This window comes from Oncorhynchus clarkii, chromosome 14 (genome assembly GCF_045791955.1).
Source record: "Oncorhynchus clarkii lewisi isolate Uvic-CL-2024 chromosome 14, UVic_Ocla_1.0, whole genome shotgun sequence".
NCBI classification, from domain to species: Eukaryota; Metazoa; Chordata; class Actinopteri; order Salmoniformes; family Salmonidae; genus Oncorhynchus; species Oncorhynchus clarkii.
The window spans coordinates 10956557-11028360 of NC_092160.1; the positions used below are offsets into that span (position 1 = coordinate 10956557).

At 43.6% G+C, this 71804-nt stretch overlaps 3 protein-coding genes across 11 annotated transcripts; 2 read left to right on the forward strand and 1 right to left on the reverse strand.

The window, feature by feature from the left end:
• Positions 1–7752: 7752 nt before the first annotated feature.
• Positions 7753–27987, forward strand: LOC139366270 (protein MGARP-like). 5 transcript variants are annotated; one of them, XM_071103556.1, is made up of 9 exons: positions 7753–7960; positions 10657–10757; positions 10990–11095; positions 12287–12307; positions 18169–18561; positions 24539–24759; positions 24949–25159; positions 25864–25912; positions 26167–27987. In XM_071103556.1, exons 1-8 carry the CDS (start codon positions 7885–7887, stop codon positions 25881–25883), a joined length of 1149 nt encoding a protein of 382 aa, XP_070959657.1. In that variant the 5' UTR covers positions 7753–7884; the 3' UTR covers positions 25884–25912; positions 26167–27987. The 5 variants fall into 5 exon arrangements, with proteins under 5 accessions (XP_070959657.1, XP_070959656.1, XP_070959653.1 ...); XM_071103555.1 differs by having other exon boundaries at positions 24539–25159; XM_071103552.1 differs by having other exon boundaries at positions 24539–25152.
• A 342-nt stretch (positions 27988–28329) lies between these two features.
• LOC139366271 (ETS-related transcription factor Elf-2-like) lies at positions 28330–34861 on the forward strand. 4 transcript variants are annotated; one of them, XM_071103560.1, is made up of 10 exons: positions 28360–28676; positions 29340–29423; positions 29699–29921; positions 30800–30913; positions 31098–31214; positions 31337–31426; positions 31532–31724; positions 31964–32191; positions 32401–32680; positions 32735–34861. In XM_071103560.1, exons 2-10 carry the CDS (start codon positions 29349–29351, stop codon positions 33110–33112), a joined length of 1698 nt encoding a protein of 565 aa, XP_070959661.1. In that variant the 5' UTR covers positions 28360–28676; positions 29340–29348; the 3' UTR covers positions 33113–34861. The 4 variants fall into 4 exon arrangements, with proteins under 4 accessions (XP_070959659.1, XP_070959660.1, XP_070959661.1 ...); XM_071103561.1 differs by having other exon boundaries at positions 28362–28676; positions 30803–30913; XM_071103558.1 differs by having other exon boundaries at positions 28330–28676; positions 32401–34861.
• Positions 34862–43301: 8440 nt separating this feature from the next.
• Positions 43302–54407, reverse strand: LOC139366272 (nocturnin-like). 2 transcript variants are annotated; one of them, XM_071103562.1, is made up of 3 exons: positions 53656–54407; positions 45309–45620; positions 43302–44567 (listed from the first exon to the last, which is right to left on the reverse strand). In XM_071103562.1, the coding sequence occupies exons 1-3, from the start codon at positions 53858–53860 to the stop codon at positions 43672–43674; spliced, it is 1413 nt and encodes a 470-aa protein (XP_070959663.1). In that variant the 5' UTR covers positions 53861–54407; the 3' UTR covers positions 43302–43671. The 2 variants fall into 2 exon arrangements, with proteins under 2 accessions (XP_070959663.1, XP_070959664.1); XM_071103563.1 differs by lacking the exon at positions 53656–54407 and adding an exon at positions 46107–46557.
• Positions 54408–71804: the final 17397 nt, after the last annotated feature.

The following is a 71804-nucleotide window of genomic DNA, read 5'->3' on the forward strand; positions in this document are numbered from 1 at the left end:
CATTGGCTCTCAAAGTTTTCTATTGCTCCATGCGACGCAACTTGGGTCGAGATCTGTTTCTTGCTTTGCTCTTAGGAACAGGACACCATTGAAAGGAGTGATTTCTAGGGTAGTGATAAGTGTGGAGGTGGAGCAATTGAAGTTGAAAATTCCTGGTGTTTGTGACGCCCGCGTTTTGGTGCGATGGTGAGCGTGGTAAAATGGAGGAGTCACTGTCAGTCCGTTTGAGTTTTGAGTCAGAGTCTTTACCCAACATGTTCATGTTAGGATATATCATTTATCCTTTGAGCGTTTGTGGCGAATCCACTGCTGTTTCAGGTGCAACGTTTATGGTCATGTCACAGTAGTGTGTAGGACGAAGATTCCAAGATGTGGGAAGAGTGCAGGAGGGCATGGGATAGAGGATTGTGTAGTTTCGGGGATAAGGTTGTGTCAACTGTAGGAGTGCACATGTTGCTTGGGAGAATTTGTCGGCAGGTTAGTAACCCGCCTCTACCATCCGTTCTATTGGCCAACGTGCAATCACAGGAGAATAAACTGGATGAGCTCCGTTCAAGACTATCCTACCAGCGAGACATTAATAACTGTAATATCTTATGTTTCACCAAGTCGGGGCTGACTACGACATGGATAATATACAGTTGTCTGGATTTTCTGTGCATCGACAGGACAGAACAGCTACATTCGGCAAGATGAGGGGTGGTGGTGTATATCTATTTGTCAATAACAGCTGGTGTGCGATGTCTAATATTAAGGAAGTCTCGAGGTATTGCTTGCCTGAGGTTCAGTACTTCATGATAAGCTGTAGACCACACTATCTACAAGAGAGTGGCATTGAAGAGTATACTACCTCAGTCACCGGCTTCATCAATAAGTGCATCAACAACGTTGTCCACACAGTAACCGTACGTACATTTCCCAACCAGAAGTCATGGATTACAGGCAACATCCGGAGGTCAGAGACCTGGCAGTGTGGTGCCAGGACAACAACCTCTCCCTCAACGTGAGCAAGAAAAAGGAAATGATCGTGGACTACAGCAAAAGGAGGGCCGAACACACCCCCACTCACATCGACAGGGCTGTAGTGGAGCAGGTCGAGAGTTAAGTTCCTTGGTGTCCACATTACCAACAAACTTTCATGCTCCAAACACACCAAGAATGTTGTGAAGAGGGCACAACAATGCCTTTTCCCCCACAGGAGGCTCGCTGTTTATTATCAATGCATAGTCACTGTACAAATTACCTCAACTAACCTGTATTCTCTCGGTACCAGTACCCTTTGTATATAGCCTAGTTAATGTTTTTCATTGTTACTTTTTTTATTTGAATTTTACCCCCTTTTTTCTCCCCAATTTCGTAGTATCCAATTATATTAGTAGTTACTATCTTGTCTCATCGCTACAACTCCCGTACGGGCTCGGGAGAGACGAAGGTTGAAAGTCATGCATCCTCTGAAACACAACCCAGCCAAGCCGCACTGCTTCTTAATACAGCGCACATCCAACCCGGAAACCAGCCGCACCAATGTGTCGGAGGAAACACTGTGCACCTGGCGACCTTGGTTAGCGTGCACTGCGCCCAGCCCGCCACAGGAGTCGCTGGTGCGCGATGAGACAAGGATATCCCTACCGGCCAAACCCTCCCTAACACGGACGACGCTAGGCCATGTTACAGTAATTTAAGTAAGTACATATTTTTGTATTCTACAATTTTTTTGTGAACTACAATTCCGACACTGTATTTGAACATTTTAGAAATGTCAATCATTGCTTGCGGGTTTCCAAACATATGCTGATATTCCCCTTATCTTTCATATCAGCGAGAAAGAATCTTTCAAATAAAGATACAGTTTTGCGCAGATCCATACGCTGTATGCCTCCAGTTGACAAACTACATTTCCTCCCCAGTTACGATTGCACACGTGTTCGGCATGCTAGACAGCTAATTAGCACAGGTGGCCGCTTATGTCTTCCGTAAACAAGTGCTGTTCAGTGGCGACCCGTCATTTAGTGCAGGCGGGGGGTGGGGTGGGGGGGGACTTGCCTGTTTTGCTTGTTATTGTGGCATTAATACGTGTCACATATCAGTTTGCAAACAGTGTAAAAATATATATATATCATTGAGTTAATAAAGCCCCATACAAACATGGTATCTTTTTTGTTTTCTTGAGTAAGGGAGCTCCAAAATGCAGGTGTTTCAGCCTAACTCAGTGCTTTCTGTGGTGGTGGGGCAAGCCAGCAGAAAATACGGAGCATTAATCAGTGATTGGATAAGTGTTCTGTCACTCAGGGGGACAATACTTCACCGCCAAGTTTAAGGGTAGAGCTAAAAAATGAAAGCCTCTTGGTTGCGGCCATAGAGTTAGAAGTGCCCATCCAAGAAGGCTCAAGGTCATTCGCCACAGATAAAATGACATCAAATCACGTTATATCTACAGTATCGTTGATTGGACTGATCATGTCAACATCATATTTTCCTAATCTTAGCTAGCAGTCATCATCATGAATCAAGTCGACAATCTACTGGCAAATCCTTTTTAATCCTTGTCATATGAAGAGAAATGATAGATAAAATGTATCGGTGCTCATCGGCCATTGGACATAAACATTGCACAACAAGTTGGAAATCGCAAATTCAGCAATGAGTCGTTTGGATGGAATCAGTTGCTAACTGTAAGCATTGCACATTGCAAAGCAATCATTAGCCTGCTATTCAGTGGAGTAGCTGTGTAGTCCCAAGTCTAAGATTAAGGATCTCTCTTCCTAGTTTAAAATGATAAACATTCAACATTGGCCATACTGTCAATGAAGCATGATTTCTGCCGCGCTCAAAACAACTTAACTCGGAACTGCAAAATCTGACTTTAGTGAGTTCAAGACAACTGGGAACTCGGGAAAAACGAGCTACGACTGAGAAAATACATTTTGAACTTTATTCTAACTCGGAATTGTTAATCAGGAACTCGGGCCTTTTTCTAGAGTTACGACCTGAAGATCACTGACGTCATCATGATTCAACCTTTTTCGAGTTCCCATTTGTCTGGAAAGCACCATAAATCCAGAGAATGGCAGACTTTGATGACAACATTTGCCCACGAACGACCTCCGCTCCACCTGCCTTACCCTAATAATTTGGTCTATTTACCCCGCTTAATTTCACCTATTGTTCTGACTTGGTGGTGAACAGGTAGCCTATAACCTGTTTTTGAGAAATGTAATAATCTAATATTGTAAGAGCTTTCATTATCTGCTCATATGCCCCTTTATTTATCCTACAGTTCTGAATTGGTGTACAGGGAGAGCACTGTAAGAACAGTCTATGTTCTGAATTCTGTCGCTGTACATTTCAAAAGTGCTGAACAAATAGTTATATTGACTACGTCTGTCCTAGCTCACTCATTAATGTCTTAAACGAAATTACGGATTGACGGTTATCCACTTGTCGTACCCTTATGTCATAGTTTGTTCATAACAATTGTAAGAAGAAACCACATTTGTTTAAGCAAGTCAGCCACATCAGCTATGTTTTTTTAAAGGCAGTAAATGAGGCTTAATGAACTGTTTCACTGCCAGACAAGGCTCATCTGATAACCAGGTGGAGCAGTGGTAAGGTTTGTGGGCAACAGTTTGTCACCGTTCTAGTGCAATGAATGTATTGTTTAGTGTTGTGTTGTGTAGTGGCTTTGCTGGCATGCATCCCACATGTTTTGTTTACATGCTAATTTCGCCACTGGTGCAGTTACATGGAGATATGGCTGTGTGGGAACACTACACAGAACCCTATAAAGGTGTGTAGTAATTTAACGCCTAGTGTAGGGTTGAGAAGCTACTGGAAGTGTTGTTGAATCCAATGAGTTGCTTTACCATTAGCTGAGGCCCAAAATAACTGCCTCGCCTGGTTCACCAACTACTTCTCAGATAGAGTTCAGTGTGTCAAATCGGAGGGCCTGTTGTCGGACCCCTGGCAGTCTCTATGGGGGTGCCACAGGGTTCAATTCTTGGGCCGACTATTTTCTCTGTATATATCAATGATGTCGCTCTTGCTGCTGGTGATTCTCTGTTCCACCTCTACGCAGACGACACCATTCTGTATACTTCTGGCCCTTCTTTGGACACTGTGTTAACTAACCTCCAAACGAGCTTCAATGCCATACAACTCTCCTTCCGTGGCCTCCAACTGCTCTTAAATGCTAGTAAAACGAAATGTATGCTCTTCAACCGATTGCTGCCCGCACCCGCCAGCCCGCCTAGCATCACTACTCTGGACAGTTCTGACATAGAATATGTTGACATCTACAAATACCTAGGTGTCTGGTTAGACTGTAAACTCTCCTTCCAGACTCACATTAAGCATCTCCAATCCAAAATTAAATCTAGAATTGGCGTCCAATTTCGCAAAAAAGCCTCCTTCACTCATGCTGCCAAACACCCTCGAAAACTGACTATCCTACCGATCCTTGACTTTGGCGATATAATTTACAAAATAGCCTCCAACACTCAACTCAGAAAATTGGATGTAGTCTATCACAGTGCCATCCGTTTTGTCCCCAAAGCCTCATATACTACCCACCACTGTGACCTGAATGCTCTCGTTGGCTGGCCCTCGCTACATATTCATCGCCAAACCCACTAGCTCCAGGTCATTTATAAGCCTTTGCTAGGTAAAACCCCCCTTATCTCAGCTCACTGGTAACCATAGCAACACCCACCCATTGCACACGCTCCAGCAGGTATATTTCACTGGTCATCCCCAAAGCCAACACCTCCTTTGGCCGCCTTTCCTTCCAGTTCTCTGCTGCCGATGACTGGAACAAATTGCAAAAATCACTGAAGCTGGAGTCTTATATCTCCTCTCTAACTTTAAACATCAGCTGTCAGAGCAGCTTACCGATCACTGCACCTGTACACAGCCCATCTGTAAATAGCCACCCCATATATATCCCCATGTATATTTTTTTGTTGCTCTTTTGCACTCCAGTATGTTTTGCACATGTATCACGCCAGTGTTAATGCTAAATTGTAACTATTTCGCCACTATGACCTATTTATTGACGTGTAACTCTGTTGTTTGTGTCGCACTGCTTTGCTTTATCCTGGCCAGGTTTGCAGTTGTAAATGATAACTTGTTCTCACCTGGCCTACCTGGTTAAATAAAGGTGAAATAAAAAAAAGAATTTAAAAAACGCATCTTATGTATTAACATGCAAAAACATGTAACACTTTCATTCAATACTCTCTCAGACATAACTAGACCTTCATAAACGTTTTTATTTTATTGCAAAACGTTACAGTAACTGGTTTAAAGTTGTACTTTATTTGAAGAACGCAGACTCATGTCGCTAAATAAAATCATACCTGTTTGAAATCTATTATTCTGTGTTCAATTACAATTATACTAGGCGCTAGTGATGGGCATTCCGGCGCTTTTCAGTGAGCCGTCTCGTTTCAGTGAGCTGGCTCGTTCGGCTCAGCTCACCAAAAAGAGCTGCTCTTTTGGCTCCCAAACGGCTCTTTTAAAAAATATATGTTCTGTATTTTTTCAAGTCAGAAAGTTTGCGTTAGTTTGACTATGATTGGTGTTAAAACAGTTCTAGTTAAATTATTAAATGAAATCATACTCTACCTTAACAAACCAATGCATTATTAAATACACTGTGGTTATGAAAAGAATGCTATTAAACATTTGTATTTAAAGTACTTTTAAGTGTTTTATTTGTTGAGTACTTTTGAGTGTATATAAACAAAGTGAATATAAATCTAACCATTCAAAACGAATACAATATGAACAGCATAATAGAATATTGCACCATATCTAAGAAAAATAAATGTGCATAACTGCAGCATCCCACAAATTGAAATGTAGAAAAGATGCTTTTACACATGTGCATTTAAAGTATAACTTTAATGTACATAAACAAAGTGCATATAAATGTAACAATTCAAAATGAATACAATCTGAACATAATAATAGAATATTACACCATAAAGAATAAAAAATTATGTGCAAACTGCAGCATCCCACTTAAAACATTAAACTGGTCCCTCTTTTCTCTCTGTTCATTATTGCCATGTTATAACCAGAAGCACACAGCAATGCTGACCATATTTTGCTTTTATGAGAGATTTGCATTCAGAAATGCAAGCTGCCTCACTTTCGAGGGGCTGATGCGGTTTCTTCTCTCAGTAATTATTGGTCCTGTTTTCGAGAAGACCCTCTGAGAGAACAGATTTGGACACTATGCAGAGTCTCCCTGTCATGACTTTAGTAAACCGTGGGTAGACGGAGGCCTTGTTCTTCCACCAGCTCAGAAGATCTGTAGATCTTCTTCCTGTTTCCCTGGTGCCTGAGCCAGCGGACTGCTGGGGCTGTCCCTCCCTGCAGCGGTGGTTATTCTCTGAAGTGCCTCATCAATCGCTCTGGCATCACTGAAGGCTAACTTCTTAAACCTGTGGTCAAGTGCAGCAGTTTTTGATAGCATGTGATCATATTCCATTCTGTGGAACTTTCTGTCTATTGATGAACATAGGGTGTCCATCAACTCTGTCACATGTCGAGTGGTTACATTTGCTTCTCTCTGGCGGCTGGCTGTGATTCACTGCAGACCCTTACACAGGAGTATCATTTGAGGATGTCACATAGCTGAAAAGAGAGAACAGTAACTTATTAGTTCAGGTTTATGTTTGTCTACTGATACTACATTCTCATCTACATATATAATACTGGATTAAATGATGTAGTAATAACTGCTTACTGTACCTCTCTCCACTGATCTCCACAGTGACCTGCTCAAAGGGTTCCAGGACTCTGCACACCTCCTCCTCCACCTCCCAATCCTCTTGGGTCAGAGCATCATCAGGTGCATTGACAATGGTCAGGGTAGAGATGATGGCATCCTTTGACTCAAGAAACCGCTTAAACATATAACATGTTGAATTCCACCTTGTAGTGCAGTCTTGTTCAGGCCTCAGCTCAGGCATCCCCATCTGGCTTTGTGTAGACTTTAGTTTTTCAGCACCTACTGTGGTCCTGTGGAAGTACTCCACAGCTGCTTTCACTTTGTCCACAGTGGTCTTCACCTTCAGAGCATCTCTTACGATCAGGTGGATTGTGTGGGCAAGACATGGATGATGGGTAAATTGTAAAATGTCCATGGCTTTGGTTATGTTAGCTGCATTGTCGCTAACACAACATACCACTTTTCCATCTACTTGCCATTCTCTGGCCACTCTCAACAGTTCCTCTGCCAAGTTCTCTGGTGTGTCTGTCACTGAACTCAAAGCAGTCCAGAAGACAGCTCGACATCAAAATCTTCAATGAAGTGACATGTAACCGACAGGTACGAAGTGGTTACCCTTGATGTCCAGCAGTCAGTGGTAAGGCAAGCTGCAGTAGCTTTTTGGACTCTTTCCCGCACTGACGCCTGTGTGCTCTCATACAGTTGTGGAATAAGTGATTTTGAAAGGGTTTTCCTGCTTGGAATTGTGTTAATTGGATTTAGACTCTTGCTATAATTTTAAAAAAACTATGTCCTCCACGATCGAAAATGGCTGGAAATCGGTGGCAATCGTTTTAGTCAATGAATTAGTTAATTATATGAATGTAAATATTTTGATTATTCATATCTTAATTGTTTTATGAATAGATTCGGCACTTCTGATATGCGAGCCGGCTCCCAACGTTCACCTACAAGAGCCGGCTCTTAGAGCCGACTCGTTCGCGAACGAGCCATCACTACCACACATCCAGTGCTAAGCACAAGTGAGATAGGGCTCTGCTTCGTTCATCACAGGCTCGCATACCCTGTCATCTCCAGCCAGTCATTCTGCCCTCCCTCGCTTCGGCGCACGCTGCATTCCTCTGGTAGCTTTTGGATAGCGCATAGCGATGTTTCTCTGCAGAACGGCCTGGCAAAGATGTGGGCATTTGGCAAGGAAGTCAGCCTACCAGTTATCTAGAGATGGTGAGTATGACAAAATCGGTTCAAATGATAGCGAAGTCTTACCACATTAAAGTTGTAACGTTACATGATACAAGATGGCAACTGTGTATCCCTGTTGGCTTTTCTTTCCTCTGTATGTATAAGCTAAGGGTAGCCTATGGGTAGAGGAATATTCGTACATTTCAGAATATAACATTTTGTTCTCATGTGGTTTGGCTTTACTGAAACCGTCTCATCCCAAATTTGAAAGATGGCACCTGTTTTACAGTACAAGGGACGTGAAGGTCAATTGGAATGTTGGCCAATTAATTATGTTCTAAATCTTTTCATTGTGTTAATTTTGATATTGGAGCGTTAAATTGTTAAATTACACGGTTTAAAGAGAAACTTGTTTTCTCCATGTCCAATCCACTCCCTCAAATTATCCAAACCAAACAAGATGGGCCCATGTAATTTTGTTACGAAACGAAGTGCAAGTGTTACTATGCAGACTCCGTGGTGGACTGTGCCAACAAATATTTAATCCTATCGTGAATTACTTTGTTTCCTTGTCGGTACCAGCTTGTCACTTTTGTTGAGGACGATGGCCTAGGTGTGCATATCATACATTTTAACTGTAGTTACGAACCACGAGCTTGGAAGGTAACAACTGGTTACATAACCTTATTGTTATTAAACATCCTTAATATTTGACCTTAACTAAATCGGAGGTGGCATACATAAGGTTCCTACTTTGGCTCACGTGGTAGAGAACGTGTCACTGGCGTCTCAATGTATGGACTGCGGACAAAAGCACGCGTCACCATACAGCGCCCTCTGCGGGACCACGCACCAATGAACTTGCATTCTTCTGAACAGAAAACGGTAACTCATTGCATTTCGACGCCGCTTTAAACCTTAATATAAAATCATTCAATAGGCATAGATTCAAGAAATCAGACAACCATGTGCTGACAACAACAGGTAACTGCCAAAATCATGTAAACAAGCTAGAACTGGGCGTTTTTATACATGACCTTAAGCATGATGGGATGTTAATTGCTTAATTAACTCAGGAACCACACCTTTTTTTCAACATACTTCGCATTAATCAAGTGTTTCTTTTTAATTTGGTAGTTATTTACAGGTAAGCTTCTGAGAGAAAAACATACTAAATGATCAATCCCCCTAGTTTTTACCTTGCACTATTTTCCTTCACCTTTCAGTGGAATCTACACACTGTTTGTTGGCACGATGGCATTCCTCATTCTTTGCTGTAGCCCCTGCAGAAACTGGTTTAGCTACTCTTAGAAATGGCCCAAGGGCTAAGCAAAGATAGCAACATGACATGCCTTGTGCTTTTGCTCCAGCATTCTCCCCACTGACACACACACACAAATATGAGCTTGTCCGATGTCCTGCTGCCAAACACCATTGGTGGCATTTTAGGAGATTACACAACATTGGCCCCTGATTTGCGTTTGTACAGCATACAACTCTACATTCACAAAAGGGACTCCTGTTATCGCAGTGGGACCCTTCCTGCCCACTCCCCTCCCTTGACCAGTACTGAGCCACAGAGCGGGTATCATAGCTTAATCCTATGACATTGATCCACGGCCACTTGTGTTATCACAATCCCACGCCACTATAACCCTGGGACTGCAGTGGGGGTTGAACAGATTAGCTGGTCTAGAGCCTTGTTACAGAGGTAGGGCCACAGTGATTGGATCATAGGGATGAGAACTTTGAGGGTTAAAATTCCCCTGCAGTGACACTCCCTGTTTTGTCATCGGGGTGTTCATTTTTGAAAGGAGAACCTACTGGTGCTCTTCCAATGGAACTAGTTATGTCTAGACTAAAATCTAGACTGAACTTAATTTGAGCCTAAATAACTGGTCCCCCACGTATGCTCACTCAATGTGAAAGGCTTGCAGGCTCTCCTGTTAGTTTGGGGTGTGCTTGTTTGCTGTACAAGTGAAACCGGGGAGTGACTTGCTGTACATTGTGTCCTCAACTGTAGCTACTTGACACATTTTTATTTTCACCGCGGCAAAGCTGTGACACTGTTTTTGTGCAAGTCTGTCTGCACGATGGCTGTATATGCATGTCTGTCTTCGAAGGGTTGTGTGTGTCCGTCACAAAAACAATCGTCTAGAGGTGCGTGTTTGTGGTGTTCTAAGTGGTGTGTAAGATTGTCCGCGTCTATGGCGTTTGTGTCAAATGACAAAGCACCCCCTTGTGCTGATTATCATAAAAAATATGCTGCAGGAGAAAGATGAAAATTGGTGGTGGGTCATTTGACCTGCTGTTGAATATTGCTATTGCACTGACCTTCTAGGCAAATTTACGTTAGCTCGAATTCGACTAAACTTTTATTTTACACTAGCCTATTTCACTTTATTCCTTTTGCCTAGTGTTAGTCTGGTTGGCGTTCTACCAGCCGAGCACTGTTTTTCAGTTGGAGTCAAATGAGCTCTGACAGGCATATTCCTGGACACCTAAACCCATTCCACCTAATCCAATAAAAATCCAGGGCTCATGCTTCAACAAATCCTCTGTCCTCATGCTTCCCTCTCACTGCATTAGGTCTGTCCTATTGTAATCTTTTTAAACCAATCTTGTGGGGTCAAGATCAAATGTTGAATATCCTGTGACATCTACCGTGTTTCCTGATTACCTCTGAAGGCCGGGTGACCTTTACCTAACTGGTGACCTTTATTGTTTTTTTGTTGTAGTACTGCCACGGCGACAGATGTCGTCGCTCCCCGGTGGTACTGGTGATAACATCATCTATGCCCTGCTGTGTGGTGGGGCCTTCGCTGGAGCTGTCGCCTATGTGAGTCTACACTTGTCCATTTTTACTTTGATCTGTTTGAGTTTTTAGATGACGTAGCTCATAGGGGGAAAAACAATACCAGACTGGCCTTTCCCATAAACCTTGAACTTTATAATGTGCTCTTTTATTCTGTTACATGTCTAAAGTTGCCCTCAGAAGACTGTTATGTGTTTCATTGGTAGAGGAAAATATGTAACTATTTTGAGCATTGATCTTTTGTTTCTTCTAACAGACGTACAGCACTGTGACCACAGACCACGCCAGATTCACCGACCGTGTAGCGGATATCAACGCTCGTCCCAAGACCGAGTGGGTTCCCAAACCATGGCCCCCCAAGAGTAAGTCTCACCTCACCCAATGTCTTACCTCACAACTTACCCACCCCACCGTCTTACCTCACAACCTCACCCATAGTCTTACCTCACAACCTCAACTAACCCCTCGTGTCATTCACCTCCCAGGTTATTGGATTAGACCCTGTTTGGTATGGGTCCAACGACTGTGACCCCCCCCCCCCCCCCCCCCCCCCCCCCCCCGTCAGTTCAGTGGCCTCAGCTCTCTCTATTCATGAGTCATGGTTGGCAGTGCAACTCGACGGCCGTCCTGTCTGTGTGAGGCAGAAATCCAAGCTAGGGTTTGTGGGACAGCAGGCCTGGATAATCCTCTACTTACGACCAAGGAATGTCACTGAGTGACCACGCACCTAAAACTATAGCCTGGCTATTCTCCCCCACCACCACCCCGGGAGAGCCTTTCTGCTGCAGTAGACAGCCTGCTGAGTTCATTAGAATTCACACACACACTGATAGTTGTCTCCGTCCTCCCCCTGTCGTTGTCATAGTTTATTAATAACTGTTGACACAGACGGGACAGCCCAGTCAACTCTGTGTGCTGCAAAAACAAGCAGGCAGTACTTTTGGCCAGACCACCATTGACTCTTAGCCAAGCGGGCCAGCCAGCCCCCCCACGTTCTCTGGTCATTGCTGTCCAGGCAGCTGTCAGAGCCCTGTATATCGTTCTCAAGTCATCCCACTATCACACCTCACTTTTGCTATAATCACTTCCTGAAAACACAAACACACTCTCGTCCAATACCATTCTATTTATATGACCAGCTATTATGTCATCCAACAGTGGCCAGGCAGTTGGGTATTGATACTGGGAGAGGTCCATAATTGACTACTTCTGCTATATAAACAGTTGAGATAAGATGTATAATTACAGTACCTTTTGTTGTCCAGTGGTAATGGATGTTTACTTTGGCAGGCTACAGCATAACCATAAACTCCCAACTACACAGCTTTCACACAAGCGCACGGCTGTCACGCTCATACAAGTGTGTAAAGATAAAACCCACCATGTCAGTATCATATATCATAACTGGGTACAGATCAGACATGCCTACTAAGACAACCAACCTCATTCATATACATACACGATTTATACACGTATCAGCCGGGTCACTATAATCATACACTCCATATAATCCACATGTAAACCTGTGACAATGCGTTTCTGTCTGTTTCCAGGCAGGGATGAGGAAGAGGAGGGTGAGTTCCTATGTGTGGCTTTTATAGCTAATGCCCTTGATTTATTTTAACTCACAGCTTGTTAAATAACTCTTTCTGAATGACCAATGAAACATAGTTTTTAGACTGACTAAGCGTACCTTGGCATGGATTTGAATTTTTTTTCACTCTCTCTCACTGATTGCCTTGAAATGTATCTGTTTCTCTATAGTTACACTCACAAACCTAGGTTTTCCTCTTGACGTGTTCAGAAAACGCATTCTGAGAACCAATGTTGGCGAAAAGGAGTGGATTCAGAAATGGGTGGAGTCTTCACGTATTGCATTTCAGTGATTTAAAAAAAAAAAATGCTGTGAAATGCCATGATAATCTACTTTATGGTTATTAGTGACGTCTCCACTCATCATAGGGTTCCTTAGTCCTCATTGGTTATTCACTGCGGAGCACCAGTCACATCGATTCTTACACCCACACTAGAAGGTCTCCCTGTTCTGGTTAATAACTGCCTGAGCCATTTGCCTCATCTGATCAATCTTCAGTCAATGAATTGATCAGCAACGAGTTCTAAGTGCTTTTAACCTTTTTAGTCTTTAATGTGTTAATGCATAGTGTAAATAGGATAACTGTCTGAGATTAACTCATTTATTTGAATTGAAACCCAGATAAAATGTCAGGTCTAGAACAGGTTCTACTCTTATAGTTTTCTGGAGTTGCTCTTGGCTTTCTGTCATTAGCTAGGTTTCCATCCAGTTCGCAACAGTCTGCAAAAATATCATTTGGATTTTCCCACCAGAGATGTTTCCATGGGTTAAATTCCCACGTACAGACAACAAGTTAATTGGGTTTCCATCGCATTTTCAGATTTTTTTTGTGTGATATATAGCGCATGTTCCCACTCTGGTATTTGCATGTGCGCTCTAGCCAACCGCTCACAAATACAGTGCTGGTGTAGCCTACATGAGATTATTATGGACAATAGAGCAAGATTATTTTAATTTGTGAAACTGCAGCCTAGCATCAATCCTCATGTCACCAGAATAAGACCCTCAATATTTATTGGAAAGGAGCATCAAGGTCATCTCCTTGCACTTTCACCACCCTGTGAAGTTCATAATATATTTAATCTGTAGCCTAATAAACTGCATGCTTTCCCGAGTCGTAGTGGGAGGACCTCACATTTAAAACATTTTTACTTCACCTTTATTTGACCAGGTAAGCTAGTTGAGAACAAGTTCTCATTTACAGCTGCGACCTGGACAAGATAAAGCAAAGCAGTGCGACACCAACAACAACAACACGAGAGTTACACATGGAATAAACAAACACACTGTAAATGATACAATAGAAAAAGTTTTGCATTGTAGAGGAATTGTTAGTGTGTGCAAATGAGGTAGGATAAGGGGGTTAAGGCAATAATAGGCCATAGTGGCGAAATAATTACAGTATAGCAATTAAACACTGGAGTGATAGATATGCAGAAGATGAATGTGCAAGTAGAGATACTATGGTGCAAAGGAGCAAAATAAATAAATGGCAGTGTGGGGATGAGGTAGTTGGATTAGTTATTTACAGATGGGCTATGTACAGGTGCAGTGATCAGTGAGCTGCTCTGACAGCTTGTGCTTAAAGTTAGTGAGGGAGATATGAGTCTCCAGCTTCAGTGATTTGTATGTAGCAGCGACAAATATGTAGTGAGGGCCAGCCAACGAGAGCATACAGGTCGTAGTGGTGGGTAGTATATGGGGCTTTGGTGACAATGGATGGCACTGTGATAGACTGCATCAAATTTGCTGAGTAGAGTGTTGGAGGCTATTTTGTAAATGACATCGCCGAAATCAAAAATCTGTAGGATAGTCAGTTTTACGAGGATGTTTGGCAGCATGAGTGAAGGATGCTTTGTTGGGAAATAGGAAATCAATTCCAGATTTAATTTTGGATTGGAGATGTTTAATGTGAGTCTGGAAGGAGATTTTAGTCTAACCAGACACCTAGGTATTTGTAGTTGTCCATATATTCTAAGTCAGAACCGTCCAGAGTAGTGATGCTGGACAGGCGGCCAGGTGCGGGCAGCGATCAGTTGAAGAGCATGCATTTAGTTTTACTTGTATTTAAGAGCAGTTTTAGGCCATGGAAGGAGAGTTGTATGGCATTGAAGCTCGTCTGGAGGTTAGTTAACACACTGTCCAAGGAAGGGGCCAGTATACAGAATGGTGTCGTCTGCATAGAGGTGGTTCAGAGAATCACCAGCAGCAAGAGCGACATCATCGATGTATACAGAGAAGAGAGTTGGCTCGAGAATTTAACCCTGTGGCACCCCCATAGAGACTGATCTAGAAGAAAAAGAAAAGCACACCTATAAAGACGAGGTGCTGGCTAGCGGAGTAGAAACTTGAAAATAAAAGAGAGCCATATATATACCCTGATGAAGACAGCTTGGCTGTCGAAACGTTGGTATTACATTTTTGCATCTGAGATCCTAGAGTGTGCGGCTCTCTTTTATTTTCAAACCCCCATAGAGACTGCCAGAGGTTCGGACAACAGGCCCTCCGATTTGACACACTTGCCAGCCGTAGATAAATGCTTATTGAAATTCTCAATTATCGTGGATTTATCGGTGGTGACAGTGTTTCCTAGCCTCAGTGCAGTGGGCAACTGGGAGAAGGTGCTCCTATTCTCCATGGACTTTAGTGTCCCAGAACCCGGGCCAGGTTGATAAGAAAGACCTGCTCGCTGATGTGTTTTAGGGAGCGTTTGACAATGATGAGGGGAGGTCGTTTGACCGCAGACCCATTACGGACGCAGGCAATGAGGCAGTGATCGCTGAGATCCTGATTGAAGACAGCAGAGGTGTATTTGGAGTAGAGGTCGACCGATTAATCGGAATGGCTGATTTAATTAGGGCCGATTTCAAGTTTTCATTACAATCGGAAATCTGTATTTTTTACGCCGATTCTGCCGATAATTAATTAATTAATTAATTAATTAATTAATTAATTATTATTATTATTTTTTTACACCTTTTTATTTAATCTTTTTAACTAGGCAAGTCAGTTAAGAACACATTCTTATTTTCAATGACAGCCTAGGAACGGTGGGTCAACTGCCTTGTTCAGGGACAGAATTACAGATTTTTACCTTGTCAGCTCAGGGATCAAATCTTGCAACCTTACGGTTAACTAGTCCAACGCTCTAACCACCTGCCTCACAATCTAAGCAATCTAGATAGCCTGCCTGTTACGCAAATGCCGTAAGAAGCCAAGGTAAGTTGCTAGCTAGCATTAAACTTATCTTATAAAAAACAATCAATCAATCATAATCACTAGTTATAACTACACAAGGTTGATGATATTACTAGTTTATCTAGCGTGTCCTGCGTTGCATATAATCGATGCCGTGCGCTTTCGCGAAAAAGGACTGTCGTTGCTCCAACGTGTACCTAACCATAACATCAATGCCTTTCTTAAAATCAATACACTGAAGTATAGATTGCTTAGATTGTAGGATGGCCGGGTGTCAAGCATGTCTACGTTTAGGTCACCTAACAGCACGAGCACTGAAGATAGATTGGGGGCAATCAATTCACATATGGTGTCCAGGGCACAGCTGGGGGCAGAAGGTGGTCTATAGCAAGAAGCAACGGTGAGAGACTTGTTTCTGGAAAATACATTTTTAAAAGTAGAAGCTCAAATTGTTTGGGGACAGAATTCTGCAGGCTATCTCTGCAGTAGATTGCAACTCCACCCCCTTGGTAGTTCTATCTTGTCAGAAAATGTTATAGTTAAGGATGGAAATTTTAGGGTTTTTGATGGTCTTCCTAAGCTAGGATTCAGACACGGCTAGGGCATCCGGGTTGGCAGAGTGTGCTAAAGCAGTGAATATAACAAACTTCGGGAGGGGGCTTCCAATGTTCACATGCATGAAACAAAGGCTTTTACAGTTACAGAAGTCAACAAATGAGAGCGCCTGGGGAAGGGGAGTGGAGCTAGGCACTGCAGGGCCTGGATTAACCTCTACAACACTAGAGGAACAGAGGAAGAGTAGGATAAGGGTACGGTTAAAGGCTATAAGAACTGGTCGTCTAGTATGTAAAAGGAGCAGGTTTCGGGGCACTGTAGAATGCATGTCATCGCGTGACTCCCAAGTTTACTTCCAATATGATGGTTATTATATCAATATTTGCGCATAAAAAGCATTTTCATCACCATTTCTCTAATTAATTGTACAGACACACAAAGATCCCACCTTGTCTACGGTGTTTTGTCGACATTTGGGAAGTTTAGACTTGCTGTTTCATTCAGGCCTGTCAAACTAATTCTGACATGTACTTAACGTGCATAAAAGGGTTGACTGGAAACCTGGTTAATGCCAGAAAGATTGTTAGGGGACCATAAGCATCTGGTTGGTGTAAAACCTACTGTTGATGGTAATATTTGGCAGGACCTGTTTGGGAATGAGTTTGCCTGCACAAAATATTTTGTTAAACTTGAGACTAATGCTGTTGATGACTTTGATATATAGATTTTTATTGGTGGTCCTTTGGATTCTGAAAGGAAACTAGTTTTTTTCCTATCTGATCCCACCCCACCCAGCTTCTCCCATCTGACCCGAACCTATCCTTTTGTCTGAAATACCTGTTAATCAGAACAGGGGGTCCCCCTCCTTGACACTACTCCTTTCCTATTGGACGATCCATCCCAAAACATGTCCCCCTTCTCTTTCACTTTTAATCCTCTGTCTCCCCTTACCTCTTTAAAACCTGTACCTCTTTATTAGAGGCTCTTTATTCGCTACCAAACAGAGACAACAGGTGATGTCATCTTAGTGCGCCCTTAAGGGGGTTATGCACCTAGAATGCGAACGCACTGTTAGCATTATCAGTGCATTGCACAAGGAAGAGAATCACGTAGGGAATTGATTATCATATTCTTGGATGTTGAACTTGAATTGTCAATAATGGTGACATTTTTCTGATTTTAAAGTTATTTTGGTTAAAGGTTCTCTTCCTCCCTTTCCGCTAACGCTCCTATTTTTACTCTTTTCAGTGTAAAAGTAAATTGCCTACACGTCAGGGGACTTTATAGCCTACTGGACTGTTTGGATGAATCTGAAAAGGGGGAAATCTCTTCTACTTTCCTGCTACATCCCATACATTCAACTATTGTCTGTTTCTGAAAGTTTCTCTGCTGGATTTCCCCATTTTTGATTTGATGAACTCTTGTATGTGGCCTCTTCCAGGATGGATTCATGTTAATGGGTACATTTTAAAATTAAATGTGCACAAACCACCTTGGTTGTCTCTGTGTTATTGTTGGAATTTCCAGGTACTGGTAGCTTTGATTGGATGGTAAGATTTGCCATCTTTATCCTCTCACCCTCTACCCTCTGACCTGACCCTGTCTACCTTCACTATGTCACTTTAATTTTGCCTGCCTCCCTCTGTCGTTTTTATTCTTCTTTCCATCCCTTTCTGTCTTTGGGTTTGCATGTGGTTCTGTCGTGAATTCTCCTCTGCAGTGATTTGCTTTGCTGGGGTTTTCCCCTTCTAGGTGGAGTGTGGTATGAGCCGAAGGTGTGGTAAGAGGAGTGGCATGGGCATGTGTGACGTGGTGTATGATTGAGTGTGTAGTTGTGCACACGGCAGCTCAGGATACAGAACTAGATCAGAGCTACATGATCAGATATGACTTAGAAAAATGACTTTATGTGAATATTCTGTTATTGTAGGTGTTATGTAGGGTAATTCACATGCTCTGTAAATCCACTTATTTCTTTGAGTATTGTGTTGTAGAGCATGGCTTACTCGAGCAGTGTGATGTTGGTGCCCTTCAAAGATCGATGCCATCTTTACTGATTTATACATTTTTCCCTCCCTCCTGTTTTAGGTGAGGAAGCAGTAGCTGATGGAGAGGAGGAAGCAGAGGAGGCGGCTGCTGGAGAGGAGCCTGCAGCTGAAGAGACTGAGGCGGAAAACGTAGCAGAACTTGCTGAAGAGACCGAGGCAGTCTCTGAAGAACCTGCTGTGGAGGCAGCAGTAGAGGAAGTGGCTGTAGTAGAAGCAGAGACTGTGGTGGAGGAGGTCGCAGAGGCTGTCGCCGAGGCTTCTGAAGTCATCGCCGAGGTTGCTGAAGAGGTCGTTGAGGTGGCCAAGGAAGTAGAGGCGGCAGCAGAGGAAGTGGTCATAGTGGCCGTGGAGGATGCTGAGGATGCTGCAGAGGCCATTGCCGTGCCCGCCTTCCCCGAGGAAGCAGTTGCTGTGGTAGAGCCAGAGAGCAATGGTATGGCCGCACAGGAGGAGGTAGCCCCCGAGGCTGCTGTTACTGCGGTGTAACGGGCGCGTACACTGTCCTTCACCACCAGCCCAACACACATACACACTGATAGACAAGCAACTAGAGGAAGGTTAGGTGTGCACTATTTACCCACACCATATAATACATTACCACCTAAAACTGATCCCACCTTTTCCAAAAAACACTTTAGAGCTTGACTCTTGAGATGTAAAGGTTCTTCTCTGGAAAGAACACATTTTATTTATTAGAGTTTATATAGATGGCAGAGGTGTAATTAATGATATGACTGATTAAGTTAAAGTGAGAAGACTGATTAGAATATTGTTATTTCCCCCCCTTCACACTAGAAGCTTCCAGACTTTGTGGGGTTTGATTACTTTATGTAGTTCAGTCTCTCCTGGCTATGTACAGTATAGTTGTTGTGATTCCTGGAGATGGTAAAAGCACTAAAAAGCTTTCATTGCTGAGGCTGTGTTTTCCTGAATTCCCAATCCAAACAGAACAGCAGATCGCCACAGTGAGACCCTTTAGAAAGTGGCAGTGATGTCATCAATGCTATCTCTTGCACAGTTAAGGATGTAATGGTTTCAACCTTGTGTCATTACAGTAAGGATAAAAACACACAGCTGCAAATCACTTCTCCCTCCAAACGACCTTTTCTCCCTTCCTCTCAAACATGGCCCACTCATCTTTCACCAATCTGTTTATGATCTCCACTGACCTAGCGTATCAACAATCTTTAACCTCTCACCTGCCTTGCCTCAGAGGCCCGCTGCCGCATGCAACCAAAAACAGGAAAACACCTCAAATGAGCCATTTGATTATTTTGTTTGTAATGTGTACGCCCAGTCCACGGCTAACCAATCACTACTACTCAGGGATTATTTGGAAGATATTACATTTACTGTACTTTTTTAAGCCTCTTTTAATATGCTTCTCTGCCAGATATCACTGAGTTGGTACACGCCGACGTAATGATGAAAGCTTTGTTTAACCTAACCCGCTGCACATCTCGTGCAGCCGTGTGATAGCTTCTGCTAGTACAGACAACCCTACCTGTGCACGCTCTGTGACTGTAACACAACAAACTGTTGCCGTGTGTTTTATTCTCCACTGTAAAACTGGAACTTTGAGGGAATGACCTCGTAAGGTTAACTTGATGAACTCAACCATGTGGTCATTCAGATTTTGCTCTTTTTTAAAAAACTGGTTCACGCAGTGAGTAGTTGTGTAATGGGATTTCATCGAGCCAAACAATAAAAGTATTGAGAGACTGGAAAGATCCCCTCCCGTGTTTCATTTGTCTGGATTTGGTTTGCTTGCGCTAATACACTACGCTTGTAGGGCTTTCGGCTGCAGAAAACCAGTGTCTTTCCAAAATAATGGTTTCCATCACAAGGAAAAATGACGAGACAATCTGCCTTCAGAATGTTATAAATGTGATAATTGCGTAAATATCAAAACACCTTTAACCAAACGTTATAATATATTTTGATATCATATACTATAGTTTTACCATTAAGGACCTGGGGATAAATCCACCACACTGACACGAGTTAATTGATCTCTGCACTGTTGCCCCACGAGTCGACAAATTATTTACTTTAGAGCAGTACACAAATCAGAATCTCCCTAGTTGTGAAAACATGTCAAGACCAATGTGTTTCAAATCAAACCATTATCCTGTTTGGTGTGTGTGTGTGTGCGCCTTTGTGATATTTGGCAGGAAGGCATTTTATTTGAGGTGGCCTCTTTTTATAAAGGGTGGTTGGCAACATGCAAAATGATGGTCTTTACATGTATATTCTGATACACTTATTTTAATGTCTGTATTCACATTTAGAAATGACTCAATCATACTTCTATTCTTACAAGGCATTTTGTGCTGCGTACATGCACTATGTGGAATTTTTATGCTCAGTTAAATGCTATTCCAGACACTAACTTCACCACTTTCTGTACCCTCATCTGCTCAATGGAACAATGTAGTGGTACACGGCAATGCCTTTCTTTGCTATGCCTCCTATCTGCACCCATGCCACTGCTGGTTGGAGGTGCTATAGCAGGACTGGCTCAATGGAATGGAGTCAAACGTGGTTTCCATATGTTTGAAACCATTCCATTCATGCCATTAGGACCTTAAAATGAGCCTGTCCTATAGCTTCTCCCACCAGCCTCCACTGTGTAGGGGTTGAAATTCTGCACCTGTAGGCTCCATCCTAACCCACTCAATACCACCCATTCTCCTGCGGTCACTCAGTGCTCTGGTGGGTACATTCTTTCCATTGTCTGCTAGCCTGCATTGGTCAAATGCATTTCTGCTTTGCATTATTCACCAAAAATGTGCCCCCCCCCAAAATGTACATGTCTTAGTTGAAATGTGGGAATTTTGGAAAACGAGATGAATGCAATAGAGGTCAATGCCACAATGCATGGTGAAGGTCTATATTCACCTCCAACTGGACAATATTGATGCAAATGCAAGAAATAGTCTCAACCCATTCGGATTGCCTTTTTCTCCCTGTAGAAGCTCTAGCTAACGCCTGTCTTGTCTTTCGTTTTTGCAAAGATTTTTTACTTTATTTGTACAACTCAAGCTACCCTTTTCGGATTAGTCTCACTGAGTCTTTCAACTAGCATGGCTTCCCTGTAAGTCATTGACTTCTGTCTGGCTAATGGCTAAGTGGTGTTTGTCTGCACTTGCTCGTATTCTCCCTAACCCATGAAGTCAAGTGATGGTAACGTTTCTGGTTAAACTGCACTTTTCAAACAAGAATGTGTCACCATCTCTTGGGATTTGTACACAAAATACTACAACTTCCATGTTGGCATGGCTAACTGCTTCTGTTTTTCTCGGTCGCCTTTTTACACATTACATTGGGTGAGTGTGGTACAGTGACTTATTCCACATTTTGTTATGTTACAGCCTTATTCTGAAATTGATTTAAAAAAAAAAAAAATCTAGACACCATGATTAAAAACAGGTTTAGAAATGTTTGCAAATGTATTAAAAAATAAACTGAAATATCACATTTACATACAGTACCAGTCAAAAGTTTGGACGCACTTACTCATTCCAGGGTTTTTCTTTATTTTTCCTATTTCTTCATTGTAGAATAATAGTGAAGACATCAACTATGAAATAACACATGAAATCATGTAGTAACCCAAAAAGTGTGAAACAATCAAAATAGATTTGAGATTCTTCAAAGTAGCCACCCTTTGCCTTGAAGACAGCTTTGCACACTTTTGGCATTCTCTCAACCAGCTTCATGAGGTAGTCACCTGGAATGCATTTCAATTAACAGGTGTGCCTAGTTAAAAGTCCATTTGTGGAATTTCTTAAATGGTCAAATAAGAAAAGAGAGAGGACAGTCCATCATTACTTTAAGACATGAAGTTCAGTCAACCCGGAACCTTTCAAGACTTCAAGAGCGGTCACAAAACCCGTCAAGTGCTATGATGAATCTGGCTCTCACGAGGACCGCCACAGGAAAAGGAAATCCAGAGTTACCTCTGCTGCAGAGGATAAGTTCATTAGAGTTGACTGCACCTCATATTGCAGCACAAATAAATGCTTCACACAGTTCAAGTAACAGACACATCTCAATAACATATGTTCAGAGGAGACTGTGTGAATCAAGCCTTCATGGTCAAATTGCTGCAAAGAAACCACTACGAAGAAGTGACTTGCTTGGTCCAAGAAACACAAACAATGGGCATTAGACCAGTGGAAATCTGTTCTTTGGTCTGATGAGTCAAAATTTTAGATTTTTGGTTCCATCCGCTGTGTCTTTGTGAGACGCAGAGTAGGTGAACGTATGATCTTATGTGTAGTTCCCACCGTAAAGCATGGAGGAGGCGGTGTGGGGGTGCTTTACTGGTGACAATAGTAACCAGCATGGCTACCACAGCATTCTGCAGCGATAAGCCATCCCATCTGGTTTGCACTTATTATTTGTTTTACAACAGGACAATGACCCAAAATACACCTCCAGGCTATGTAAGGGCTATTTTACCATGGAGAGTGATGGAGTGCTGCACTAGATGACCTGGCCTCCACAATCATCTGACTTCAACCCAATTGGAATGGTTTGTGATGAGTTGGAGCACAGAGTGAAGGAAAAGCAGCCAACAAGTGCTCAGCATATGTGGGAACTCCTTCCAGACTGTTGCATTCCTCATGAAGCTGGTTGAGAGAATGCCTAGAGTGTGCAAGGCAAAGGTTGGCTACTTTGAAAAATCAGAAATATAAAATATATTTTGATTGAACTTTGGTTACTACATGATGACATATGTTATTTCATAGTTTTGATGTCTTCACTATTATTCTACAATGTAGAAAATAGTACAAATAAAGAAAACCCCTGAAATGATTAGGTGTGTCCAAACTTTTGACTGGTACTGTAAGTAGTTAGACCCTTGACTCAGTACTTTGTTGAAGCGCCTTTGGCAGCGATTATAGCCTCGTCTTGTTGGGTATGACGCTACAACTGCCGGTTATGGGGCCAACCCTCAGGACTTTGGGCCTCTTGTCTGACTTTCTCGCTCCCTCCAGCACCACGACAATGTACTCTGTATTACAGAGAATAAGACAACTGTATTTGGGGAGTTTCTCCCATTCTTCTCTGAAGATCCTCTAAAGCTCTGTCAGGTTAGATGGGTTGTGTCGCTACAAGCTATTTTCAGGTCTTTCCAGAGATGTTCAAGTCCTGACTCTGGCTGGGCCACTCAAGGACAATCAGAGACTTGTCCTGAAGCCACTCCAGCGTTGTCTTGGCTTTTTGCTTAAGGTCGTTGTCCTGTTGGAAGGTGTTCCTTCGCCCCAGTCTGAGCGCTTTGAGGCAGGTTTTCATCAAGGATCTCTCTGTACTTTACACCGTTCCTCTTTCCCTCGATCCTGACTAGTCTCCCAGTCCCTGCCACTGAAAAACATCCCCACAACATGATGCTGCCACCATGCTTCACTGTAGGAATGGTATTGGCCAGGTGATGAGCGGTGCCTGGTTTCCTCTAGATGTGACGCTTGACATTCAGGCCAAAGAGTTCAATCTTGGTTTCTTTTGACCAGAGAATCTTGTTTCTCATGGTCTGAGAGTCTTTTAGGTGTTTGTGGCAGATTCCTTGTGCCTTTTCTTGATTAGTGGCGTCCATCTGGCCACTCTACCATAAAGGCCTGATTGGTGAAGTGCTGCAGAGATGGTTGTCCTTCTGGAAGGTTCTCCCATCACCACAGAGGAACTCTGGAGTTCTGTCAGAGTGACCATCAGGTTCTTGGTCCCCTCCCTGACTAAGGCCCTTCTCCCCCGATTGCTCAGTTTGGCCAGGCGGCCAGCTCTAGGGAGAGCCTTGGTGGTTCCAAACTTCTTCCATTTAAGAATGATGAAGGCCTCTGTGTTCTTGGGGACCTTTTAATGCTGCAGAAATGTTTTGGTACCCTTCCCCAGATCTCTGCCTCGACAGAATCCTGTCTCGGAGCTCTACGGACAATTCCTTTGACCTCATGGCTTGGTTTTTGCTCTGACATGTACTGTCAACTGTGGGACCTTTTATATAGACAGGTGTGTACCTTTCCAAATCATGTCCAATCAATTTAATTTACCACAGGTGGACTCCCAAGTTGTAGAAACACCTCAAGAATGATCAATGAAAACAGGATGCACCTGAGCTCAATTTCGAGTCTCATAGCAAAGGGTCTGAATAGTTATGTATTTGTTTTGTATTTTTAATATATTTGCTCATTTAAAAAAAAAAACTGTATTTGCTTTGTCATTGTGTGTGTTGATGGAGGATTTTTATTTATTTAATCCATTTTGGAATTAGGCTGTAATGTAACAATGTGGAAAAAGTTGAGCGGTCTGAATAATTTCCGAATGCACTGTATGTTGATTGAGTTGGAGATATTGAGTCTTTTTGTAACATGAGTGTGAGTGATGTATCGGCGCTTGGTTTTATTTTTCAGTGGCACCAGTCGCTATGGCTGCAGCCTCTGCTTTGGCGGTGACAACAGTCGCTGAAGTAGTTTTAGAAGTCAAGGAGGCTGCCCCTGTAGAGGCCCCAGCTGCAGAAGAAGCCGCTCCAGTCGAGGCCGCACCCATAGAAGAGGCTCCAACTGCAGTCGAAGAAGCTCCAATTGAGGCTGCCGCAGCAGAGATTGTGGAGGCAGACGCTGCTCCTGTGGAGGCAGACGCTGCTCCTGTGGAGGCAGACGCTGCTCCTGTGGAGGCAGACGCTGCTCCTGTGGAGGCAGACGCTGCCCCTGTGGAGGCAGACGCTGCCCCTGTGGAGACAGACGCTGCCCCTGTGGAGGCAGACGCTGCCCCTGTGGAGGCAGACGCTGCCCCTGTGGAGGCAGACGCTGCCCCTGTGGAGGCAGACGCGGCCCCTGTGGAGGCAGACGCGGCCCCTGTGGAGGCAGACGCGGCTCCTGTGGTGGAAGAGACGCCAGCTGCTAAGGAGTACATTGTCGTGGTGCTGGACGGAGCGAGCAAGTCAGACAAGAGGCCCAAAGTCCTGGGGATTGGCCCCATGACCGGCAGGATTATCCCAGACGAAGACGAGGCCCCTGCTGCTGAGGTAACAGGTAATTTGACAAATTAACAGGATGCAACTGATCAGGTAACCTAGCCTAGCAGCAGGTAGCCTAGTGGTTAGAGCGTTGGACTAGGAACTGAAAGGTTGGAAGATCGAATCCCCGAGCTGACAAGGTAAAAATCTGTCATTCTGCCCCTGAACAGGCAGTTAACCCACTGTTCCTACGCCATCATTGAAAATAAGAATTTGTTCTTAACTGACTTGCCTAGTTAAATAAAGGTGCAAAAAGAAAACGTCTGATCAGTTGGATGAGTAGATTATTAAAAAAATAAGACTGACACTTTATATATGCACACACAGGCATTCAGGATTTTGTTGAAAAGGATCTATTTGAGCTAAATGTAACCGATGATGCGACCAGTCATACTGGAGGTAGGTAGGATCTTAACTTGACCCGTTTCTCACAGCAGGAAAATAATCCCGCAGCAAACGGAAATGTGGATTATAATTCATGGACGTTTTTGGTAGAAGTTGATAAATTTTTAGTTGGGGCAAATTAAGTCTGAAATGTTTAAAAATAAATTACAAACTTCAGAAGCCTTTTTTAAGCCTTTTAATAGACTACACGTTTGCATTTTTGTCCTGCAACAAACCGGGTGATCCTGTATCAAATTTAAGATTGACAGGCTACTGCCATTTCAGTGTTAGTCAGAGTATTGTGATCTAATGTGATCTCACCACGTTGGTCTTCAGGGCAAGCGACGGCTGCTTAGGATACAGATGCAGTTGAACCAACTGACAGGTATTGAACTTCTGTAGTCACTTCTCTAAGTAGGCATCTATTCACCAGGGGAAAACACTACACAGGTTTAGGTTAGATTACAATACACAAGAAACATTTTCCTTTTTGGACATAGTCTAACCTAAAACGATAGTGTTTTTCCCTTGGTGATTAGATGCATACTTGTTTATTACTTTTTCTGTCTGGCCTGTCATGCACCAGTCTTGATACCGTGTGTTTTTATTTAACTTTTCTTCTCATTCTATTCTTCACAGTAAGCACTTGGAGCCCCTGGATGATATATCTACTCTGAGGAAGACAAGGGATGTGCCTTCCCCCACACTTGAACCCTTCCACACACTTTGACCCCTAACCCCTGACAGTCTACCCTTGATTTGTATCTGTTGTATAAAACTTTTCTCCCTGTCTTGCATCGGGGAATTGTCTGTGTATATGTTCAGATAATGCCTGCTTTATGGCAACAAACATCTGATATATTATTCTAATGTACTCCACCTGTTCCAAGAAGAGGTACATCTTCCTCCTGTATCACATTGGAGATGTTTAGAAATGGTCCATCTATGTAGGCTTCACAACTGAACCTGTGTCACTGCAGATAGTCAGTCATATAGTACAATGCATTACTCTTCTCACCTTTTTTAGATGCGCACAGTCACAAAACAACTGTGAGTTTACTACTGGTAAACAACCTTTGAACGGAGACTGTCTTTCTCTCAATGGGAGTTATATTTTCTTAGTATTCAGTATGGTTGCAGCTGTGAAGGCTAAGGATACTCTCACAGCATAGTATGTCATAGTTTACTTCACCCAAGAAACCTCACACTAGACTCACTCCAATTGTGTTTTCTGATTCTCACCATCCAAGGCAATACTACACATCCGATGCTCAGCCACCAATTGCCTCATGGCCAGGTAGGAATGTGACCAGCATTCTTCAACTATCCTCATGTTCTAACTCTTTGGGCTGATTCCAATGTGAACATCACAAGTATTTAACTCAAAGGGAATGCGATCAGACTGCTTTTGGAAATCAAATCAAATCAAAAAATCACTCTTTCTGAGTCACTGACTTGTTTTTGGGAGACCAGATCAATTAGGCTACCTGACCAGCTCAGTATTCCTCCAGCTTGTGATCTACAGACCTTTTATTAATGCAGTATTACAGTTGAACAAACCTTCGCTGTTGCATGCCAGACATGTGATTCATATTGGGAAAAGAGCATGACAACGAATCAGTCAGGTTTTTACAGTCGGTGATGTCTCTTCAAGCTAGACTCCATTGCGTAGTCCATGATGTCGCTCTTCAAGATTTCATAAGGCAGACATTTTCATCTCTCTTTTAACTTTCTCCCTCCCCCTCTGTTGTAGAGCCTTTCTCTGCTCAGCACCATGGCTATAGAGTACACAGCTGTTAGATAGTCCATTTATTTAAGTGACCCACTATAGCTTATTGTGGTGAAAAGCTGAATCTGAAATAGGAAAAGCCATGATTTGAGTGTATAGCATGTTTTCCTAGGCTGGTATAAACAGTTGAGTGTTGTGCTTGTTGTCATATGAAAACAGTTTTTACTCTGCAGTCAGGCTTGTGTGGTGACATACGTTAACTCAGCGCTTGATATGGCTCAGTGAGTGTTTTTAATGTTTTTTTCAGCTTTTCAAATTAATGATTTACTAGTTAGTTTAGATTCCTAAATACATGTTCGTAACTTTGTCAGAACCAGTTAAAATAATCTGCAGGCCCTACAAGGCTTTCACTGTAGACATACTCTACATATTTGTTGTAGGACTAGTTCTCTTCTCACTTTCCTCACATATTATATTTTATTTTTGAAATGTTAGGTATATTTGAAATGGTACCGAGACTGTTGCTAAGAAGTGAATGTAGGATCATTCCTAATTAAGGAGTGGGATAATTCAGTGTGTCTGACCTAATGTTTGCAGGCAGGTTTTGAATGGGCTATATAGTGGCTTGTCCTGTGAGTGGAGGGCTTCACGCTGTGCATCTGGCCTAGCATGGGCTACAAACTGTGACTATTTGAAACATTGCTGTTTTTCTGAAATAAAGGAATATTTCAGTTTTGTCTACAGCTTTATTTTGTGTGTGTGTGTCAACTTTGAAACCTCTCTGCTATTGAAAATACACCATGACAAATTATGTCCTATATATGAGCATTCACTATCGTTGTCGTAGTAAACCCCAAAACCTCATTGCTACCATATATATAGTTAAAATGGTGAAATACTCAGGCAGTTATGCAGCAATCACAAAGGATGTATTCATGCAGCAATTTATATTTACAGAAGTGTGTCTGAAATCATTTATTTATCGATAAATGACTTTTTGTAACGCCAGGGCCACGTTTGGATGGGTCCACTGCCAGGGGACAGTAGCGCGATGCTCTGACGTCATCGCGGCCAATGTGTCATCGCTAGCGGGCTACAGAAGGTTGGCCCGACTTCCCCCAGCAAAGAGACGGCGCGCAGGAAAGTAGTGAGATCGAAACATCCTGTAAAATAGGACTAACTTAAAAACAAATGCAATATACGGAATTTCAGTATTGTTTTGTCGGCGAAAATCAACATAAGAGCACATAGCAAGCTATTTGGCTGAAATATTGTGCTTGCTACAGCAAGCTTGCAAACACTTGAGAGTATTCTAATTAAGGAGCGCGTCGAAGTCGGCCTGGTCAATTTGGCTAGCCAGCTAGCTTACAGAGCTAGACCTATCTTGAAGTTATCGACTGCAGGACAAGCAACATAAGAGGTAAGGAACGTTTTTGCCAAATTTTACTTAATAACATGATTGGATCTGTGGAGTTCAACGGGCAAGGATGGCCATATGACAGACAACCGTAGCTAGTTGGCGCTGCTAACTATGTAGCTAACAAGCGAGCTATGTTAGCCGCTAACAAACGAACTAAAATATTATTAAGCATTTCCTGTGTAGTAGTTAGTTCGTCAAGTTAACGTGTCATCTCTCTGATAACACAACTTGGAACACACCTATCTACCAATCAATGTACATTAAAGCTACAATGTAGAACCTATAGTTAGCTAGTTCGCTAACGTTACTAGTTAGCGGGCTAATGAAGCTACAACATAGATACTGCACAAATGATGTAAACATTGGGGTCACGCTTGTGAACGTGAAGTGCTTGTGAACGTGATGCGCAAAAAGCAACTATCGCGTTCTACAGAGTGTAGAGTTTCCTCAGCCCTATTGCTGAACATGGTCAATTTTTGTCCAAATTGACGTTTGTGTTCTTGTTGCAGTGTAAGCTAGCTAGTTTCGTTTCTCCGTTAGCTGTGATGAGTACGCTAGTGCATACTTCATAAATCAGGGCCCAATACAGAACTGTTCCTAGTCTGTGTGATGGACTGTGGTTGGGGAAGAGGCTGGCTCTGATTCCCTGTTTTATTTCCATAGGAATGAGTGATGACCTCTGTTGTGGTGGCAGACGGTGGAGGGAATATGGTGGAGTACGTCACTGTCATGGAAGAGACTGAGCAGGTAAGAGACAACCGGTCCTAACCTTCCCTATGCAACATTTAAAGGGTGTTTTAATTGCAATACCAGTGCCACACACAATCCCATTCCAAGCTTAAAGAAATATATTATTGACATGAATAATATTGTGAAGTGAACCAATGAATAACATGTTTTTCTCGTGACATTGGCATCTCTGTTATCTCAACATTATAAATGATTCAACAAATGTTCAAATACACACCACATGATGTATGTTTCAACTTGCGCTTCCTTCAATGTATCTGTTAATTCTCCAGAGTCAGGAGAACCTCGGTGAGGAGGGGGAGGTGGTGCAGGAGATAGTGGAGACTGTAATAGGGGAGGATGGGGAGGAGTATCCTGCTGTGGTGGTGGAAGAGGTGCCCAGTGCCCAGTTGGAGCAGTGCTACGCTGCCCAGGTGTTGGTCTACGATGACGGGACCTATCTGATGCAGGACGTGGGAGACGAGCAGGAGGTGGTCACCGAGGTAGTGGAGACAGGTGAGAGGGAGGGTGGTGCAGGACTGGACAGCGATATTTTTTTGTTGCTGTTAGAGGGTTTGGATAGTGTTTTTTTGATTGAGTGATTGCTTTAGAGGAGTGTGGGTGTAAAAGGCTCTAGCCCTGTACTGGCCCTCCCGCACTCACCTATCGTCAAACCAATCATGTCCATGCGGAGCTATACGGAGCACTCTGCATTGTTACAAAATTTGGGAGGTGCACAGCGATGAGGTGCTCGAGTTGGCCTCCGGAAGCTCCGCAATTGTGTCACACCCCACGTACAGAGCCTCTGGATCGCATTGCCTGAACAAGCATAAATTGGCTTTTAGACTTTCCAATATATCACAAGTATTATTTTCTTCTAGGACCATCTCAAGAAGGACATCTAGTGGTGAATGAACTGAGCCCACTGGGAGAGGGACAGAAGTCATGAGGTTTGAGGGAGGGGACAGCTTTTTAGGATGTTGACCAATGACCATCCTCAAGATAGATCTTCTGTAGGCAGTAGTTACTATGCACAACCGAATGCGGGAGGGTTGTGAATGAATGAGATGAAGAGCGGCGAAATAGAAGACTTAGGGTGATAGCTGGTACAGGCTACGTCACTCCTTCTCTCCAACGCTACACGGTTTACTATCAGTGTCCCAAAAGTACAGGTTCACTTAGCCTAACCTCTCATTATTTAATGAAAGGAAACATCCATCTTGCCCAGCTAACTGCTTCCAAGGGTGAACGTCTGTGGTATCTACTGCTGTAGGGCCCCAGGCATAGGAAGATACGGTTGAATACTCATTGAAACAAAGTAATTGAACGAACATTACATTGAAATGAAATGTATTTTTGCCACTCCTTTAACCCCGTCTCCTGTGTTGTTGTAGTAGAGGTGTCGTCACACGGGGGCATGGTGTGCTTTGATAAGACCTTCGAGGCGGCCGAGGCCCTTCTTCACATGGACTCCCCCAGCAGTTTCCATGGAGACCGCATCAACACAGGTAACAACTCAACCCCTCCTCCATTGGCCTTGCCGGGGGCCAGGCATTATAAGTGTGTGGCGGGCCATGATGTCGGGCTGAAAAATATGAGCGTAAAATGTGTCAACGTTCGTTCTACCATAAAGTTACCACTTCACACTGCTCTGTGGCTGTAATGATGAACTATTGTCTGTCTGTGTCTCAGTGGAGGACGTGATGATGGAGACGGTGGTGGAGGTGTCTACAGAGTGTGAGCCCATAGAAGAGGACAGCTTCCCTATACCCCCTGACTATGAGCCTCCGTCTGCCAAGAAGAAGAAAGGTCTGCCTCAGACACAACCACATGCGTTCTTGCCATCTGTCACTGTGTGCAACCCAGTATTAAAAGTTAAGTTGTATATTATATAAAATGTACGAAGTTATGTTTGGTTGGTTTCCTTGCAGGGGGACGGAAGCCGAAGACACAACAGCCTCAGCCTGACACCAACGGCAACATTGACCTGGGGATCAGGCAGAGACCCAGAGAGGGAAAAGGTAGTCCCAACTCAAGATGGGGCCATATCCCTTCAGTAGATAGCCGGTGTGTGAGCAATCCTCTGTATGAATGACGTTGGTCTTCTCTCTCCCTCCGTCCTCCAGGGAGCACCACCTACCTATGGGAGTTCCTGTTGGATCTCCTCCAGGATAAGAACACCTGTCCCAGGTACATCAAGTGGATGCAGCGGGACAAGGGCATCTTCAAACTGGTGGACTCCAAGGCCGTGTCCAAGCTGTGGGGCAAACACAAGAACAAACCTGACATGAACTATGAAACCATGGGCAGGGCACTCAGGTAACTATGGGATACCATTCTACTATATTGGCTAGCCAATTCCTCACTATAGTTAGTGTGTAAGGCTTACTGTTGACCCAACATATCTTGACTATTTTTATGCTAAGGAATGAGTAATGCAATTTTTGATTTGTCTTTTTAAAATGCATGCATTTAACCTTAAGTTCCTGTTTTTAAAATGCATGCAACGGTATGCCACTTACGTTAGGTAAACTGAGTGTACGGTTGTTCCTGTCCAGGTATTACTACCAGAGGGGGATCCTAGCCAAGGTGGCGGGCCAGAGGCTAGCCTACCAGTTTAAAGACATGCCCAAGAACATCAGGGTGATCGACGATGACAGGGAGGAGGAGGAGGGAGATGAGGGGGAACCCTCTGAGCACCACCAGACACTGATTATTGACCCTGCCACCTCCACCCAGACACAGCAGAACTACATCACCGTCATACCCACCTCGTCCGGCAACAGGTGAGAGGCATGATTGGAGAAGTCATGAAATAATGAATACATTTTTGTTGCAATTTTTTTTCCCCAAGAGAAAATCTGTGGTATTTATTTGAAAAAGTGTTAGGAGCAACAGACATAAGAGAGAACTTGCATGTGTGAGTCTGTCCGTGTCCATTTTCATCCAAATGCACTGTGAAGTAGTTACATCTTTGTTTCTGTCTTATGTACAGGACCATGCGTTTGGCCATGCCCATGGTCATGACGACGACACTGGGTCAGATGACCCTCAACTCCTCCACCGTCTTCACCACCCAGGCTCCCATCACCCTGGGCAACGCCCACGCTGGCGGGCCCAAGCTGGTGATCCAGACCCTGCCCGCCATGATGCCCGCCGGGGCCAAGAGCGGAGAGAAGATCACCATCATCACCATCCCGGCGGCCCAGCTAGCTCAGCTGACGCAGGGCAACCTTTCAGCCCAGCTCTCAGGCCAGTTAGCTCAGCTCATACAGGCTAAACCAGTCACCCAGCTGGTGCAGGCTAAACCAGTCACCCAGCTGGTGCAGGCTAAACCAGTCACCCAGCTGGTGCAGGCTAAACCAGTCACCCAGCTGGTGCAGGCTAAACCAGTCACCCAGCTGGTGCAGGCTAAACCAGTCACCCAGCTGGTGCAGGCTAAACCAGCCCCTCCACTCATACTGGCAAAGCCTGTGACTGTGACCCAGCAGCCACCTGCCGCCTCCCCTGTAGGTAAACCACAGCTCCATCCATCCACCACAATCACCATACCTACCCCCTCTACACACCCTGAAAAAGAAGCCATCTCACCCCACACAGCCCTTCCAGAGTCCACCCCTTCAGTGAGCACGGAGCTCCCCCAGTCTAGCCCGGGAGACCCCTCTGACTCAGAGTCGGCACAGAACCCAGTTGACCCTGAATCTTGAACTCGAGGCCAAGGGGCCCAACAGCTACTGACTCCATATTGACCCTGTGTTTTGAAGTGGAGTCTTCCCTTCCCATCCTCCAATCACTGGGCAGTGGAGCTGTAGGACCATACAGAGGAGGAGAGCTATGGAGCTCCTAGTTACCAGGGAGCTAGTCTTCAAACTGGAGCTGCAGTGCCATCCCTCCCTCCACATCAGAAAACCAGGAAAAGAGATGAGGATAAAGGGACTTTGTATACATAATACATAGCTACACTCTCCTACGTATTGATTTGGACAGTGAAGCTAAAACTTTTAATTTGGCTCTATACTCCAGCATTTTGGATTTTATTAATTATTTCATGTGAGGTGACCGTACAGAATGTCACCTTTTTTATTTGAGGGTATTTTCATGCATATCTTTTTCACCGTTTAGAAATAATCACTTTATGTATCTAGTCCCCCAACTTGAAGGTGTTATACATATTTGGTCAAATTCAGTAGTATGTGTATTAAAGTAGTCAAAAGTGTAGTATTTGGTCACATATTCCTAGCACACAGTGACATCAAGCTTGTGATTCTGCATTTGCACTATGCTTTGGCTGTGTTTCAGAATGTTATGTCCAATAGAAATGAATAGTAAATAATGCATTATCATTTTTAATTGAAATATTACAGAACGTTTCTGAACACATACCTTAATCTGGATGCTACCAAGATTACGGATAATCGTGAATAAGTGAGAGTGTGAGTTAGAGGCGCAAATATCATACCCCCCAAAAAGTGATGGTGAGAGGTTAGCCTTTCTTGGGGGTCTGATCTTTGTGCCTCTAACTTATCATTATTCACAGTTCATTCAAGATTATCAGTAATTATGGTAGCATCCACCTTTTAATGTAGAAGTGTTCAGAAACATATTCAATTTGTATAATTTTTTTGACTCCAAAATGACACATTGTTGTGCCAAACAGAAATGGTAAATAGTCTGAAACACAGCCAAAACAAACTGCAAATGCATCCAACAAGTTTGTAGAGTCACAAGCTGATGTAGTCATTGCATGCCAGGAATATGGAACCAAATACTAAACTTATGTATATTAAATACTTATGATACCTTCAAATGGACTGTTTTCATTTAACGGTAAAACAGATATGTAGGAAAATACCCTCAAAACAGGTGACATTCTGAACGGTCCCCTCATATGAAACATTTCATCTCAAATTTGAAATGCTGGAGTATAGAGCCAAATGAAAAGTTTTAGCTTCACTGTCCAGATAAATATGTAGGGGAGTGTACATGCTTTAGAAGCTCTTTGGATCTCAAACGATGGGCAAGCCTTAGATTGTACATTGAACATGCTTCTTTTAATCAAAAACATAATATAAAGGAAGCCTGAAAGATTTGTGTACACTTTTTGATACTCTTCAGCAGGTTACGTACGATGTATTCTAAGTTCAATGCAAGTGTAGTTCTTTTTGTCTCGTAGTTGAAATCTTTGGGTTTTCCTCTGACTGGTTGGTTCCCATCATCTGGCTATGGAAAGTAGTCTAGTCCTCCACAGCACTGTCCCTCCACACTCGTTTTTTTTGTGTTATTATATATATTTTTTACTGTTCAGAAAAGGGAGCGAAAGGATGTTTGTGTTAAGGAAAGACAGATCCAGATGGTATATTCCCACATTTTGAAGCATATGCTATTTTCATGTACTCTCAAAGTGTATTGATGTAGATTTTACTGAAGTATGTATTATAAAAAAACATGAATTGAAACATCTTGTCTTGGTCAATACTTGTTGGCACTGAATCTCTTTCAGACGAAGTTGAAAAACATAAAGGACTAGGCAAACCAAAACCGTGTGTGGTAGATCACCTGGGTGTGAATGAATGGTGACGTTTCACCAAGTAAAATCATCAGAAAATGATAGCTGCTGTTCTGTGGTCAGTTGTGGAAAAAGTACCCAATTGCCATACTTGAGTAAAAGTATAAATACCTTTTTAATAGAAAGTTACTCAAGTGAAAGTCAGCCAGTAAAATACTACTTGTCTAAAATTATTTGGTTTTATGTATCAAAAGTAATTAAAACTGCTCATATACATTTAAAATTCCTTATTAAGCAAAGCAGACAGCACCATTTGTTTTGTTTTTAAAGTGTATGGATAGCCAGGGGCACACTCCAGCGCTAAGACATTATTTACAAAAGATGCATTTGTGTTTAGTGAGTCCGCCAGGCCAGAGTCAGTAGGGATGACCACCTGTTATTTTGATAAGTGCTTCAATTTGACTGTCTTTGCTAAGCATTCAAAATGTAACTTTCGGTTGTCATGGAAAATGTATGGAGTAAAAAGTACATTTTCTTTAGGAATGTAGTGAAGTAAAAGTTGCCAAAAATATAAAAAGTAAAGTACAGATACCCAAAAAAACTACATAAGTAGTACTTTCAATTATTTTTTACTTTACACCACTGTAGAATGGCAACCCACAGCTGATGTTTGTATTGTTCTTCAAACTCAGCTGGATACCTTTTACTGTCAATGTATTCTATATACAGTGCATTTGAAAACTATTCAGATGCTTTCCCTTTTTCCACATGTTATTACATCCTTATTCTAAAATGAAAGAAAACATTTGTCAATCTATGCCCCATAAGCAAAAACAGGTTTTTAGAAATGTTTACAAAAAAAATGTATACTGACAAGATATCCCTATTTGGTAAAAGAACAAGTCCATATTATGGAACCGCTCAAATAAACAGAGAAATGACAGTCCGTCATTACTTTAAGACATGTAGGTCAGACAATCTGGAAAATGTTTGCAGTCACAAAAATCATCAAGGGCAATGATGAAGCTGGCTCTCATGAGAACCACCACTGGAAAGGAAGACCCAGAGTTACCTCTGCTGTAGGGAATACGTTCATTGGAGTTAACTGCACCTCAGATTGCAGCCCAGAGTTCAAGTAACAGACACATCTCAACATGAACTGTTTAGAGGAAACTGCGTGAATCAGGCCTTCGCGGTTGAATTGCTGCAAAGAAACCACTAAAGGACACCAATAAGAAGGAGAGACTTGCTTGGGCCAAGAAACACAAGCAATGGACATTAGACCGGTGGAAATCTGTATTTAGGTCTGATGAGTCCAAATTAGATTTTTGGTTCCAACCTTCGTGTCTTTCTGAGACAGAGTAGGTGAACAGATGATCTCCACATGTGTGATTCCCACCGTGAAGCATGAAGAAGGTGTAATGGTGTGGGGGTGCTTTGCTGGTGACACTGTCAGTGATTTATTTAGAATTCAATGCACACTTCACCTGCATGGCTACCACAGCATTCTGCAGAGATACACCATCCCATCTGGTTTGCCCTTAGTGGGACTATCATTTGTTTTTCAACAGGACAATAACCCAACACACCTCCAGGCTGTGTGAGGGCTATTTGACCAAGAAGGAGAGTGATGGAGTGCTGCATTAGATGACCTGACCTCAACCAAATTGAGATGGTTTGAGATGAGTTGGACCTCAGAGTGAATGAAAAGCAGCCAACAAGTGCTCAGCATATGTAGGAACTCCTTCAAGACTGTTGTAAAAGCATTCTAGGTGAAGCTGGTTGAGAGAATGCCAAGTGTGTGCAAAGCTGTCATCAAGGCAAAGGGTGGCTACTTTGAAGAATCTCACATATAAAATATGTTTTGATTTGTTTAACACTTTTTTGTTACTACTTTCATAGTTTTGATGTCTTCACTATTATTCTGTCCAAAACCGAGCCATGAGGTTGAAGGAATTGTCCGTAGAGCTCCGAGACAGGATTGTGTCGAGGCACAGATCAGTAAGGTTACCAAAAATATCTGCAGCATTGAAAGTCTCCAATAAAACAGTGGCCACCATCATTCTTTAATGGAAGAAGTTTGGAACCACCAAGATTCTTCCCAGAGTTGGCAGCCTGGCCAAACTGAGCAATCGTGGGAGAAGGGCCTTTCTCAGGGAGGTGACCAGGAATCTGATGGTCAGTCTGACAAAGCTCCAGAGTTCCTCTGTGGAGATGGGAGAAACTTCCAGAAGGACAACCATCTCTGCAGCACTCCACCAATCAGGCCTTTATGGTAGAGTGGCCAGACGGAAGCCACTCTTCAGTTAAAGGCACATGACAGCCCCCTTGGAGTTTGTCAAAAGGCAACTAAAGGACTCTGACAATGAGATTCTCTGGTCTGATGAAACCAAGATTGAATGCTTTGGCCTGAATGCCAAGCATCACATCTGGAGGAAACCTGGCACCATCCCTACAGTGAAGCCTGGTGGCATCATGCTGTATGGATGTTTTTCAGCTGCAGGGACTGGGAGACAAGTCAGGATTGAAGGAAAGATGAACAGAGCAAAGTAGAGAGAGATCCTTGATGAAAACCTGCTTCAGAGCGCTCAGGACCTCAGACTGGGTCGAAGGTTCACCTTCCAACAGGACAACAACCCTGAGCACACAGCAAAGACAACGTAGGAGTCGCTTCGGGACAAGTCTCAATGTCCTTGAGTGGCCCAGCCAAAGCCCGGACTTGAACCTGATCGAACATCGCTGGAGAGACCTGAAAATAGCTTGGATGCTCCCCGTCCAACTTGACAGGATCTGAGAGGATCTGCAAAGAAGAATGGGAGAAACTCACCAAATATGGTTGTGCCAAGCTTGTAGCGTCATACCCAAGAAGACTCTAGGCTGTAATCGCTGCCAAAGGTACTTCAACAAAGTACTAGGTAAAGGGTCTGAACGCTTAAGTAAATGTGATATTTCAGATTTTATTTTCCAAAATGTCTAAAAACCTCTTTTCACTTTGTCATTATGGCTTATTGTGTGTAGATTGAAGAGAAAAACAAACAATTTAATACATTTTAGAATAAGGCTGTAACGTAACAAAAAGTGGAAAAAGTCAAGTGGTGTGAATACTTTCCGAATGCACTGTACATGTCCTATCCTGGCCTCAAGAACATCTGAAACTACTTGACACATGAATGGTATGGTAATGCACACAATATTGGTAGTAACCCATCCAGTCACATCACATTTACTGTCAAAGTGCCTATTTATGAGGATCATTTTTTATTCTACCAGGTAAATTGACTGAGAAAATATTCTAATTTACAGCAACAACCTGGGGAATAGTTACAGGGAGATGAGGGGGGGATGAATGAGCCAAATTGGTGCAGACATTCTGTGCAGTCGTATACCCATCATTGCAGATGGAGGAGAAATGCTAAGGACTTGGATCACTGCACACTGTGCTATTTGGTATTAATTTACCTGCTGGGCTCCGTCATCTGTTATTTCCCAGTGTTATGTCCTCTCACAGTATGGCCTGATGGGATTGGAAGGGATCAGGTGAGATCAGGGTTAGAAGCCCCATGTAACTTCCTGTCCACCCATTCCCTCACACTCATCCTATTCTGACTCACCATTGTGTCCAGAGTCATGCTCAAGGGCAGCAGACTTAAGGGCTAACCAGCTGAGGGGTCATTACCACACACACGCACTTACCTATGGTCAGCCTCCGATTCAACTAAATGTTTTCTTTATTATCCAACTCTGTGTTGTCCACTGCCACTGTGTGTCTGTAATAAACATGAAGTTGTATATTATATGAAGTGTACTAACTTATATTTGGTTGGTTTCCTAACAGGGGGAAGGAAGCCGAAGACACAACAACCTCAGCCTGACACCAACGGCAACATTGACCTGGGGAGACTTGGAGAGGGAAAGGTACCACAGAAACCCGATTACTTATGCAGGGTGTGGGGGTCTTTCTCCAGTCCCTGTGGTGCTGGTTGGAGGGCTGTGATGGTCTCAAGTCCCTCTCAAAGTGCCCAGTTTCACACAGTGACAAATATCCCAGTGAACAGTGTACAAAACTAAGAACACCTGCTATTTCCATGACATACACTGACCAGGTGAAAGCTATGATCCCTTACTGATGTCACTTGTTGAATCCACTTCAATCAGTGTAGATAAAGGGGAGACAGGCTAAATAATGATTTTTAAGCACTGAGACAATTTAGACATGGATTGTGTATGTGTGCCATTCGAGGGTGAATGGGCAAGACAAAATATTTAAGTACCTTTGAACAGGGTTTGGTAGTGTGTGCCAGGCGCACTGGTTTGTGTCAAGAACTGCAATGCTGCTGGGTTTTTCACACTCAACAGTTTCCCGTGTGTATCAAGAATTGTCCACCACCCAAAGGATATCCAGTCAATTTGATACAACTGTGGGAAGCATTGGAGTCAACACGGGCCAGCATCCCGTTGGAATGCTTTTGACAACTTGCAGAGTCCATGCCCCGATGAATTGAGGCTGTTTTGAAGTGTCTACTCAGAATTCCTCTGTCCAGTGTGTGTTCTTTTGTCCATCTTAATCTTTTATTTTTATTGGCCAGTCTGAGATATGGCTTTTTCTTTGCAACTCTGCCTAGAAGGCCAGCATCTCGGTGTCGCCTCTTCACTGTTGATGTTGAGACTGGTGTTTTGCGGGTACTATTTAATGAAGCTGCCAGTTGAGGACTTGTGAGGCGTCCGTTTCTCAAACTAGACACTAATGTACTTGTCTTCCTCAGTTGTGCAACGGGGCATCCCAAGGGTTTTCTAGTGATCAATTAGCCTTTTAAATGAGAAACTTGGATTAGCTAACACAACATGGCATTGGAACACAGGAGTGATGGGCCTCTGTACCCCTATGTAGATATTCCATTTTAAAAAAATCAGCTGTTTCCAGCTACAACAGTCATTTACAACATTAACAATGTCTACACTGTATTTCTGATCAAGTTGTTATTTTAAATGACAAAGAAAATGTGCTTTTCTTTCAAAAACAAGAACATTTCTAAGTGACCTCAAATTTTTTAACGGTAGTGTATATATATATATATATATATATATATACACAGTGCCTTGCGAAAGTATTCGGCCCCCTTGAACTTTGTGACCTTTTGCCACATTTCAGGCTTCAAACATAAAGATATAAAACTGTATTTTTTTGTGAAGAATCAACAACAAGTGGGACACAATCATGAAGTGGAACAACATTTATTGGATATTTCAAACTTTTTCAACAAATCAAAAACTGAAAAATTGGGCGTGCAAAATTATTCAGCCCCCTTAAGTTAATACTTTGTAGCGCCACCTTTTGCTGCGATTACAGCTGTAAGTCGCTTGGGATATGTCTCTATCAGTTTTGCACATTGAGAGACTGACATTTTTTCCCATTCCTCCTTGCAAAACAGCTCGAGCTCAGTGAGGTTGGATGGAGAGCATTTGTGAACAGCAGTTTTCAGTTCTTTCCACAGATTCTCGATTGGATTCAGGTCTGGACTTTGACTTGGCCATTCTAACACCTGGATATGTTTATTTTTGAACCATTCCATTGTAGATTTTGCTTCATGTTTTGGTTCATTGTCTTGTTGGAAGACAAATCTCCGTCCCAGTCTCAGGTCTTTTGCAGACTCCATCAGGTTTTCTTCCAGAATGGTCCTGTATTTGGCTCCATCCATCTTCCCATCAATTTTAACCATCTTCCCTGTCCCTGCTGAAGAAAAGCAGGCCCAAACCATAATGCTGCCACCACCATGTTTGACAGTGGGGATGGTGTGTTCAGCTGTGTTGCTTTTACGCCAAACATAACGTTTTGCATTGTTGCCAAAAAGTTCAATTTTGGTTTCATCTGACCAGAGCACCTTCTTCCACATGTTTGGTGTGTCTTCCAGGTGGCTTGTGGCAAACTTTAAACAACACTTTTTATGGATATCTTTAAGAAATGTCTTTCTTCTTGCCACTCTTCCATAAATGCCAGATTTGTGCAATATACGACTGATTGTTGTCCTATGGACAGAGTCTCCCACCTCAGCTGTAGATCTCTGCAGTTCATCCAGAGTGATCATGGGCCTCTTGGCTGCATCTCTGATCAGTCTTCTCCTTGTATGAGCTGAAAGTTTAGAGGGACGACCAGGTCTTGGTAGATTTGCAGTGGTCTGATACTCCTTCCATTTCAATATTATCGCTTGCACAGTGCTCCTTGGGATGTTTAAAGCTTGGGAAATCTTTTGTATCCAAATCCGGCTTTAAACTTCTTCACAACAGTATCTCGGACCTGCCTGGTGTGTTCCTTGTTCTTCATGATGCTCTCTGCGCTTTTAACGGGCCTCTGAGACTATCACAGTGCAGGTGCATTTATACGGAGACTTGATTACACACAGGTGGATTGTATTTATCATCATTACTCATTTAGGTCAACATTGGATCATTCAGAGATCCTCACTGAACTTCTGGAGAGAGTTTGCTGCACTGAAAGTAAAGGGGCTGAATAATTTTGCACGCCCAATTTTTCAGTTTTTGATTTGTTAAAAAAGTTTGAAATATCCAATAAATGTCGTTCCACTTCATGATTGTGTCCCACTTGTTGATTCTTCACAAAAAAATACAGTTTTATATCTTTATGTTTGAAGCCTGAAATGTGGCAAAAGGTCGCAAAGTTCAAGGGGGCCGAATACCTTCGCAAGGCACTGTATATATATATATATATATATAAAAAAAAAAGGAATTCAGTCGGGTCTCAACCTACTGTTGAGTTAGTAGTAGAATACACAAGGTGCAATTTCAAAATGTGCATTTTCTTATGTCAGTCACTCAATTAGCATGTCAATTCAATATTAGGAAGGTGTTCCTAATGTTTGGTACACTCAGTGTATGCTGTCAAGCTGCTGGTTCTGCTTTCTACAGTACATGGCAGTATTGTTAATAGCCTGCTGTTGTTGCCTGATAGGTGCTGTGGACTAACTGCCCAACCAAAGGCTGCAGAAGTGAAGTGGGAAGCTAAAGTCGTGCATGTTTTATTCTCAATAGATATTTGAGGGGGAGGCCCCAAGACAACGTGGTGCAGAACAATGGAGACTGAGCTCCAACCATATATATATAAAACCTGTTGTTATATTGTCGATGGCCACAACATCATCAGCAGAGCTGGGTCACAGTGGAGAAGATGGCCTGAGACCGTCAGAAGTGGTGAACAATTGTTGCTAGCCTATGCACTAGCCGGAAAGACAGGGGATGAGTGAGATAAATTTTTCTGAATGTTTGTGCTTAAGCATTTAGTAAGTACACTGGGCAAATTTGACATCAATGACATTGTCATAAACAATATTAACAGGGCTGGGAATTTCCAGCGACCTCACGATACCATCACGATCCTTAGGTGCCGATACGATATGTATTGATATGTATCTGCTGCAGAGAGACATGACAAAACTAGTTTTAAATCAGTCATGGAAGTACGTGCTCAAAACATGTTGGCTCACAAAAAATAAGCAAAACAAAACAATGGTCACATACATTTCACTGTTTCAAAGGGTCAGCCATAGCAGAGCTACAGGATATAATGACCAGATGTCGCCGCCATAACAACGGGATTCGTTGTCCACAGAGCAGAATGGTGGGCTGTCAAACTCCTGCCTAGTCCTCTCTTTGGATTGGTGGATACATCTTATTTGAATATTTGATGAGGGTTGTTGACGTCAACTGCCTGTAATCAATGGAGAGTGAGATGTTACGCTACCCTCCTGAATATGCATAGACTGTCTCAAATTACAACATGTTCATCTTAGATATAAAGTGTTGCCGGGATGTCACGTGCATCACATTTATCAGGATAGTCGTAACAACCTAAGGATTGCAAAATTTCTATTAGATCAAATAAGAAATTCATGTTTATTTTTGACTAAATTCGACACATTGTCCCCGCATACAATAACTTAACAATTAATGATCTGCCTAACGTGGACAGATCTTGGGCGGAATAAACCCTCTCGCGGCGCCCCTGGAGCAAATAAGACTTAAGTGTCAAAGTGCCATGCTCAAGAGCACATCAGATTTTTCACCTTGTTGGCTCGGGTATTTGAATCAGCGATCTTTCGGTTACTAGCCCAACCCTCTAAGATGGAGAACAAGCTATAGGATGAAAAATACGGGAGTTTTGGCCCAGGGAAAGCAGACCAGCGCTAACCATTTTTTTTGTGTGTTTTTACAAATTTATAGTCGTAGTCAAAGTATTGCATTAATATCGTCCAAAAATAATTTGAGATATGTAACTGTATCGATCCCCCCCCCATCACTAAATATGAACATACAGAACTAACCAAAGTATTAAAACACTAAAATAAAGAAGTAAACATGACATGAACAAAAACAAGATGTCAGAATGTAAGTCTTTTATTTTGACATGCTCATTGGCATTCTTGTTGCCACAGCACTGAAAATAATAGCAGTTACAGTATTGATAGGATCCTATTCTCCAATTACTTTAAACCAGTTATACACCTCATATGAAGAAAAACGATCATGAGGGATAACATCTCACTTGACAGAAAACAAGTACTGGTTTAAAAAATAAATAAATAACTACTCTCTGGTGTCAAGTCTGCAGAATCAAATTTCAGCACCAGTTCAAGTAAAAGAAGCATTCACTTCTCCAGTATCACACTCCCACATGTTGTTTGATCCAGTCGATTCTTCCAGGACTGTCCTGAACTGAGACCCTATTGCACGAAGCCTCGGATAGGCAACCTACATCAGCCTATGAGGTTGATCCCGTGGCTCCCTGAAGCTGACATCACAGAGCAGTGAGAGGTGGTCGGAGGGGTAGTGGTATGAGGGCAGGCGGTCAGGTCCTATCTGTTCCTCAGTGGGTATGTCCAGCAGGGTGTCCACAGTGAAAGCACCGTGAGAGTACCAGATGTAGTCCAGGGTACTGCAGCTCTCCCCTGAGGGACGGATCTTCCAGGTAGTGTAGGCCGGCTCCGTCTGCCCATCTGCACTCAGCAGCTTATAGGCGGAGTCCAGACCCAGGGGGGAGGAGATAAAACGCCTGTACACGTCCTCTGAGGGCTCAGCGTTAAAGTCCCCACACACTATCAGAGGCACCCCCTCTGTCCCACTCCCTCCCCCAGGTCCCCTACTGACTGGGTCTGACCCAGCCGCCCTCGAGGTGATAGCCTTTAGGCTCTGCAGCAGGTCAGCCCCTTGGGCCCCCCTCAGCCTTTCCCAGCCACTCCTCGCCTTCAGGTGGGTCACAGCCACGCACAGCCTCTGGCCCGTCTCCCGGCAACGCAGCGTCTGCACGATGGCCACCTGATTGGTAGGCAGCATCATGGCAGAGAGGCGCAGGTGGGAGGTGTGGAGGAGGCTGAAGCGGGCACGGCGGTAGAAGAGCGCACAGCCGTCAGGGCCGTTGTTGCTGGCCACTTCCAGGCAGGGGGACCAGGGCTTGGGAAGGAATGTGCTGTGGTAGCCCAGGCTGGCCAAGATGGGCTGGAAGGTGTCGTAGTAGTGGTCCACTTCCTGGAGACACAGGATGTCAGGGCGGTAGGTGAGGATCTCTTCCAGGATCAGGTACTTCCTCTCAGCCCAGTTCAGAGCATCCAGAGGACATTGCACAAATCCATCCTTACCCTCCCCTAGAGCTGAGAGGAGGAGAGAGGACGGTTACCAGACATTAGCAGTAGACATTACTGTATAGCGTTGAACACTTCTCCCCATTTCTGATCGAAAGCCATTGTGAGCACTGAGCAGTATCATGGTCTGAAGTCTTGAGAGCTAGAATCTTGAGTGTACAAAACATTAAGAACACCTGCTCTTTCCATGACATACTGACAAGGTGAACACAGGTGAAAGCCCTTATTGACACCACTTGTTAAATCCACTTCAAATCAGTGCAGATGAAGGGGAGGAGACAGGTAAAAGAAGGATTTTTAAGTCTTGAGACAATTGAGACATGGTTTGTGTATGTGTGTCATTCAGAGGGTGAATGGGCAAGACAAAATATTTAAGTGCCTTTGAACGGGGTATGGTAGTAGGTGCCAGGCGCACCGGTTTGTGTCAAGAACTGCAACGCTGCCTCGTTTTTCACGCTCAACAGTTTTCCATGTGTATCAATAATGGTCCACCACCCAAAGGATATCCAGCCAAACTCAATACAACGTGTCAACTGTGGCAGGCATTGGAGTCAACATGGGCCAGCATCCCTGTGGAACGCTTGACACTTTGTGGAGTCCATGGGGGGGGACTGTTCTAAGGGCAAAATGGATGGGGTGGGGGGGGTGGGGTGCAACTCAATATTAGGAAGGTGCTCATACAGTACATGTTCTGCTCTGGTAGTCTTCTGTATTCTATAGTACTCTATCATCTATCAGAGATCGATTTACCTTGAGCTAGGATGTTCCATGTCATGACCCGTATAGATGGTGTTTGCTGTTGCTCATTGTTCCTGTATTGGTGCTGGTGTTTAGGGTCTACAGGGTAGACCAGGTCCCTGTGTGGCCGGGCCGGCCGGTTCTGGAGGATCTCCTCGCACTCCCTGAGCAGCTGGTCTGGGTCGGCCTGCTCCAGGCCCTCCGGGTCCTGGTCTGAGTCCTGGTGCTCTGGGTCGTAGTCCTGCTGGGCCAGTGGAGCACTGTTCAGGGTCTGGGCCAGGGTACCAAACAGCCTGCTGCTGCTACTGCTGCCCATCAGACACACTGAGGACAAGGAGACAACATATTAGAGAAATACAAAACACTGCACACATACAGTGTGCGCACATAATCACGCGCACACACACAGTAAAACATGAGTCCTGTCATGTTACCCTGCAGTCAGCAGAGACTGTCTCTCTCAGGCTCTCACATGAAAGACCATGTCTGAATCAGACTGTAACCACTTGTATATGTGGCATGCAATATGCTCTTAGGTGGACGAGTCAACAGCGAAACAATGCCCACAGATTAAGGATAGCACATTCACAGGACGACAGACAGGCAGACACTCCCTCGTGAGTTAGGCTCCGACTCATCCTCTGCGTTCCTTGGAAGCCATTTTGTGAGCAAGAGCAGCTAGAAAAAGAATAGTTAGACAGAGTGGATCTAAAGAAAGATATACATAAATAAGCTTGATAGAACTGTGGTCAAACCGATCATCTCCATCCTTAGACTACGTACGTCACTGTGGTTTAGTGAAATCCTCACCACTGTTTTGTCTAGGTGTCGGAGAACAGCAGCACTACTCTCTAGCTCTCTTCCTCTCGCTGTTTTGATGACTCCTTCACTGTCTTTCTCCTCCTTGTACTTCAGTTTCTTCTGATTATTTTTCCCCCTCAGTCGTTTTTCGGACAATCCGAGTGCTTCCACTTTAGTTCTCTGCTGCTTTCAGTTTGTCGTACTCAGTCTCTCTCCCCCTCTGTCTCAGTCCCTCCCTCTGTTTCTGTGTCAGTGTGACATTCCAGCTAATGACAGCGTGACTGTTTAGACACAGTTAGTCTGTGTGAGACTGATGGGAGGACAAGGGAAGGGAGAGAAAGGAAAGGAAGGGGGAGGGGAGGATATGAGGTCATCACCATGGCTTGTCATATGTCAGTTGGAGCTGGCAGACTGATGTATCCGGACACAAAGAAAACACACAGGGGAGTGGAAGGTGGACAGTAACACACTTGAGTCACACACACACACACACACACACACACACACACACACACACACACACACACACACACACACACACACACACACACACACACACACACACACGCAGGGGTGCAAGGGTTGGCGAGTTACTCAATACCCAGGACACAGTGTTCTAGTGCAGGATCATGTTTACGCACCATAAACTTCTCCAGAGAGAGAGAGAGAGAGAGAAAAGCAGGGAGGAAGAGCACAGTATTTATTTGCCACCATTTGCTGACCTCTAGCTGCAGTTTTGATTCTGGAGTTATTACTTTTTCTCATCTGAAACATTTTTTTTTACCTACAGACACCTTTCAGATGTGAACACATATCTTCACATCTTACAACTATTTCTTAGAGCTCTCTTAAATATGGTCCAGACAATTTTCTCAGTCGAACACTCAGTTTTTCCGATTGAGTTGAGAGATGATAGACAGTTACTCACAAAGAAAACGTAGAGTCGATGGAGAAGAATCACACACGCCCTCTTTTTAAAATCTTGCTTTTTGACTCACGCTCGACCCAGTGTCCAGGCTCTCTCCATGGAGCTACATAGAGCACTCTCGCCTCTCCTCTGTTTCTCTCTATTTCTCTTTCTCCAGGGGTTCTTTCTCCTGAGAGAGATTGGACTCTTCTGAAACTGATGTATTGACGTGAAAGAATGTTCCGGAGCAAGCGGATGTGACTGGACTGCTCGGTGTGTGTGAGAGTATAAGAGACTGGACTGTTCTGTGTGTGTGTGTGTGTGTGTGAGTGAGAGAGAGAGTTTTCGAGAGATGGGGATTCTGCGAGCTACCGAGCATTCCTGAATAGACCAGTGTCAAACCCAGTCTCCTCTCTTCATCCCCACACTGCTCATTTGGCTGCCACAATGGCTTATTAGAACTGTCCCGTGAGGGTCACACACATGGCATACAACCACTCGCATAGAGATATGGCACACAAACACCACAAATTACCAAATTAAATGAGATTAGTGTGGCTTGTCCTTAGTTAATCTGTGTGATAGAGGAGAGACTCAACTGAGTGGAATGTGATTCAATAAGCTGACTCAGTCTGCTGCTCATAGAGCACATACACTGGAATGCTTCAGGGCCCCATTCAGCACGAGTATTCTACATGTACACTATGTAGAATGTACATACGGTATGTGGCATCAGAGAGTAGGCGTTTCCCAAACATAAGGTTAAAAATAGCTGGAAACACCGGTGGAGTGGACATTATGTTTCTGACTCAACTGAGAAAGAACATGATTGTATCTGTGTTTTCAGTTGGCTATACTTACTTTACTTACCATCTCCCTAGAGGACAAAAGCTAAAAGAAAGGAGACGAAGGAAACCGTTTCAATAATTGGTATCTAGGCCTACTCAATTATACTGTAGACCTAAAATCTGTTGTTCTCCATAAAAATACTGCATTGACAGCACAGCAGGCCAGGCCTATCTACGGGCCTACATTTAAACTGGAGAGCAGAATCTCTCCATAGGAATGTTGGTGACATCAGCGTTGAATGAGACAATCACATGACTGCTCCAGGCAATTATCAAATGAAGGATGGGAGCATGACAGAGGCTAGGTAGCCAAGTAGACTAAAATTAAAACATTTGGGAAGCAGGGGGTCTGGCCCCCAATGCCCCTTGAACTCCTGTCCATGGACAGGAGGGAGATGTAAGGGGAACAGCAAAATAGCCTGGCCCCCTCATTTTCAGAGTGTTTCTGAGTGTGTGCTTGTTTCAAAGTTGTCACTTGCACAGGATACAGCAGGTGTAAAACAGTACAGTGAAATGCTTACTTGCAAGCTCTTTACCATCAATGCAGTAATAAAACTAATAATATAGGTAAGAAAACACAAGAAATATGAGACAATAAAAAAAAAAACTGTGTGCATTCTTAAAGCTGGACTCCTTAATTGAAATAAAGTGGTCAACCGGCCTGTGTTTCGGTAAACAGCTGAGGGAGGAACCTGGAGAAATATTCAAAGTGAGAGCTATGTATGCAAGAACTGACCATCTATGATATCACAATTATAGTTTTGACCATGTTTTGGAGGCAACAGTATTTGTTTACATTTACTTTGTTTACAAACAGTGGCGTATAACAATCTTATATTTTGGGTTCTGATAAGGTACGACAGTTGAACTAAGCTCATGAGACATTTAAGTTAAAATCTTCAAGAACAAAAGTCCAAAATAGATGTAGCAACTTAGGATTCTAGCTTTAATAAGGAAACCTCTCGAGTCGTAACACAGTTATGCACCACTAATCTCATTAAAACAGGCAGCACTCAACCTCAACCTCAGCACTCAACCTCTTTTGGTTTATACTTTATACCCCCATCATCATTAGATAAGTTTAACCCACTGGTGGAGTCAAACCAATAAAATCATTTAATGGTAAATCCTCGGGAATAGTGGGTTAATTTAGATGAAACCCCCTCATCCACACTCTAGACATTAATATATCAGTGTACTGTTAGCTGAGAGGTACAAGGGCTTCTCTCACCATGACCTGATTTTACGGACATGACAGAACCTAAAATAACTCAACCCTTCTGATCTCCTCCTCAGTCACCATGGGTAGGAAAACGTGTGCTGCCAGTTTTAATGAGATTAGTGTTGCATAACTGTAATGAGGTCGCCATTTATTTTTTGGTCTAACCTTTTGTCTTGTTGGAGCCATTTAGCGGAGTGGTTGAATAGAGATGGCCTAGGAAGCATACCTTTTTTTATACTACAGTAAATGGTTATAGGCTAGACCGGGGATCTTGAGCGGAGGGTCGGAACATCATAAATCATTTGTACACTGCAAGTTGACTGCAAGTAGCCCAAACAGATATAGTATGACAAAAACAATGATTTCAAACATGCTTACATTGGGAACAGATTTCCTAAATTAAAATCACTGATCTGATTTCCTGGTGATTTTACAGTCTTAAAAAGGGTAGGAAGCATGAGTTTGCACTATACACCATTTCTCAACATCATATGGAGAATCTACTCTGTGCTCCCGAGTTCATATGCTAACTCTGTAGCTAGCTCAAGCGCTTCACGGACTTTGTGGCTGTGTTATCTAGTGGGAACTCATTAGCACGGCAGGCTCGTGCCTTCTTGCGCTAATTGTGTAGTACCTTGTCTTTTCTCTATTTTGTTTTGTCAACTTTTTGGCATGTTCTCTTTGAAGTGGGCTATGGGAGTTCTGTAACCTTTCCCACCTTGGCTTAGTGCTAGTGCGCTATTTGACTGACATCTGGAATCTATCTATTTTGGTTCTCTCTCACTATATAGCTATTGGATTTCCCTCACCGACTCTCCCTCGGCCCGGTGAAGCACCTGCCTCCCCTGGCTTTGGTAGCCAACTCAGCCTGCCCTCTTTCACTATTGGATGGGCCCCAACCAACAATCTGTAAGTCTCTGCTCTCTCTTTGCTTGTGGTCTGTGGTTATGTTTTAGTTGTGTTATTGGGCCCTGGCTTGCCGACCATAACCGTGATGGTTGGCTAGGCTGGCTAATATCTAGTTGGCTAAAAAGTCTGTCCCACGGTAGGGTAAACAAGGTACCAAGGATCACCGTCAGTGCTCGGTTGTCTCCACCAAGTCTGTCCACAAACAATTTGATTTGCTGGTTTTAAGCATTATCTCTTTGTTGACTGTTGCGAGGTGTTATCATCCTTCATCAGCACCGGCCTGTACCCTACCTGCCCTAAGCTCTCTCCTGGCCCCTTACACTAAGTCTGAATTTGTCCTGCTAGGTGACCTAAACTGGGACATGCTTAATTAAACTACCTGACCAAGTCCTAAAGCAATGGGACTCCCTACATTTTTCTCAGATTATTACCAATCCCACAAGGTGACTCCAAACACCCAGAAAATGCTACTCTCCTCGATGTACCTATCATGATTATTTGTGAGGATAACTAGTCTGGTGTTTTCTGTAATGACCTTAGTGATCACTGTTTTACAGCCTGTTTGTGTAATGGCTGCTCAGTGAAACGTCCTGCCCTGATTTGTCATAGACACTTGCTAAAGAAACTTTCATAAGCAAGCCTTCCTTCATGACCTGGCCTCTGTAAATGGGTATAGAATCAGCTTGATATCTTCAGTGATAGTTAACAAACACGCCCCATAAAGAACATTTGAATTAAAAACAGGTTCAGACCCTGGTTCGACCGTGATCTGGCAGAGTTACTCCACCTCAAGAATTGCATTTGATGAAAGGCTTGGCACATGCATACTCAGGCAGACTGGCTCTCGTTCAGGCAAATGAGAAATAAGTGCACTCAGGCTATCCGGAAGGCAAAAGTTAGTTACTTTAAGGAGCAGTTCTCTCTCTGTGGGTCTAGCACCAAGAAGTTCTGGAAAATGGTTAAAGATCTGGAGAATAAACACTCCTCTTCACAGCTGCCGATGTCCCTTAAAGTTGATGTGGTTGTTACTGACAAGAAGGACATGGCTGAGCTCTTTAAAATCACCACTTCATTAAGTCAGGATTCCTATTTGGCTCAGCCATGCCTCCTTGCCCATCCAACATTTCCTCATCTCCCACCCCTTCTAATGCGACAAGCCCTGATGCTCCTCCCTCTTTTTCCCCTGCCCTACTACAAAGTTTCTCCCTGCAGGCGGTCACTGAGGAGCTCCTTAAACTTGACCTCCTTGAACTTGGGAGTATGGCTAGACAGTACACTGTCCTTCTCTCAGCACATATCAAAGTTGCAGGCTAAAGTTACATCTAGACTTTGTGTCCTCTATCGTAATCGCTCCTCTATCACCCCAGCTGATAAACTAACCCTAATTCAGATGACCATCCTAGATTATGGAGGTAAGGGTACTCTCGAGCAGCAGGTAAGCGTGCTCTCGAGCAGGCTAGATGTTATTTACCATTCGGCCATCAGATTTGCCACCAATGCGCCTTATTAGATCACATCCCCGCACTCTATACTCTTCTGTAAACTGGTCATCTCTGTATACCCATCGCAAGACCCACTGTTTGTTGCTCATTTAGAAAACCCTTAGGCTTCACTCCCCTTATCTGAGATATCTACTGCAGCCCTCATCCTCCCACATACAACACCCGTTCTGCCAGTCACATTCTGTTGAAGGTCCCCAAAGCATACACATCCCTGGGTCGCTCATCTTTTCAGTTTGCTGCTGCTATCGACTGGAACGAGGTGCAACAAACAAACACTATCTCAATCTTTTCATTCAAAGACTCAATCATGGACACTCTTACTGACAGTTGTGACTGCTTTGCCTGATGTTTTGTTGTCTCTAACTTCTTGCCCTTTTGTGCTGCTGCCATGTTGTGTTGCTATCATGTTGTGTTGCTACCATGCTGTGTTGTAAAGTGTTGCTGCCATGCTATGTTGTCATTTTAGGTCTCTCTTTATGTAGTGTTGTCTCTTGTCGTGATGTGTGTTTTGTCCTATATTTTTATTTAATTTATTTTTATTCCCAGCCCCCATCCCCGCAGGAGGCCTTTTGGTAGGCCGTCATTGTAAATAAGAATTTGTTATTAACTGACTCTACACTGTAGAATAATAGTGAAGGGATCAAAACTATGAACACATATGGAATCATGTAGTAACCAAAAAAATTGTTAAACAAATCAAAATATATTTTATATTTGAGATTCCTCAAAGTAGCCACTATTTGCCTTGATGACAGCTTTGCACATTCTTGGCCTTCTCTCATATCACCATAACCCTAATTGCTCAATGGTATCTTGAAACATACTAGACAGGTGATACAAAATCAATGAGGCAGAGGCAAACCTGTACGCTAGGAGGAAATAGCCTACCCATACAAAATGTCATTTTATTTCTATGGAATACCCTCTGACTGTTTTTACTGGTCCAGTCCTTTGCGGTGAACAAGCTGTCCAGGACAAGCAGCGTGAGGGAGAAAGGCCACAGGAAAGGAGACGCCGAAGAGGTCAACCCTCTTCGGCGTCTCCTTTCCTGTGGCCTTTCTCCCTTGATTCCTTACCGTTCAAAAGACATGATACTAGCGCTACGTTTTTTCTGTCTGTTGTGAATTGGCGTGCCGCATTTTACATTTATCCCGGACCATTTTAAAACTAGGCTACTTGCGGATCGGACCGTTAACCATGTTTAGGCTACACCTTGTTCAGCCATGTTACCTCATTAGATAGCTATAGCTAACAACCTGGGGCGTAGTCAGCAGGATGCAATGTTTTGTAACGTTCAGATTTAAGCTACATAGAACAAACATGCCTCTCTGGCATGTTGAACAAAGAATAACTTTGGCTCTACTCATGGGATTTCTATCTGCAACATTTAATTAAGAATGGTTTGCAACTGGTCGTGGTCCTAGTAACATTACCAGTAGCCTATATGCAAATGTGCCATTTGGTGGCACATAAAGAAAGAAAAAGGGATAGCTAAAATGTTTTGACTAAATTCCTCTTGCCAGTATACTAACTTTATTTTGAGTTAATGTGGAGCCAATGACTCAGACTTGAGCACTGGGACTCGGACTTCAGCCATAGGGACTTGTGACTCAAGCACAGGAGACTCAATTCGGACCAAGGTTTAGTGACGCAACAACATCGCTGTTAATTAGCCCCCATTCTACCTTTGGACATCAATAAAATAAATAAAGTGCCAAAAATTAAGTATTGAACTAACTTTGTTATGGAAGTGACATGGGGCAAACAAACAAAAAAAGCAATCCAAAAAACAAACCAGTTCCCCCTCTCTCTCTCACACACACACACACACACACACACACACACACACACACACACACACACACACACACACACACACACACACACACACACACACACACACACACACTTTGGTAATGATTCAGCCTCTACTACATATTTACCACGTTCTGAATGTCTGAGGATGTAGAAGCGCATGAGACTTCACATAGGCCTAATCGGTTTGAATAATAATTCTGGCCAAACAAGTGAAATACACCCCTCCCAACCGTAGGCTATATCGTTCCGAATGTTATTTAAACAGAATCCAATAAAATTATATAATTGTCATTTTTTTAAACAGACACAGAAAGGTCTTATAAGATGCCTCCTGAACACTGAAAACGCCTACCTGGTATACAGCTCGCTGACGCGGGCGATGAGCCGCGTGATTTCACCTGTGGCTTGCCGCCTTCTCCTCCGGTGTGACAGTGCCGTGGAGCCGGGAGGGATAATTTCTTCGGAGGTGTCTGTTTCTTAGCTGCCGGCCTCAGGGAGGAGAGACACAACGCTGCCAAGTCTCGGTGAAGGAACGAACACCGACGAACCGGATACATGTCTCGCCCCGGTTCTGTCACAACTAGTGTTGCCAAATGAACGAGAGAGCGGTGAGAAGCTACCCTAACAACCTCACTTCAGTCCCAACACTCGATAGTCCTGTCAAATAATAACTATTTGCATAAAAATAGAGATATCATTATACGGACACAAAATGTTGGTCACTGCGGCATTCTTTCACGTTTGTATCAGTAACAAAGTAGCCGGCAAATGTTTCATCATATTTCTGACAGGCTCTTTGAACTAGAGTTTCGAGGGTGGATAACGAAGAAGGAGGATTTCAAAACCCTAAATACAGAGGCTGGAAAATATCTTGTCAATACAAATATATCCTTAGTAATTATTCGTTTAAAGATACCCGTAATCAAACCACATTCCGCATTATATTGAGAGATTTAAAGCAACTTCCCCAAAGAATTCCCCTGATTCAAACTGCCAATGGATTGATCTGTACAGTAGGGTTTTCATGACAAACCAGGAAGAGGGAGGGTTTAAGGGTAGAGGGAGGGTGTGGTCTCACCTCTGATCTAATCAGAGGCCAGTGCGCGTGTTGGAAAAACAGCATAATGACGCAAATCTCTCCAAACAAAACGCCACCTCCCACGCCCACATACTTATACAATGTCCTGTTATGTCAGCAACTGGACGTTTGGACTAGGCTAATAGCTTTCTAAAAACAGATTTACCCACAACATAACCTACACAAGCATTGTAATACAAATAGTGAAATAAACAATATCAAATAAGGTAGGCCTAGTGAGCAAAACAACCGTTTTACAAGGCATACTTAGGGCTTTTGCATTCAGACATTTCCTATCAGTAACATATCCATTAAAGTTGGGCATGCCACATAATCTATGACATTGGTTACCAGACTTGTGGTCGGTACCCCATGTGCGGTCCCCTGATAATTGAAATGTTGCCTGATTGAGAAAATCTGTAAACTTATCAAACAAATGAATAACCGTTTTCTCTTTAAATGGGTTGACACCCTTTAGTGTCAACTAAGGACCTCTTAAACTATTACAATATGCTTTCATGTCATGATTATCTGCTGGGGCAGCCTGTGGGACCTAAAATGCAGTAAATATGCCCTAACAAAGTGGAATTAATAACTTATTATCTAATGTTGTTATATAACTTACCAGGTGTGTCAGGGGCCTTCAGTAGGCAAAGTTTACTCCAGTTAATCATTGATCAGGGGGAACATTTACATACACACCACCCGGACAGGGTTTTCTAGTGCAGCAATTCAGCCTTGAAATATCTGCATTTATGTAACATTGTTATGAACAGCAGAATAGACCAAACAACAACAAATAACAGGTTTCTTGTTGCCTGCACATGTACAGTACGCTTTGCTGTAGAGAACAGGAGCTAAAGTAGAGAAAAAGTTCTATCCATGTTGGCACATAGGAGATGGATGAGCGTTATATATTGTGTGTGTGTGTAATGCTGACAGGATTGCGGCTAAATTAAGGCACATGCCCATGTCTCTCTCTGTCCGTTCTAAACACAGGGCTGCAGGTGGTAAAACTGATTACATTTTAATCTGGTTTCATTGAGGGGGACAATGGCTCTGTAAGTACAGCTGCTTGGCAGAAAGAGACTGAGATTAAAAAGAAAGAGAGGGAAATCTCACCAGCGATAGTATCTCTCTCAATCAGGCCTATTCAATTATGAATTATGAAATTAATGGGTTAAAGAGGAGAACTAACACACACACACACACACACACACACACACACACACACACACACACACACACACACACACACACACACACACACACACACATTTCCCTCAATGGAACATGAGTGAACCTTAGCCCCAACCTGCGTACCATCTGTACAAATGTACGGTGCATTTGGAAAGTATTCAGACCCCTTGACCTTTTCCACATTTTGTTACGTTATTGTTTCTCTCAAGCTATGATGGGAGCATTGCAGCACAACTACAGTGGCAAGAAAAACTATGTGAACCCTTTGGAATTACCTGGATTTCTGCATAAATGAGTCATAACATTTGATCTGATCTTCATCTTAGTCACAACAATAGACAAACACAAAGTGCTTAAACTAATGACACACAGATGATTGTATTTTTCTTTTCTATATTGAATACATCATTTAAACATTCACAGTGTAGGTTGGAAAAAGTATGTGAACCCCTAGGCTAATGACTTTTCCAAAAGCTAATTGGAGTCAGGAGTCAGCTAACCTGGAGTCCAATCAATGAGATGTTGGTTAGAGCTGCCTTGCCCTATAAGAAACACACACAAGAAACACACACAATTTGAGTTTGCTATTCACAAGAAGCATTGCCTGATGTGAACCATGCCTCAAACAAAATAGATCTCAGAAAGATTAAGAACTGTTGACTTGCATAAAGCTGGGTTTCAAACGTATCTCTAAAAGCCGTTGATGTTCATCAGTCCACGGTAAGATAAATTGTCTACAATTAGAGAAAGTTCAGCACTGTTGCTACTCTCCATAGGAGTGGCCGTCCTACAAAGATGACTACAAGAGCACAGTGCAGAATGCTCAATGAAGTTAAGAAGAATCCTTGAGTGTCAGCTAAAGACTTACAGAAATCTCTGGAACATGCCAACATCTCTGTTGAAGAGTCTACGATAAGTAAAACACTAAACAAGAATGTGTTCATGGGAGGACACGACGGAAGAAGCTAATGGAGCAGGGCTGTCCATTAAAAAACATTGTCGAACGTCTGAAGTTCACAAAAGAGCACCTGGATGTTCCACAGTTCTTCTGGTAAAATATTCTGTGGACAGATTAAACTAAAGTTGAGTTGTTTGGAAGGAACACACAACACTATGTGTGGAACAAAAAATGCACAGCACACCAACATCAAAACCTCATCCCAACTGTAAAGTATGGTGGAGGGAGCATCATGGTTTGGGGCTGCTTTGCTGCCTCAGGGCCTGGACAGCTTGCTATCATCGACAGAAAAAAGAATTCCCAATATTATCAAGACATTTTGCAGGAGAATGTAAGGCTATCTGTCCGCCAATTGAAACTCAATAGAAGTTGGGTGAGGCAACAGGACAACGACCCAAAACACAGAAGTAAATCAACAACAGAATGGCTTCAACAGAAGAAAATACGCCTTCTGGAGTGGCACAGTCAGAGTCCTGACCTCAACCCGATTTAAAATGCTGTAGCATGAACTCAAGAGCGGTTCACACCAGACATCCTAAGAATATTACTGAACTGAAACAGTTTTGTAAAGATTAATGGTCCAAAATTCCTCCTGATCTTTTTACAGAAAATGTTTGGTTGAGTTTATTGCTGCCAAAGGAGGGTCAACCATTTATTAAATCCAAGGGTTCACATACTTTTTCCACCCTACACTGTACATTTTTACACAGTGTGTTCAATAAAGACATGAAAACGTATAATTGTTTGTGTTATTAGTTCAAGAAGAGTGTTTTTGTCTATTGTTGTGACAGATGAAGATCAGATCATATTTTGTGACCAATTTATGCAGAAATCCATGTAATTCCAAAGGGTTCACATACTTTTTTTGCCGCTGTATTTTCAGGTCTCTCCAGAGATGTTAGATCAGGTTCAAGTCCCGGCTCTGGCTGGGCCATTCAAGGACATTCAGAGACTTTTCCTGAAGCCACTCTTATATTGTCTTGGCTGTGTGCTTAGGGCTGTTGTCCTGTTGGAAGGTGAACCTTCGTCCCAGTCTGAGGTCCTGAGTGCTCTGGAGCAGGTTTTCATCAAAGATCTCTCTCTACTTTGCTCCGATCTTTCCCTCAATCCTGACTAGTCTCCCAGTCACTGCTGCTGAAAAACATCCCCACAGCATGATGCCACCAGGCTTCACCGTAGGGATGGTGGCAGGTTTCTTCCAGATGTTACACTTGGAATTCAGGCCAAAGAGTTCAATCTTGGTTTCATCAGACCAGACAATGGTCTGAGAGTCCTTTAGGTGCCTTTTGGCAAATTCCAAGAGTCATGGTCCTTTTACTGAGGAGTGGCTTCGGTCTGGCTCTTCTACCATAAAGGCCTGATTGGTGGAGTGCTGCAGAGATGGTTGTCCTTCTGGAAGGTTCTCCCATCTCCACAGAGGGTCCTTGGAGCTCTGCCAGAGTGACCATCGGGTTCTTGGTCACCTCCCTGCCAAGGCCCATCTCTCCCCTTTGCTCTGTTTGGCCGGGTGGCCAGCTCTAGGAAGAGTCTTGGTGGTTCCAAACTTCTTCCATTTAAGAATGATGAACGCCACTGTGTTCTTGGGGACCTTCAATGCTGCAGACATTGTTTTGTACCCTTCCCCAGATCTGTGCCTCAACACAATCCTGTCTCTGAGCTTTAGTGACAATTCCTTAAAACTTCATTGTTTGGTTTTTGCTCCGACATACATTGTCAAATGTGGGACCTTATATATATATATACAGGTGTGTGCCTTTCCAATCATGTCCAATCAATGGATTTTACAACCGGTGGACTCAAATTGCAGAAACGATCAATGGGAACAGGATGCACATAAGCTCAATTTCGAGTCTCATAGCAAAGGGTCTGAAAACCTGTTTTTGCTTTGTCATTATGGGGGATTGTGTGTAGATTGATGAGGAAAATGGTATTTAATACCTTTAAGAATAGAACTGTAATGTAACAATATGTGGAAAAAGTCAAGGGGTCTGAATACTTTCCAAATGCACTGTATGTTAACCCATGTTTTGCCCATGCCCCACACATGGCTGTCCTCTCATCACCTCCCCACTGGGCACAGTGTAACAGTTGTTGGTGGAAGAAGGTGAGGACCAAGATTCAGCGTGGTAAGTGTTCTTCATTATTTTAATAAACTGAACACTAAATACAACAAGGAACAAAAGCAACAACAGAAACAGCTCCGTCAGGTGCAAAACACACTAAAACAGAAAATAACTATCCATAAACACAGGTGGGAACAGGCTACCTAAGTATGGTTCTCAATCAGAGACAACGATTGACAGCTGACTCTGATTGGGAACCATACCAGGCCAAACACATAGAAATACAAAACATAGAACAAAACAGAATGCCCACCCCAACTCACGCCCTGACCAAATCAAAATAGAGACATAAAAAGGAACTAAGGTCCGGACTTGACACACAGACACCATTTTAACTTCTAGTTTTGATTTAGTTTAGTCAGGTTGAGTTATCAACTATGGTGAATTAAATGTGAAATCATCAAAAAATATCACCGTCATTGGATTTAGGTTTAAAGTTTGGTGAAAAAAATATGAATTTCCCTGGCATTTGCAAATCCAATCAGTATTCCACTTTGAGTTAACGTCATCACATTTAATTTTGTTGTTGAAAGGATGTAGAAACAACATTGAATCAACCCGTTTTTGCTCAGTGGGTCACTTCTCTTTCACTTCTACCTCCTCTCTTTCTCCTGCAATCTCTCTTCCATTCTTTCCTGCGGATTTAGGGAGAGAACCAGCTAAAACGAGAACAAGCTGTAAGTGAGATTTATACCTCGGTCGCACCTTCCCTTCCCTCATCACAGGATGAGCAGGCAGAGCTCCGCTCCCCTCAGCATGCTAACAGCTTACAGTACCTGAGCAGAGCTTTCTGTAATTAGTATCTTTTTGAAGCCTGTCTGGGAGGGATTGCTGCTGTGCTGAGTAGGAGAACAAGAGGACTTAGAGGGCATACAGCAGATCCTTACCCTAACGAGCACGCTCCACAGCACTGACTCCAGCAGAGAAACCTGCTACCCGCAAAATGTGTGTTAGGTGTTTGAAGAATGTGTTTCCTTTGAAAAGAGAGATTATGGTTCAGCCACTCTGTGCTAATTATTACTTGTCGGTTTTACACAAGAAACATGCATTCAGTCTTCTTCTTCCGTCCCAAAAGAGCTTTTAGATCTTAGGAAAAATGTGAAAAAATTAGACTGTTGAGGGGGGGGGGTTGAGGGGGTAATTGATGAGGAAAACATTTTATTTAATACATTTTAGAATAGGGCTGTAATGTAACAAAATGTGGAAAAAGTCAAGGGGTCTGAATACTTTCCGAATGCAATGTATGTTTACTTATGGTTTGACCACGCCCCTCACATGGCTGTCCTCTCATCACCTCCCCACTGGGCACAGACATCATTATAACGTCTAGTTTTGATTTACGTCTGGTTTTGATTTACATTACGGTGCGGCAGGTAGCCTAGTGGTTAGAGCATTGGGCCTGTAACCGAAAGATTGGTTGATCAAATCCCTGAGCTGACAAAGTAAAAATCTGTTGTTCTGTCCTTGAACAAGGCAGTTAACCCACTGTTCCTAGGCCGTCATTGTAAATAAGAATTTGTTCTTAACCGACTTGCCTAGTTAAATAAAGGTTAAAATAATAATAATTCAAGGAGCTAATTTATCTTCATAAAGAGGTTGTGCATGTAGGTACAGAACCAGACATGCATAGGGTAGCTACCTAACACGTGATTGAACAAGAGAAAGATTCAGCTTGATAAATGACAACAGCTAACATCAAATGTTAGGCTGTGTCAGCATGGTGAACAGTGTGAGTTTTTGACCTTGGATTCTAGTGAGTGGTTTATGACCAACCTGTTCTAGCCTGCTTAACATAAGAGCATTTCCTCATGATTTTCCAAGCCATTGCCTTGGACATGCTGCTAAAGCAAAAATGGCTTATTGTGTGTGTGTGTGTGTGTGTGTGTGTGGTCAATGGCCATTGACTTGCCCCCTTGTCTGACACTAACCTTCTGGTTCATTAATCATAACAGGTCCTCAGTCATTTAAGTGGAGATTTAGTGGACCCCATTTAGATCGATACACATTGAATGTGATCTGACATTACTATTAGACATTTGGTTGACTTATAACAACTAACATTAGCCTAAATGTAGGAAAAAGAGGAACTGAGCATCTAACCGTTGGAATGAAGAGCTTACCGTCTCTATATGAGTAGAACGGGTGGTGTTCAGTGGTGGTTATAATTTGCATGGATAACAGCTATCACAAATCACACTTAAAACTGCTAGACTGTGTGTCAATTTTGATATTTGATATTTTATAGATGATTAAGCACTGTGTGTGTGTGCCACAGTTTACGTGCAGTTTTAGAAATTATACAGGTTATATCTATACTCAGCACTGGGTGGCGCTCCAACCCCACATTTGACTAACATTCTGATAACTGCTCAGAAAAACAGAAAACACTCGTGCATTATCAAGTGCCACACCAGAAAAGGGTGTTTCCTACATAACTATACCATGTGGTATGCTCTTTGTCAAATTAAAAAGTAGACCTAAAGTCTTGATATGTGTAGTTTGAATTGACAGGTACATGAACACCCACCTGATATGTACTTCCAGGACTGAAGCTGTGTCTGTGGCACAATGGTAATTTCTATCTATCTCTCCCTCTCCCTCTCCCTCTCCCTCTCCCTCTCCCTCTCTCTCTCTCCCTCTCCCTCTCCCTCCCTCCTCTGTTGGACTTTCTATAATTCCCTGTATTACTACCCCATCGCTCTGAAGACGTCTGAGATCCAGAGAGAGATCAGACAGACATCTGTTCATCACACACAGTGGCATAGATATGGAATAAACTCAATTCAATATGAACATAGAAACAGTAATAAAAGTGATGCCCTGAAGCAGCTCTCCTAACAGACACAGATAGCTAAGGCATACGTACAGACAGACACAGGATTGTACTGTGAGACTATCGATTATTTTTCTCTCCGCTGTTAGACATTGCCTGCATTGATTAATTCTCCCTGTGCAGCGGAGGTGTTGGCTGAGTGAGGATGTTGCCTGAGGGAGCGGAGAAGAAAAGATTCAAAAACAGAAAGCAGCCATGGGTGCCTACTCCTATCTCCTGTTGAGATGTGGTGTGGCCTGACGAGACTAGAGTGGGCTGCCAAGGTCGCAGGGGGACACTTTGTAACCTTTCCACACTGAGAGATGGATAGTTTCTGAATTCAAGAAAGCTTTTTGGAAGACAACACAGATGCACTCTCGGCTCCTGCTATCGCCTCTCTCTGCCTCTCTCGCCTCTACATTTGAACGTGTCTCTTCTCCTGCCGTTCTTCTCTGGTGGAGAAGTTCTTAACCCAGAGGCGCCTGAAAGGAAGATGACGTGTTGTGTTGTAGCTCAAGGCTGGAGGCTACAGAGGCTCCTTCCAGGACAGACTCAGCTCCTCGTACATACACTCACAACCAACAGTTTTTTGATGAGTTTGACGTCTTTCCGCTTGACATCTAAATCAAAAGGGTTGAGCGCTCTAAAAGCTCAGGCAGAATCCACAGGGGATAACTTTGATCTTTTTGTGTCTTTCCACCTCCTCTCTCTTTTTCTCTTGTTTCCTTTTTTCTCTCCCCCTCCCTCTCTGTGATTGATTGATTTTTCACTGTAGTGTGTGCAGGTGCTAACACGACCCAACCCATCAACCCTTCATCCTGCCCTGCTCCCCCCCCCTCTCTCTCTACCTCTCTTTCTCCCTCCCCCTTTCTCTTTCCCTCTTAACATGGTCCCTGTTCTCCTCATCTGATGCAGAGAGCTGAGAGGACAGGAGGAACAAACAGGAAAAAAATCAATGCTGGAGTAGATTAGCTATGAACAGTGTATGTTTCAAGACGTGTTTGTTTTTGGTGCGTGCGTGCGTGCAGTGGAGGTGAGTGGTGAAAAGGTGTGAGGGACAGCTCAATGAGTGTATTAAAAGGGGAGAATGAATATGTCATAGTATATGTATGTGCGTGTATTTGTGTGAAAGGTGAAGGAACAGCCTGGTCACCAGAAACACATGCCGATTCCGGATGTTTAAACCCGGTAACCATGCCCTGTAACCCTGTAACCACACAGAATTAATGAATGGGTTAAAATTAGACGTTCATCTACATTATGTCAAACTTTAAGCTATGAGATCAGGTTGCAGCGAAATTAACAGAAGAAAATTAGTGCTATTTAACTTTGACCTCTGATGCTGTCTGTGCTCTGTGCTTTGGCCTTCAGATGCTGGTAAGGAAGAGGATTGTCAAAGAGGAGAATACACATTAGCAAGTCATTTATTTTCAAAAGTAGGTGACGCTCTGAGGCATTGACACTTGTACAATTTCACACACACACACACACACACACACACACACACACACACACACACACACACACACACACACACACACACACACACACACACACACACACACACACACACACACACACACACAACCAAACCTACATATTCATATTATCGCAGACCAGGATCCCAGCCCATATTTCCTCCTTCTCTTCCTCATCTATCTCCTTGTAAGGTATTATGAGCCAGTGTCCTGTGGGCTCTGGCTGCCCTCTGTTTTGTATTCAGGGTTGTTGTAAATTAACCAGTAGAGTATGTTTTTTATATAACAGCCTCCATGGGCTAATGAGAGAGGACCGAGGACCGATGTACTCACACATAATGCATGCTCTGACGCATATGCACACACATGACACATACATGCATGCCAGAGTAAGCTGGTGGGAGGAGCTATAGGAAGACAGGCTCATTTTAATGGCTGTAATGGAATTAATGGAACAGAGTACAACATGTGCTTTGACACCGTTCTATTTATTCCATTCCAGCCATTACAATGAGCCCGTCCTCCTATAGCTCCCCCCACCAGCCTCCTCTGATGCATCCTTACACACACTTTGATTTAGCAATAACATTTTCTCTCAGTTTTACCTGCAGCCTGAGTAGGCTATTTATCAATTAATATTATAACTGAATTTTGTTCCCCAAGAATAGATAATCTTCTAGGTTTACAGGAAGAGTAGCAGATACGCCATTGCTCCAGGCTGCTTATATATTACGGTAAACTAACCACTACTCGTCTTGCAATCTTCTCAAACTCACTTTTATCCTCAAGCCTTTCTTTCTAGAGTACCCTCCCTCTCTCCGTTCCTCTCCTCTTCCCTGCCTCTCTCTGTATCCTCTCTCTCTTATCCTCCTTTACCTCTCTCTGCATATTTTCTCTCCGTTCAGGGAAAGGAAAGGGCACATAAACACATTCAGTGTTATGAATTAAATATGTAAAATAAATAATGTATTCTTCTGTTATTGGGTTTGCTTGTCATCCTTTTATGCAAACTGTGTTGTGAGGCGACTATTGAGTTGTGTTGCAGGCCCATTAAATTTGATTGTTGCCGCGGTTACATGACGTTTATTAAAATGTCCCTGGCTGGCTCTGCTCTGGCATGTGTTAAGTTGGTTATTTTTAGAGGGTGTTAATGGCTTACAAATTGTAGCGGGTTGTGGAAACAGACGGCAGAACTTTGTAATAAGACTTAATGGAAGATGAACCTTTCAGATTTGCTCTGGTTTCAGAAGTGCTGTGTGATCCTCTCTCTCTCTCTCTCTCTCTCTCTCTCTCTCTCTCTCTCTCTCTCTCTCTCTCTCTCTCTCTCTCTCTCTCTCTCTCTCTCTCTGTGTGTTTGTCTATGTGAGTGTGACTAGGTGTGCCATTCTCTTTGATCCTGCTCTCTCCCTTTTCTCCTCTTTCGTCTAGATAAGTAGCTGTTTATCAAACCAACCGGATGGAGAAAAAGAATGATACTAGCATAGAAATGACTGTTAGCAATTCGGGAAAGAGGGGAAAGTTTTATTCCTCAGACCGCTGGTCCCATAGGGCGGCGCACAATTGGCCCGGCATCGTCCGGGTTTGGCTGGGGTAGGCCGTCATTGTAAATAAGAATTTGTTCTTAACTGACTTGCCTAGTTAAATAAAGGTTAAATAAAAATACAATAAAAATAAAATGAATGTTTGCAGGAAAACATAAAGACGGCACAATGCTAGATTCTCATTTGAAAGCGTCACTCAGAGATGTGGATGTTTGTCTGGCACACGTATGCCAGACAAACGAAGAAGAAGGATTTTTAGGACAGGGACTCTGAAGAGGTTGTGGCCTTTCCCAGTCTATTGGTGACAACTATTGGTCAAGCGTAAGGGACAATATCGTTTTGATAAGAGATGCCATTGAATGTTTTCAGTAAATCCTGTAGCATAACACAAATATGAAAGCTGACACAGTAACAGATTTCCATTTATTTGAAGTTTCTTCTTCTCTCTATGAGCTTGCCCAGCCAGCCAACTGCCCTTGACTCCAACACCTTCATTCTGTGACTGTTGTGGCTGCTTTCCTTCTTTGTGAAACATTGAAATGTACTTGTGCTACAGAAGATTGTTATAAGTGTGAATTCAAAGATTTGTTTGAGTGATTCGGCCTCTCCCATTCCTCTCTTTCTCTCTCCCGTCATATCCATCCCTCTCTCCCTCTCTCTCACACCTTGCTCTTTGTCTCTCTCCTGCATCCTCCGTCTCTCCTCCTCTCCATCCATCTCTCTCTCAGCAGGGTGCAGCCAGGCTGGTGGGGTAATATCTGCTGTGGAGCTGGCTGGCGGATCCTGGTGTGAGGTAGAATGAATGCGGACACAGAGAGAGCACAGTGTGTTTGTCTCTGGCTGCACTCTCATCTACGTCAGCCTCTGTAGCATTACAACAATAACACACCTCTCCTGCATTCATCAATAACACTAAAGACAACATGGCACAGATGTCAAACCATAATATTTATGATGAGACCGTGTTGAGATAGACTTAGGGGCCCTGCAAATGGAAGTTCAAAGATTTCATTTTCATTTGACAAGAATACATTGTTTTGAAACGTGAACCTTGACTTTTATAATCAGATGGCGTGTCTTTGTATTGGTGAGTGTCCTGTGTGCGCACACACACACACACACACACACACACACACACACACACACGCTCCCCTCCCTCCACCACACACACACAGACAATCAACTCCTCTCTGTTTCAGGTGTCTGTTGTTTTTCCCTCTGAGTTTCCAACTCATTTAACTTGATCAGTTCATTAAGGCCCCCTAATGAGTGCTTAATTCTGAGAGAGAGCAGATTGCCTCGACTGGCTCACAATCTAATTGGGAGGGGAGAGAGGGCAAACCAAAAAAGAAGAGAGAGAAAAATAGAATGGGAGAAAGGGGAAGTGAGTGATGTGAAAAACAACTTTCAGAGATTCTCAGAGACATGCTGATTGAAAACCAAGCAGACTGTGTTTTCGTATGTGTGTTTGTGTGTTTTTTTGTGTGAGAAAGAGAGAGAAAGAGAGATATGAGCTCATGCTGTGTGTGTGTGTGGTGTGGGAGGGTGTTTTTAGGAACATATTGGTTCCCGTGAAACGAAAACATTCAATGAGACCATTTTGTGGATGGTTTCTATTCAGCGGTAATTGACCCTTGAACTAACTTTCAGAGAACCCTGCCTGTTTCTCAGATACCAAGGTCACCAACGTCACACAAACACATTCAACTCTGGACCCCCGTAAGGTCAGAGTTCCACCCCCCCCCCCCCTAAAATAAAAATAAAAATAGAGTGCATCAGCCAGACAGCCACTCACAAAGAATAGACTACTGATTGTTGTCCATGGTGCTGAAATTGCTACATGTCTATGCGGCTGCCTTTCAAATCAATGAAAGGCTTTCTGTGGTGCCAGGGCATGTAGCCTATCGCTTTGGTTTTGCTAATGGATAAATATTTATTGGTAGAACTATTTGAACATAATTTTCATTTTCATGTTATGAAGCTTTAAATAATGTTGCCAGGCTGCCATTTAGACTGCTGTCTGGCAGCAATAATGTCATTAATGTTTCAGTAATTCAAGTTGGAAATTCAAACATTGCAGATTGTAAAATTTATTTTTGATGCAACAGCATATTAATCAGCTATGGATAGATAAAAAATAAAAAATCATATACAACTGTCCTGTACAGAACCTGCATTTTGTGAGCCTCCCTTCCACTCTCTCCCTGCTTGGATAAAATGGTTTTATGCACAAAAACAATCTATTAAAACTCGATGTCTGTGGTCTCATGGAAATCAAATTAGCATATTTTAAAAATCTGTAAATTTAAGCTAGAGATATATATATATTTGTTTGCATTGGGTGCGTCTCAATCTCAAAATGCGTCTCAATTCACAACATCCGCCTATGTATCACTTCCGGATCTGCGGTAAAAGGTGACAGAGCTAGAGCGGTGTTTGTCAGACCATGAGACATCCAGAAAATCGTTCTTCTCACAAAATCGTCTATAGTGTACGAACGGTTCGGCTGCCTTGGAGGATCACATCGCTCACGTCCGAGTAGTGGAGTAGTGGAACTTCCGGCGCCGACAGAGATGGCCGCCTCGCTTCGCGTTCCTAGGAAACTATGCAGTTTTTTGTTTTTTTACGTGTTATTTCTTACATTAGTACCCCAGGTCATCTTAGGTTTCATTACATACAGTCGAGAAGAACTACTGAATATAAGATCAGCATCAACTCACCATCAGTACGACCAAGAATATGTTTTTCGCGACGCGGATCCTGTGTTCTGCCTTACAAACAGGACAACGGAGTGGATTCCATGCAGCGACCCAAAAAAACAACTCCGAAAAAGAGGGAAACGAGACGGTCTTCTGGTCAGACTCCGGAGACGGGCACACCGTGCACCACTCCCTAGCATTCTTCTTGCCAATGTCCAGTCTCTTGACAACAAGGTTGATGAAATCCGAGCAAGGGTAGCATTCCAGAGGGACATCAGAGACTGTAACGTTCTTTGCTTCACGGAAACATGGCTCACTGGAGAGACGCTATCCGAGGCGGTGCAGCCAACGGGTTTCTCCACGCATCGCGCAGACAGAAACAAACATCTTTCTGGTAAGAAGAGGGGCGGGGGCGTATGCCTTATGACTAACGTGACATGGTGTGATGAAAGAAACATACAGGAACTCAAATCCTTCTGTTCACCTGATTTAGAATTCCTCACAATCAAATGTAGACCGCATTATCTACCAAGATAATTCTCTTCGATTATAATCACAGCCGTATATATCCCCCCCCAAGCAGACACATCGATGGCTCTGAATGAACTTTATTTGACTCTTTGCAAACTGGAAACCATTTATCCGGAGGCTGCATTCATTGTAGCTGGGGATTTTAACAAGGCTAATCTGAAAACAAGACTCCCTAAATTTTATCAGCATATCGATTGCGCAACCAGGGGTGGAAAGACCTTGGATCATTGTTACTCTAATTTCCACGACGCATATAAGGCCCTGCCCCGCCCCCCTTTCGGAAAAGCTGACCACGACTCCATTTTGTTGATCCCTGCCTACAGACAGAAACTAAAACAAGAGGCTCCCACGCTGAGGTCTGTCCAACGCTGGTCCGACCAAGCTGACTCCACACTCCAAGACTGCTTCCACCACGTGGACTGGGACATGTTTCGTATTGCGTCAGACAACAACATTGACGAATACGCTGATTCGGTGTGCGAGTTCATTAGAACGTGCGTTGAAGATGTCGTTCCCATAGCAACGATTAAAACATTCCCTAACCAGAAACCGTGGATTGATGGCAGCATTCGCGTGAAACTGAAAGCGCAAACCACTGCTTTTAATCAGGGCAAGGTGTCTGGTAACATGACCGAATACAAACAGTGCAGCTATTCCCTCCGCAAGGCTATCAAACAAGCTAAGCGTCAGTACAGAGACAAAGTAGAATCTCAATTCAACGGCTCAGACACAAGAGGCATGTGGCAGGGTCTACAGTCAATCACGGACTACAGGAAGAAATCCAGCCCAGTCACGGACCAGGATGTCCTGCTCCCAGGCAGACTAAATAACTTTTTTGCCCGCTTTGAGGACAATACAGTGCCACTGACACGGCCTGCAACGAAAACATGCAGTCTCTCCTTCACTGCAGCCGAGGTGAGTAAGACATTTAAACGTGTTAACCCTCGCAAGGCTGCAGGCCCAGACGGCATCCCCGGCCGCGCCCTCAGAGCATGCGCAGACCAGCTGGCCGGTGTGTTTACGGACATATTCAATCAATCCCTATACCAGTCTGCTGTTCCCACATGCTTCAAGAGGGCCACCATTGTTCCTGTTCCCAAGAAAGCTAAGGTAACTGAGCTAAACGACTACCGCCCCGTAGCACTCACTTCCGTCATCATGAAGTGCTTTGAGAGACTAGTCAAGGACCATATCACCTCCACCCTACCTGACACCCTAGACCCACTCCAATTTGCTTACCGCCCAAATAGGTCCACAGACGATGCAATCTCAACCACACTGCACACCGCCCTAACCCATCTGGACAAGAGGAATACCTATGTGAGAATGCTGTTCATTGACTACAGCTCGGCATTCAACACCATAGTACCCTCCAAGCTCGTCATCAAGCTCGAGACCCTGGGTCTCGACCCCGCCCTGTGCAACTGGGTACTGGACTTCCTGACGGGCCGCCCCCAGGTGGTGAGGGTAGGCAACAACATCTCCTCCCCGCTGATCCTCAACACTGGGGCCCCACAAGGGTGCGTTCTGAGCCCTCTCCTGTACTCCCTGTTCACCCACGACTGCGTGGCCACGCACGCCTCCAACTCAATCATCAAGTTTGCGGACGACACAACAGTGGTAGGCTTGATTACCAACAACGACGAGACGGCCTACAGGGAGGAGGTGAGGGCCCTCGGAGTGTGGTGTCAGGAAAATAACCTCACACTCAACGTCAACAAAACTAAGGAGATGATTGTGGACTTCAGGAAACAGCAGAGGGAACACCCCGCTATCCACATCGATGGAACAGTAGTGGAGAGGGTAGCAAGTTTTAAGTTCCTCGGCATACACATCACAGACAAACTGAATTGGTCCACTCACACAGACAGCATTGTGAAGAAGGCGCAGCAGCGCCTCTTCAACCTCAGGAGGCTGAAGAAATTCGGCTTGTCACCAAAAGCACTCACAAACTTCTACAGATGCACAATCGAGAGCATCCTGGCGGGCTGTATCACAGCCTGGTACGGCAACTGCTCCGCCCTCAACCGTAAGGCTCTCCAGAGGGTAGTGAGGTCTGCACAACGCATCACCGGGGGCAAACTACCTGCCCTCCAGGACACCTACACCACCCGATGTCACAGGAAGGCCATAAAGATCATCAAGGACATCAACCACCCGAGCCACTGCCTGTTCATCCCGCTATCATCCAGAAGGCGAGGTCAGTACAGGAGCATCAAAGCTGGGACCGAGAGACTGAAAAACAGCTTCTATCTCAATCACAGCCGTATATATCCCCCCCCAAGCAGACACATCGATGGCTCTGAATGAACTTTATTTGACTCTTTGCAAACTGGAAACCATTTATCCGGAGGCTGCATTCATTGTAGCTGGGGATTTTAACAAGGCTAATCTGAAAACAAGACTCCCTAAATTTTATCAGCATATCGATTGCGCAACCAGGGTTGGAAAGACCTTGGATCATTGTTACTCTAACTTCCGCGACGCATATAAGGCCCTGCCCCGCCCCCCTTTCGGAAAAGCTGACCACGACTCCATTTTGTTGATCCCTGCCTACAGACAGAAACTAAAACAAGAGGCTCCCACGCTGAGGTCTGTCCAACGCTGGTCCGACCAAGCTGACTCCACACTCCAAGACTGCTTCCACCACGTGGACTGGGACATGTTTCGTATTGCGTCAGACAACAACATTGACGAATACGCTGATTCGGTGTGCGAGTTCATTGGAACGTGCGTTGAAGATGTCGTTCCCATAGCAACGATTAAAACATTCCCTAACCAGAAACCGTGGATTGATGGCAGCATTCGCGTGAAACTGAAAGCGCGAACCACTGCTTTTAATCAGGGCAAGGTGTCTGGTAACATGACCGAATACAAACAGTGCAGCTATTCCCTCCGCAAGGCTATCAAACAAGCTAAGCGTCAGTACAGAGACAAAGTAGAATCTCAATTCAACGGCTCAGACACAAGAGGCATGTGGCAGGGTCTACAGTCAATCACGGACTACAGGAAGAAATCCAGCCCAGTCACGGACCAGGATGTCCTGCTCCCAGGCAGACTAAATAACTTTTTTGCCCGCTTTGAGGACAATACAGTGCCACTGACACGGCCTGCAACGAAAACATGCGGTCTCTCCTTCACTGCAGCCGAGGTGAGTAAGGCATTTAAACGTGTTAACCCTCGCAAGGCTGCAGGCCCAGACGGCATCCCCAGCCGCGCCCTCAGAGCATGCGCAGACCAGCTGGCCGGTGTGTTTACGGACATATTCAATCAATCCCTATACCAGTCTGCTGTTCCCACATGCTTCAAGAGGGCCACCATTGTTCCTGTTCCCAAGAAAGCTAAGGTAACTGAGCTAAACGACTAGCACTCACTTCCGTCATCATGAAGTGCTTTGAGAGACTAGTCAAGGACCATATCACCTCCACCCTACCTGACACCCTAGACCCACTCCAATTTGCTTACCGCCCAAATAGGTCCACAGACGATGCAATCTCAACCACACTGCACACCGCCCTAACCCATCTGGACAAGAGGAATACCTATGTGAGAATGCTGTTCATTGACTACAGCTCGGCATTCAACACCATAGTACCCTCCAAGCTCGTCATCAAGCTCGAGACCCTGGGTCTCGACCCCGCCCTGTGCAACTGGGTACTGGACTTCCTGACGGGCCGCCCCCAGGTGGTGAGGGTAGGCAACAACATCTCCTCCCCGCTGATCCTCAACACTGGGGCCCCACAAGGGTGCGTTCTGAGCCCTCTCCTGTACTCCCTGTTTACCCACGACTGCGTGGCCACGCACGCCTCCAACTCAATCATCAAGTTTGCGGACGACACAACAGTGGTAGGCTTGATTACCAACAACGACGAGACGGCCTACAGGGAGGAGGTGAGGGCCCTCGGAGTGTGGTGTCAGGAAAATAACCTCACACTCAACGTCAACAAAACTAAGGAGATGATTGTGGACTTCAGGAAACAGCAGAGGGAACACCCCCCTATCCACATCGATGGAACAGTAGTGGAGAGGGTAGCAAGTTTTAAGTTCCTCGGCATACACATCACAGACAAACTGAATTGGT

Coding starts and splice junctions, on each gene's coding strand:
- LOC139366270 (XM_071103552.1), top strand. CDS start 7,885: ATGTTTCTCTGCAGAACGGCCTGGCAAAGATGTGGGCATTTGGCAAGG. Junction 7,961..10,656: donor CTACCAGTTATCTAGAGATG/GTGAGTATGACA, acceptor TTTTTGTTGTAG/TACTGCCACGGCGACAGATG. Junction 12,308..18,168: donor CAGGGATGAGGAAGAGGAGG/GTGAGTTCCTAT, acceptor CTCCTGTTTTAG/GTGAGGAAGCAGTAGCTGAT.
- LOC139366271 (XM_071103558.1), top strand. CDS start 29,349: ATGACCTCTGTTGTGGTGGCAGACGGTGGAGGGAATATGGTGGAGTAC. Junction 31,725..31,963: donor ACCATGGGCAGGGCACTCAG/GTAACTATGGGA, acceptor GTTCCTGTCCAG/GTATTACTACCAGAGGGGGA. Junction 32,192..32,400: donor CCCACCTCGTCCGGCAACAG/GTGAGAGGCATG, acceptor TCTTATGTACAG/GACCATGCGTTTGGCCATGC.
- LOC139366272 (XM_071103562.1), bottom strand. CDS start 53,860: ATGTATCCGGTTCGTCGGTGTTCGTTCCTTCACCGAGACTTGGCAGCG. Junction 45,621..53,655: donor GTCAGCGAGCTGTATACCAG/GTAGGCGTTTTC, acceptor CCTTGTCCTCAG/TGTGTCTGATGGGCAGCAGT. Junction 44,568..45,308: donor ATGGAACATCCTAGCTCAAG/GTAAATCGATCT, acceptor TCCTCCTCTCAG/CTCTAGGGGAGGGTAAGGAT.